The sequence below is a fragment of the Adelges cooleyi genome, unplaced genomic scaffold, assembly GCF_023614345.1.
Source record: "Adelges cooleyi isolate 19-005CV unplaced genomic scaffold, UGA_ACOO_1.1 ACOO_flye_CR_arks_rails_tigmint_CR_PRNA_41, whole genome shotgun sequence".
Taxonomy (NCBI): Eukaryota; Metazoa; Arthropoda; class Insecta; order Hemiptera; family Adelgidae; genus Adelges; species Adelges cooleyi.
The window spans coordinates 1801933-1874021 of NW_026096090.1; the positions used below are offsets into that span (position 1 = coordinate 1801933).

Below are 72089 nucleotides of genomic sequence, written 5' to 3' on the forward strand. Positions count from 1 at the left end.
AATTGAACTCTTAAAAATAATATGGAATTTCAAATAATAGGGCTTATGTTAATTTGGGTCAGACAGAACATGGTAAAATATATAAGATTGGTCGACGAAACAGACTGGGCATTAAATAGAGAAAGATGGAGAGGCTTAATAGTGGTAGCGCAGGTCTTAAATGGACCGTTAAGCTGTTGAAGAAGAAGAAGAGTTGAAGATTTGATATTGCCTTTATCATTGCTACAGCAATAAAGTTTATACTTGTGTAACATATTTTTTAAATTAAACTAAAATACGTATTATTGAAACTTGGAAGAAAGGAACGTAAGATAAAACAATTTTATTGACACTTGTTTTTATTAATATAGGCTTTTAACATTGTTAAATCGTACCTACAAATATATTAAAATGTTAGTAATCAAATTAACATTTTTTTTTTTTACCGATGTACATAATATTGTTTAATAAAATAATGTAAGATGTGGAAATAAATTGTCTAATTAAAAAACGTCTTAAAAAAATATTATACTTGCAGTCGAGTATAATACTTGACAATATGTAATATATATGTCGCTAATTGGAGCACAAAATCGGTAACGGACAGTGCGGTCAACAGCGGGAGAACAGTCATCTCCTGGTCGTATCCAGGAATCCTTACTGAGTGAGATACTGTGAGCGGGAAAGCTGCTGCACAAGACAGGCTCAGAATTGGAAAACTTAATCCCTTGGGATCCTGTGGTGTCGGCTGTAGTGGTAGGGAAATGATACAACAAACATTGAGCTGACACGACATATCAAACCAGAGAAATATCAGAGACCGGTCGACTCCGTGGTCTGAGCAAATGACGGGTATCAATCTAGAAAAAACGAATTGTAACCTATTCAATGTACGTATAATGTGTACAATCCAGAGGATGTCGAAACCAGATTTCAATAATACATCATTGAATCTCAAAGGGGGGGGGGGAGATTAGACACCCATCTTGCCTTGGAAAACTGTTATGGTAACGTTTCTAATTTGTTTTTCAGTCGACTCGAGCGCTATTTACTATTTTCTATTATGCAGTCGCAATAATAGATTATAAGCTATTAGACCCACGGATAACACCATTGTGGTATTATCAAATATTATGTTGACCCCATTCCATTGAACATGTGTAATTCTAAGGACTAATTTCATTGTATATTTTGAAAACTAGCGAATGACGATTGAAATAACAAGTAAAGCTCACAGTCTGTAATCATTTTAACCAATATAATATTGCATAATAGCCAACATTTGCAAACAGTTTTTTGTATTTACAAACCAATCTGTTCCGCCTCGGATATTACGTATAGTCCTCGTTTGACGTCATTCTATCCGAGTATAGTAGTTTGAATATTTATGATAGAAAATATTAATAAGTCATTCGGAAAAAATAAGTAACAGAACACAGTTACGTCACAGGAAAATAAAATGACCAATATTGTTAAACAACTTTGTTTTCATAAGAATGGTAAACAAGAAAACATAAAAGCTAACGTTGACATATTATGAAAGCATTGAAGACTTGACCTCAATACACGGTTAAACGAATCAAAATAATTGAATATTTTTAATTAATATGTATTTATCAAAATGCCGCACATAATTAGTGAAATGTTTAATTGCGTTCATATTTATTTAGATATAGAAAATGAATTTTTCTAATCATTAAGTTGCGTCATTGGCAAACCATTATAAAAATAATTTAGTATTAAATTATGTTACTTCGATAGCTAAAAATACAATTATTAAACACAGTTTTAATATATAGTTTTACTTAATTAGTAATACATAACATAGTTTTCTTGAACTGTTGTTGGAATTTAGAAAAAAACATTTTTACATGTGTATTATGTATACAGCAATCAAATAGTGTTTGAGGAAACTGAATTATTATTAATGAATTTTGTATAATAAAATACATAAAACGTATGAACATTTTTTTTTTTGAATCACAGGTTTTTTATACAGGTTATTTACCTACTTGGTAAATGCAAAATGTTATATTTTATCAAGAAAAAAACAAATATCGACACAATTTCAAAGGTTACAAAAGTTTAAAGGATATAAAATTATATACATACAATGTATAATATATTTATTTTTTCTTTTATGTTTTACTTGTAATTTTGAATCAAATAGAAGTCAGTAGCAAAACGTGAATACAACAATGTGTGTGTTAGATATTAAATAAAATAATAACAATTTAATACTTGTACAAACAAATATAATATTTTATTACTATCACAAAACAATAATAGAAAAATTACTGTGGAATGAATAAGTTAATTACAATGTCAATTATCAACTAATGAATGCTAGAAATATACAAATGAAATTATAACATTTATATCAGCTCGATAATTAAACCTAAAGCTAATATTATTAGGTGCCTATATTATATTTTTAACATTAAAAAATAATGATTAGTCGTTCAAAATTTATTATTTTGCTAATAAGTTTAAAATAAAATCTTTTAAAACTATGTGGAAATTAAATAAAACATATTATAGTAAATTTATTCAAGTGCAACAATCATTATTGCTTATTATTACCCTTTTTTAAAATATTTTATTCATTTTGTAATAATTTACATTTTTAAACCTCTGAAAAATATAAATTCATTATGTCCATTAATAAAATGTTTTTATTCTTTCTTATTATTTAAATATACAGAACTTTAAGCGCCGTCATCATTCAGCATTCAGAAACAATGACTCATATCATTTTGAAGCATAATAAGAATAACGATTTTGTTTTTGTCAGTGTCATTTTTGTTTCAGTAATGATCTTAGCCGGATGTATATATATTATGCGAATTACGAACTTACACATTTAATTTTGTTTTCGCTTTAACTATAAAATATGTTTGAGTAAATATATATATTGGCCTTCGGTATATTTTATATATATTTATAGTTTTATCAAGTCAAAGTACAGAAATAGAATTTACTTGAAAAACATTTTGGATTTTGTTTGTTTATTGTTGTACGTTGTGAGCTGTACTTAACTTATACGAAATTATTATGCTACAAATTCGAACAAACTAATGTTGTTTTACCAAACTAAATAATGCACTAAAGTTCACGAAAAAGAGCCGGGTTTCAAAGAAAGCGACATGGCACGGCGGTAAAAACGACGGCCTATACATGGGATGAAAACAAAAATGTGTGAGCATAACCAGAAGCCACACATTTCAATGTTTATAATACTTTACAGACACATTATGACTTCCTTTTAATGAGAAGGTCGATGAATGCGTAACACGTGTGTGTGTGAGTGTATGTATGTTTTTGTATATAATATATAAATATATAATATCGTAATATACATACGATAGTATTACATTAGCTCATAGACATAATTCGGTTAAAATGTAATTGAATATGTTTTTCAACTGTATGGCATTTGGTTCAATAATATAATGTGTTTGATAGACACTATTACTTTGTATTTATTGGTAAGAAGGTAGTTCATACTAAATACTAGTCGCGCTTTCCTTGTATAATAATAATATGACCAACCGATTGCCGCTAACCAAACGCTAGTGAGTAAATAAAAATATAAAATATTACTAAGTTTAAATATTATGATTCTTCAGGCCAAAAGCGAAAACATAAACCTTGTACAGAACGTGAAAAGTAATTAACATAATGTGTAAGGACTAAGGGCTCGCCGCTCGTACATTGAATAATTAAAGTAACATACATTTGATTAGTTGTACACCGTCGTCCTACCACGGTTGCTTTTAGATAGATTTGACATTTAGATAAATACATTTTTCCAAAATGAACTTTATATCTCTGCGTATAAACTAGTCTATCTCGAAACATTTTTACCTGTTAAATTTTTACATTAATTACATGCAAACTACTAACGGTAAATTAGAGATGAGGCGTCACAAATTAAATTTATAGTCTTTTGATTTTTTTCTTTTACTTGTGCCATTTAACATTTTTGTTAGTCGTGTGAGTTTAGGTGTTATTGTTATCTTTTGTTACTGTTGTTTTGTTAGGAATAGTAAAACAGCTTTTTACCATAAAAATATTATTATGTATTTTATTGGTAAAATATATAGTTGGTGATCTAACTTGTAAGAGTAGTACTAAAAAAAAGGGACGTGTAAATTCTTCTCGTTTCTTTTGGATACATACTCGCATTTGTCCAAAACGGTTGCTACTCCGGTAAACGGTTATAGCAACTGGAACAAAGTGTATAATACACTAAAAACGTTAAAAGTTAGAGTTGCTTTAAAGTTTTCAGTCGACAATAGAAATAAAATATACTCTTAAACGTATTAAACCCGTGCCTGTTTTGATTGAGGCTTAAACATATGGGTTTGTCATATTCGTTATAGAAAACACATTTATTGATACCAACAAATAAATAGGGACACTGTCGTCAGTTACAAAACTAAATACCAAATACTTTTTATTACAAAAATATTTTACGAGTAACAGCAGCTAAGAACTCGCATTAAATTGCACTTGAACAAAATTAAATATTTTATTGATAATGAATATATTTTTCAAGCCCGATTGTTTTTAGAGTTTTTTTTTTTAATTGTCAATTATAAAAATTCTTACATTTTAAAATAACCTCTTTGTTAAAATTAACATTTACAACGAAAGTTTTAATATAATTTGACCTAATTTACAGTTTATCCATCGTGTCAAATGAAAAAATAACTAATTTAGTTTATAATTTAATATAGTAGACACAATATGTTTAGGCTTCGATGGGAATTATTTGATAACACACAAAGTAACCATGCTGTAAAAAAAAAAATATTTAAACTGAATAAATAATTTATTATATTATATTATTTGTATTATCATAAAACAGGTTTATTAACATGTTTAATATTAGAAAACAGTGTTAAAAACTAAGAACTGTATGCTTAAAATATTTTATAATTTTGTAACAATAGTAATATTTTAAACGAAATGTTAAATTATTGTATCATAAGTCATTACTTTTTTTTTTGTTGGGGTTAGAATAAATATTCTTATTTTAGCTAGACTTAAATTTTCAAATTTTTAAGTCTTAAATTACAAACTTAAAATTTGGTTTTGCAGTTCATTGTAAACCAATATTTATCTATTATATTACCCAAAATTGGTTTTAACCTCGTGTTTTTATTTTTCTTCCAGATAATTAAAACAATTTAGTTTTTGGAACGTCGAATGGAATATTTAGAATTATAGAAAGATATATTGTCGTTATAAGTTTGACGTTAGTAATTATCGTTAGGAATATCGTCAAACATACTTATTGAATTATTTTTTTTTTTGTAATAGGTACATTTCGTTATTGATTTGCTTAACTTTTTTAAAAATATATATTATACATAGCTCATACGAAACAAAATATATTCTTTCGTTTTGGCGGCATTTTAAAGTTCTTCAAAAACCATAATACATTCGAGACGTTTTCGGTTTTAAACAAGGTACTAGTTATTTACAATACGGGCGTATGTTACTGTACAAAAGGCTATAATAATTAATTATGTTCATCTGTAGCAGTGTTAAGTAAATTTAGATTTGGGATTATTTTTAATAACTTCCACACGATGGCCGCGATGTCCCGTGAAGGTCTACACAGGATTTGTTAACGTCAAAAACTAATAAAACGTTGCTTAACCATCACGAGTGGCGACGGCGGCAAAACGTATTACAGGCGGTCGTATACATACATTCGACACTTGCCGGCCTGATATTTTTAAATACGTCTGGCATCTGCTCGGTGTACGTACGCACTGCCGTTGTTCCAGGTGCTGAGGAAGTCTTGAGAGAGTACAAATATAAAAATTTCTGTTCCCGCAAGGAAATGGGCGGGGGGGACAGCTGTTGGTGGAAATTTTCCGATCCTTTTATCGCGGTCCGATAAATAATTCACGAATTTTATTGCCCAATAAATTTCAAGGTGCATTTTTTTATTTCATTCGCACGGGTACCGCCGCCGCCGCCGGAGGAAAAAAGAAATCCCAGAAAAGACTTAGGTACCTGTGTGAATGACAGAGGATGATCTCCGATATAATGACACGTTCGAATGGAATTAAACAATGGCACTCGTAAAATTTAACGTTAAGTGATAAATATTGTGATTTTTGTAATGCCGGTGACGTTTATTAGGTCGAGTTCAGGGCCTCCAAACATGTTGCCCGTTACACGGCCACGGGGCGGGACCGGCAGACTTACACCGGGGCTTGGCACCCTTCGGTCCGGCCCGAGTTGTACCGAAGACGTTTGCCGATGGTTTATGTGACAGCCACGACTTTTATTCCGTGCAAATACAATCGGAACGGCGATAAATATTTTGGCTTTTGAACACGGCCAACGCACACATTGCGGCTAGCTGGTTCTTATGAAAATCCGACCGTACTCTCGCCATGTATAATACGTATAGGTAACACGCGGTGTGTGTACATGTAATTTAACTATTTTGATATTTTTTTACGACCTACGACAATAGTATGATGCCGAGTATCACAAAAGCCGCATTGTGTTACGAGCCGTCATCAAACGGCTGCGCGCACGACAATGCAATAATAATAGTACTATAGGTATAGGCCAGACGACCATAGTACGCAGCCTACTGACTGAACTGTACTCCATTCGAGCATATTTTACTCCATTTGCAAAACCAAGCACCGACACCACTAGTCAGACTATTCAGAGCCCGGTAGAACAGCCTCGGCTTACTCGGGAAAAACATTTTAATCATTATTTACAAAATTAAAAAAAAAAAAAGAAGCTAATTAATTACCGTAGAAAAGGTCCATCTGGCACAAATTATGTAATATTATATACCAGCCCCAAAGCCTAAAACCAAAGGAGTCCAGTAGGGCACTTGCCCATTTTCCTTCAGACCCAGCCCAGCCCCCGTGACTTTTATTTTGGTGAAATAATTTTACCATATGTGGTCATCGAATACAGTTAACAGTCTTTATAAGGGCCAACGCACACCAAAAGAGCAAACCTGTGTTGGTCATCTACAGAGTGATTCTTTTATCATGAACTACTCAATATCTCACTGGGTTTAATTATTAATTAAATTATTTTTTTTTATAGTGCGCAATTCCCCTCCCGTCCTAACTTTTAAACTCTTATAACTTTAAAAATAGTTACCGAAAACTGGTTATCGATCAGGCAAAATTTTTAGTAAAATATTCATAATTAAAAAATAAAAAATATATATACATTACCATTTAAGTTTCAAAAGTTGATATAGTAATAATTAGTTTATGGGGAGGGGGGGGGTAGGAACATAATAATTTGTGGAAAATTGTAAAAACATTACATAAAAACACTATGAAAAAAAAATTAAATTATTAATAAAACCCAGTGAGATATTGAGTGGCCCGTGATAAAAAAAATCACCTTTATAGTCATTTTTTTTTATAGTCAACTAAAGAAAAATGTCACTAACACTTCAGACATTATTAGTCATGACTGATGGTGTTCACAGCAAAACTGTTTTTGTTTGTGTCTATAAATGTGCATACACAATGTAATCTCCTGTGTTTTAATTTTAGCAAGACTGTGTTAGGCTAATTAACACAGTTTAATGCAGTTTTACTCTTTTGTTGTGTATTGGGCGTTGGCCTTAATCTGACACTGAATGAATCAACTTTTTTTGCTGTTAATGATTTTTATTTTGTTATTCCCAACTTGACTATAAAAAAAAGATAGTAACACGGGCACGCGGCGTAGAGTTGATATTCAATGAAACTTATCATATGTTGGAGTCGGTAGTTTAAAAATAATATTTTACTGTAATTGTAAATCATCGCATCGAGGCTAATGATTGTACTTCGGGTTAAAAGTGCAGGTAATAATTGTTTCGAACCTATAAAATCAATTACTCGAATTTCCTCGTAAATCACTCGTACGTTTCCGTTCGGTAAAATTACCAGCCAAACAATTCTCTTACTTGCTTCCAAAAGGGCTTCTTTCTAATTACATTATTCGGTGACTAATAAAAAACAATTTTTTTTCCTCGGCAACCGTCATTAACGAGTTCCGAACCTGAATCTCGCTAATTTGAATATAACTTTTGATTTATGTAATGCTTTTGTACGCAAAGGTTTTTATTATTAATAGTGATCAAATCAAAACCGTCGATTTGATATTTTAATTGTATAATAAATGTGTTTTAGAAAACGTTCACGGGGAAATAAAAGCTACGAATACGGAATTTTCCATATGGAAACTTATTTTAAATAATGTAGTAGAAAATAAAAATATTATCAAATGGAAATGTACTTAACGGTTTCCAGAATATGAACACCAGCCAGACCCCTCCTGTAATTTGTGTCGGGGTGCAAACCAATCTGCTTGGCGGAATTTCCCACCGCTAAATATCCAAGTTAAATTCGACGTTTGGCACTTCAGTAAACTATTACATATACTACCGCGGGCAAAGTCGGAAATGATGTCATTAAAGTTTAATCGTTTTCAATCGTTTAACAGAAATTGTAAGTAATGTAATAATCTATATGCGTCTACAAGCTTGTTGCTTGAATAATAAAAACGTATAATATGTTAATAACAATTTTAAATCAAATTAACTCAATTCACTAACGATATTATCTTTCATAAAAATAACCATTCAGTATTTTTGTTTTAAAATAAATAATCGTTTGGGTTGTAGTTGGCGGGCAAGCTCATGCAACATCATGCATAGTATGATAATATTCTCCGAAATTTGATTTTATGTTGGTTACAGTCCAACAATCTAATAATATCCGATATAGATCCATATAATATAGAGTATTTGCCTAGACTCTATAAAAAGGCTAAGAAATACAGAAAATTATAATATTCATAAACCTGATTTACTAAGATTACTGGTTACTAAAAATAAGAACTAAACCATTTTGGTTAACTTATTCGGTTCATTCTCATCGAGAAAAATTGTGTTTCTAAAGTTTACAGTATTTAATTTACTTAAGAAAATTTAACACCTACTGCAGACATGTATATCTTTTACAAGAACTTTATCGAGAAGTCTAAAATCGGAACTTATTAAAAAATTGTCCGTTAAAGAAAGTACAAGTCTATCCACGTTGTCAGCTTGTTGACGTTTCGGATCCATTGCGGCGTTCATTTTCAAAACGAAAATGACAAACTTGTAAAAAAAAGAGATAAAAAATTGTATTTTAAATTTATTTTTTTACTCAAGAATATTGCGTACAAATTGAAAATTTTCTAGGGTAATATTATACATAAATAATTATTTTATTTTTTTATGTTTTAATGTTTAGAAGTGAAATCTCCATACATTAAACTGGTTTAATAGTAAAAACGTTCACATTTTTATATTTTACAAAAATGGCCTTAACGAATTTGGTTAATACTATTTAAGCAATAACCTTCGATACATTGCGTGGTTTTTTAATGTACTATTATTTTATTTAAAAATTAATTTATTGAAATTTTATAAATTAAAAATAGTTGATAATTATTGGCAAACATCATTTTTATTGTCAGTATAATTAGTAATATATGCACATGAAGTACATAGAACGTAATTGTACTGAATTAATGAGATTATTATTATCCAAACAAAAATGTTCATCAATAAGTAACCTTCGGAAATGTCAATTACGTTTAAGACGTCTTCATTGCCATAATAATAATTACTGAAAACTCAACGAAATATTTACCACAAAGAAGACAAAAAGAAAATGAACTTAACCTAATTTTACAAGTACACGGCCATCGTTTGTGCAGACAACAGCAGAACGAGGTCTTTTAAATTTCACCAACCAGTATTCCTTTTTTTTTTATAAATACCTAGTTAATTTAAAATTAATACGAAATTATTTACAGCAACAGTTGAGGCCATCAAACGTAATGAGACGATATACTCGTACAATACAATATCACAAAGTGAATTGCAACATTTAACAAACATAGCACAAGCGCAATTATTTCAAGAATAACGTTAACAACCTCTTTGCAGGGATCCAACACGAAGTCAAAAATAAGAATCATCCTAATTCATAACTTGTTTATCCTTTTATTACAATCCTAAAGAACTTTAAGCATCTATTCTGTCATACAACGACTATATATATACCTTTTTTTTAAATGTACATAATATATATATTATGTACATTTAAAAAAAAATAAAGAAATGTATTTTTGTACAAATATATTTTATTGTCATTATAACTGTTTGTATTACCTATACATTTTTAATGGTAGTCACTTAAAAGTGGCTTGTAGATAATATCAAGTAATAACCTATTAACATTGTGAATTTAACAGTAAATAAATAAACATATTATTTTCCAAGTTAAGCGTTATATCGACACCAGACCATCGTTTTTCGTTGTATGCGACACCGACCAAGACTTGGACTTAAAATTTTCGGCACATATTTTACACACGAAAAACACACGGGAAATGAATCTAAACTGAATAACAATAAACGTGAGTTTATAAGTATTAAGTACGTCTAAATAAATGCATTATCGCAAGTCTGTGTGGCTGTGAAACCCGACCAGCCCTTCAGTGCTTCTCGAGCAGTAACAGTACTTAAATTCAAGAGAGGTGTAGTGTGATAAGATAAACATTTTCTCCTGTGCAAGAACAAACATCGAATAATGGGTACGTCTTCTGGCTTCGGATCTCGGTTACAAATAAATTAATTGAATCCATTAAACATTCCTATTGTAATATGTGTTTTTACTATATGATGATATTATTATTAATTTGTTTGTATAATTTATTAACATCTTTGCATGTGTAAGTGAAATTATTATACAGACTTTGAATTTTTAATTATTGGACTTACTTAAAATGTTTGGCGTTCCTGCGAGATGATAGCCTGAAGGTGAGGTTAAAAATAAACACGAGTAGCCTAATAGTATATTATGTATATTGTTATTTATACAATTCTCAAGGTTCAACGACAGCGTGGATTTTGATGTAAATTATCATAAGATGTTTTCGTACAGTGCGGTTTTTCGTTAGCTTTTATTTTGCAACAAATGTGCTTGGATCATTTTCGTATTAATGTAAAATCAATTACTTAAAAGTATATAGAAGAGCTTGAAAACTATCCGGGACCCCGGAAACAATAAAACGAGAATTGGAGAGCTTTTATAGTTTTATATATTCGTTTACAATTTTGTCTCTTACAATGGCCATTTACGTGATCTTATACTCGTTCACTTTTATACTTCCAGGAAATTTCGTTATAAATCAATAGTGGATAATGGATGTCACGAGTAAGGATTATTTCATTATTTTAGAGTAGACTGCTCATTATTAAAAACAATTTTTTTTTTTACTAAATTTATCCAATTTAATTATAGATATAAAAGTCAATACATTTTCTTTAAAAAATTCGGCATTTCAAATTCGCAATAATTGTACTACATTTTCATATACCTTATAACGAAAATAATTTTAGGAAATCAGTAATGTTTTTCAATGAATTTTCTTTTTAATCGTTCGTTCAAATTGGGTTGTGTCCGCGTGCTATCGCTTTTGTGCTGATAAAATATTAAAATAGAAATTGTTACTAGAGCTGTTTTATTGTGTTTTTTTTTTTTTTTTTTTAATATCTCGTGGCAAGGAAGACAGTGTGTGTTGTAAATGTTATTATGAACTCTCGCGTTGTTTTTCTTGGATGATCTACAGCGAGTAATGTGTTACGATAATATTAAGCGTTTAGAGAGAAAACAGAGCATATACGTTGCTTTTAGATTAGCCTCAAATAGATTACCTATACGCTTTTAGATTGTTTTTGGCTCTTAACTCAAAAAAAAAAAAAGCTATAAAGAAAATAAGGTTTCCGGTTGAGAGGCATCAGAGGTCATTTCGATTTTATTACTCCACTTTTATCCCAAACATAATTTGTTATCGATATAAAGTACCGACTTAAGACTTTTATTCTATGTGTCGTGTTAACCTAAAAGTACAGATGCGTATTTAAAATAAAAAAGCTAATTAAAGTATGAACCGATGAACTAATATGTTCACCAATATAATTAAATACTAATAATGTTAATATTAGAATTATGATTGAAATTTTAATAACGATTGTTTTCTCATTTTCGGTAGTGTAAAATCATTTTACATATTTTATTCGTAATCGCGTGCAGGGATGGACAAAATACAAGATAAAAAAATAGTTTGTTTAAAATACAAAGTATTTTGTTTGTTGTACTTAAAAAAAGCTACAAGAAATTTTTAAATTGTATCTTATATAGCCAAAGATACTTGCATATCTTGCATTACCATGACTGCGTGCAATTTTGAACCGCAGAGTTGGGTTGGGTCAATCAATATTGTTTATGAAATAATACAAATATACCTAATAGTCCTCGACAATGTTATGGAATGCTGAATATTTGCAAAGCTTAGAAACTAAAAAGAGTTTTGTTGTGTTTTTTTGTCGTTAAAAAAAAAAACAAATAGGTACACCAACCAAAAATCTCTGTAAAACTGATTTGTGGAATATTTTGTAGGACGTGGATAGCTTTGACGATGAAACTAGACATCTTATTTACTTGGAGTATTAGTTGATTTCTACATTCTCACACAAACAGGAAATCGTCACCTTGTAAATAATAAAACTATTTGCATATTTAATCTCAAAGCCGAATTTCGCAACAGAGTTCTACAATGCAAACAAAATAACATGCCAATAATTTACAAGTTTTTTCTATGATTATGGTTTTATAACAATCTTTACTTTGTAAAGTCCACAGAATAAATACAACTCAATTACTCGCTTTCGAGATTGAATCTAACCCGTTTCAATTCTTATGGGACACCACTCAACTGGTGCGTTACAAATTAATTGAACTAGTGAAATGGCAAATGGCAGTTGTAGGAAATTGCTTTTCGGCTAAATGTTAAAACTTAAATTAGCGCATCGAGTTTCCGTCATTACCATTTCAAACGTTAATTCTGTTAAATCATGTTGGTAATAATACAGTTTATCAAATGTACAATACAATTGTTTGGGAATAACAAAATACTACCAGCAAAGTGAGTCAAGTATTTTATAATAATCAACAATAGTAATTTACATAACTACAAAAGTTAAGTACGTTTAACGCCTATTGAGAATTATTCAAATATTCAACGTTCATTGAAGGCCCAAAATTAAAAATCCCGGAGTGTCTCAAGCTTTACGACCTATGAAACCGTTAAGATACGATTTTTCAAAAATAATTATGATTTATGTGGATCAATTTTCTAATAATTTAGTCGGCACTTTAAAACATACACAAGTGATCACTGATAAATAACAAATCACAAAGTGCTATCTATCTATCTTATGAATAATATAATTTAATTGAAAACGTATATTTTTTATACTCATAACTCACTTATCTCGGTATTCACTGGATATTAAAAATTAATAACTGATGTAATAAATGTTTACTTTAAGGGATATAAAAAAAAAAAATTACAAAAACACAAAATATAAAAAAGGGGAAAGCTGATATGTTCAATTTAAACTTTTACTCGATAAAAATTTAAGTAGTTTTTTTGTGATCAGAGTACATAAAATATATCAAATTAACCTAATAAAACATCTTAGTGCTTTTATTAAAAAATGTATATTTTCATCAAATCATTCTAGCTTTAAAAACAAAAACCCAGCTAAACCGTCAACTATAAGACCAATACAAGCGTTCCAAAATATTACACTGCGAATGATTACAAATGCTCCTTGGTATATAACAAACTATAACTTACATAAAGACCTAAAAATAGTCACTGTTAACGAACTAGCCAAAATACATTACTTTGGATTCCACGCAAAACTAAATTCAAACTCAAGCCCCCTAATAAAACGCATGCACACGGCCAATATACCTGACGACCCTCCACGCAGACTGAAACGTAACTGGAGTAGAGACTTACTAACATAAAATAAACAACTTATAACCTAACCCAACTTACTATAGAGGTGTTACCAATGGGTAGCTTCCTTTTCAAGATATACATGCCCTGTTATAATTTAGTAAAAAAAAAAAACTTATTGTACATACATATTTGTATAGATTGTTTTTGTAAAATAAAATAAAAACAAACCACCTATACATTGTACAAAAATTATAACATAATAATTGCTAATATTATTTAACGGCTACAGCATATTAAATTAAGGCATATTATATAACATAATATATTTGTATAGTATATGGCCAGTTATAAATTGTGCATTTATACTTATTGGTTATATTTCCATTTACAAGCAAGCACGTTTTATTTGCACTCACAGTGTTGGACTGGTTAAATGAGTTAGATAAATACATCTCTTAGATCAGATAAAAAAAAGTAAGTATATGATGAGATGGTGACGTTATCTTGTGTTGTGCCTAGAGCTTTACGAAGAATTTAAATTGAAACATACAATGCAATAAAAGTCACAGTCCAAAATTTAGAATTTTCAGAAAAATTATTTTTTCATTTTTAAGTTTATAAAATAATATTGCGTCAACCGAAGTTGACAACTTTTTGGTCATAAAACCAAATCCAATAAAAAATATTTCAGTTAATTTCATTGTATAATATCTTATTTTTAGTATTACATTGTATCGCTAGATTTATGTCCCTTAACAAACATTTAAAATTTTTGTTTTAGTTTTTGCCTTAAAAAATAAAAAATATATAAAATATAAATATATATATATATATATATTCTAGTAATGTAACTAAGTCATTTTAATTTGGATCATTGCGTAGAGGACCGGTTATTAAGAAGCTGCGATAATCTCAGTTCCATTCAAATGTGGACTAATAGGGACTTTTTGATTCAATAAAATTCAATAGTTTTTTTTTATATTTCAAAGGAGAAGCAATACAATTTGTATTCCTCCTTAGACTGATCGATACCCCGTCTACCTTTGTATAAAATATAAAATAAAAATATAAGTTATACTGAAGAACAATTCAGCTAGAAATCAATACATTTCCTCAGTGTTCAAGAAAAACTATCCGAGTAGAATATATGAAAGAAAGTCGTTGCTCGTGAGAACTGGCGAATTGGCATTCGATCGATTAATTTTTCAAGAGGTTATAAGCGTTGTATATTATTGTAGTTTGACGGATATTATACACACACATACATATATATATATTATATAATGTATGAGAAATCGACAGACATCCGGTCGCGATCAAACCAAACAGAAATATCCCTCGAATTTGTTTTCAAGAAAAAAAAGGGGCGTCGATAAATTCCTTTTTTTTTTTTTTTGGTACACACCTCTATTATGTACGGCTGTGTACTATTAATACAGTGTACAGTACACACTGTATACACTGTTGAGTAATGAATAGAAGTGAAAAAAAAAACGTAAATTTTCGAGCAGCTGATCCGCGCGTTGACTTAATAGTCGTACCGTCTTACACACGTACCTTTATAAGGTGAAATTTTGGTTTGTTTTCCACTTCATAAAATACTATTTTTTATGACCCTCCCGACCCTTCGGACCGTCACACCCAATTTCACCTATTTTTTACATACACATTACGCGCACCTTTATCTCTTATGCGCGTTATCGTCATCGCCGACATGCCGTTATCTCTGCATATATATATATATATATGTGTACATATTTTCATGTATTATTATAACCCTGCAAAGGTATTATACACTATGCGTGCGTGAGATGGCGATAGATTAAGCGGGTGCCACCCTTCGGGCCGGACCACCATAATATGATGAACCAGACGTGGACGGTGGACCTAAGCCGAACTCAATGTCCCGCATGCCGTTTCGGATCCGAGTATAAAGCGCTTATCTTAAGGATGCAATCTACTACTGGGGACGGAGTTTATAAAAATAAAGTACACGGTAGACCCCTTTGAAGACCCAATTTTTTTCCGATTTGAATAATATCCTCCGGTTCAGCCGTCAAAAACGAACGGCGCAAAGGCAAAGGCGAAAAAAAGGCCGGAAAAAACCGAGAACAAAAGGTACGACTGAAAGGAATGTGGGGCGAGCGAATGTATTGAGTACATTAAAAAAGAAAATCAAATGTCGGTGGTGTATAAAAAAAAATTAACAGTAATTTTTAACGTCGACGTCTAATATATTTTATAACCGTAGTTCAGTAGTTGTAATTTGTTTCATTTACCTGTTATATTTCATAATATAAAATAAGAATACTTTTTACCCTACTTGCTGGATTTGCGTGAACCTCATTCAGTGCAACAATATATTTTTGATTTTATCATACAATAAAACTGTTATTAAAATTCATGAAAATAATAACTGTTATGACCAAAAATATGTTTTTAATACTTTCTCGATATATTTGAAATATTACTATATTATTATGCTTTGCTGTCAAAGACATTAAAACCAATAGTTATGTTTGATAAAATCAAATAGTTTTATTTAATCAGCTTTTTTTTTTTGTTAAATTGTAATCTTATCAACTTACATATTACATGTTATTATCATTGTTGGAAATTGAGAGGTGAGATACCAAATAAATTAACACTTGAAATTAATATTGTTCAAAATACTTACATTTTTAGATTTTATTTTTAATTGATTCAAGTGATTTGTTGAATATGACCAATTTAACAATGCCAATTTAAACTTAAGCATTTCGATTATAACAACACCCCCTAAATATTTTCTGCTACTACATATTAATTATTATTTACCCTCGGGTAAATAACTAATTTAACGACTATACCAATATTACATTCTAAGTTACCGATGTAATGTTTAGAAGTTGCATTTGACCGTGTTTTTTGAGAGTTATGCGGTTTTCATGTTTACACAATAGCGTATTTCTTTGATTGTTTTCCAGAAACCGCCCTTCGGTCGACAGTAGCTGTTCGTTGTTAATACATTATTTAAGATTTTGTCAAGATGTCAAGCGTAGAAGCGATTTCTTCGAAATGCGTTTCTGAACAAATTTTGACGTCATATCCTTTACGGTCGTTGGGTTTTCAATTTACAGTTATTGTGGTCATTCGTTGTATTTATGCGTTGCCATTGTGTGTATTATATTGTGCTAACCAAAAAAAAAAAAATACAATATATTCGTCCCAATTTCGAGAAGAGCCGCGTTTGAAAGGGTGTCTTGATAAATTTACCCTGTGCTGCGGGCACGAGGTGCTATGTACAAATTATTGATTTACGACCAGTTTAGTTCAGACACGAGAGTCGTGCTGATTTTATGATTTTAAATTGTTTGATGTCATCTAAATACAGAATGTTGAATCTGTAAAAAGGTACCTCAGTTGGAGTTTTTTACATTCTTACCTCTGCCGTTTTATACTAATTTCACCAATGGGTTTCAAGGAAATGATTGTTTCTCCTTGTGCCGTGCACTTGACTATAACTGCCGCGACGGTCATAATTCCAAAATTAGTTTTCGACCTACTCGGACGCCGGTTTTTGATGTAATGCAATGTGGTCAGCTGGTATTGTAGCATATTTGTTTGTTCTTAAAAGGTACGTCGTGTGTTCTCGAAACGTAAAAACAAATAATAAATTTGGAATTTTTATGACTTTTTCACGTGGCAAACATATTAAAGTAGTCACGTTTCTGACGAAAAACAGCCCTCGTAGACCGATCTGAATCGTTTTATACTTACATCTGCCGTTACCGCCAACAGAGTCGAATTACAAACAACGCATACGCATAATATTGTTGTTTTGAGGAAATAAAAAAAACTCTAAAACAGTCACTTTCAAAACGACATTGTACTCTCAAGTGCCTGTACTTGTGTTTCAAGAGTGGTTGCCTTGTGAAAGAATCTGGAAGTGTTCTTTTATCGGTTACACGTATAATGTAATACTATTTAGCTGTTAAACTAATTAGCATTTATTGAAAATAACTGACTCGAAAACAGTCACTAAATAATTTGAATAGTTTATGGTATATGTTTAATTTTTTTTTCAACAATCTACTATACATTGTTTTATCAGCAATATCAGCAGATATATTTCCTATTATAGTATATGTCAGTAAGATATTTAGGTACTCCACCAATAACAATATATTAGGTATATACATAGCAGTATAGCTTCCTACAAAAATAAACGTTTCAAATATACTAGTGTTATGTGTAATATTATAATTTTAATTAGCAAATATATTTTCCTTTTTGTATTTAAAAACTATGATTACTTTAAATACTACAAAAGGGTTTTAGTTGTTCTTATTATGTTTATGCTTTATCCCATTCATATTTCAAATTCCAATAAACAAATTCAAGTACACATATTAATAGTATCTAAAGCGTTATTTTCTACGGTTGAATTATTATTATTGATCGAACTGAAGTTGTAATTGCAATGGTTTGTTCTAATCATTTCAAAACGTCACTAGAATATAATACAACAAAATTAAAAAAATAATATTTACATTTTTAAACGTTTATTGTTAATTAAAAATAAATAAATTATGAATACAGGTATACATCAGAAGCATAAGACGTCACCATCATCATTAGGTAGCTTAACAGGATTTGAAGGCTCAATGGTGGTTTCTTTCGGTACGGGTCGTCGGTCTGTCGCCGAAAAGCATAAGTATGAAAGTAATTAAAAAACGAACTAATTTAAAAAATAATTATTTACACAGGAGTTATTAAATAGATAAATTCTCTTATGAATCTATTTTGTGAATGTTTCTCTGTAACATGTAAATGCGATATGGTATTGTTTTGAACAAAAACGCGGGTACATAAATTGTTAAGAAGTCTATTCTAGTGTTTAACTCGTCGTGGTTTTACTGTAGAGTCTTTGTATTAGAACAACTTGAAAGCCTGTGGAGGTGGTGGTTTTGTTGTACGCTCAACCCTCATCGGTCATCATAACCAGCTGTACATAGTGAGGTGTACCAATATACATAAGCATGTGTTAATGTACATCCTAGAATGTCTGGTATGTGAGGTATGTATGCATATTATTCATTGGATATGTGTTCGACTGCTGTTGTCTTCGACACGAGCGTGCCTTGTAATGAGATGGTAGGCTATTTGTCTTGTGTAATGTGTATTTTAAACTTACACCGGTTAACACCGGCTATTACAACTTTGTTATAAATTAGTACATTCTCTAGCTTTTCATAAAACGTGTCAACGATTAACTATTACAATAGTTGGATTTATACTGTTGCGGTTGTTGGCTTCATCGTGATTAGTAGTTTTTTTTTTATGTGCGTCAAAGAGTGGTTTAAACAAAATTATCGTTTCTGTTTCAAATGATAATAATAATAATAATTGTTGTACGCATATTACTGAGACGAAGGATGAATTGAAAATCTTAAAAATGGTAAACGCATTTGAAGCAATCCGTTTTAAACGCAGTACAACAATGGAACGGCCAGCTATTTTATGGATCTCGTCAATACCTTTGTCGGCTTTTGGCTGTTTCGGAATGAGCGAAAGTGTTTCTCTTTTGTTCCGAATTAAGTGTAATAACAACACGGTTTAAACAATAAACCTTTTACCCGTGTAACATGAATTAAAAACCCACGTCTATGTAGGTATATTATGCATTATTATTGTAATTTCAACAATGCAGAAAAACGCTAAGTGCTCAAGCCACATTACGCGGAACCCGATTGCAATATTCTCAAGTGAAGTCTTAACGACTTTCCGTCGAAATGTCACACGGTTCGGGCCCTATACTTACAATACAATATGTACTCGGCGTAAACCAATCAATGATTTTACAGTGAAAGAGAATGTGATTGAAAAGTAAAGAAACAAACCCCGTGCGTGGAAATAATGTTTGTGTCGCTTTAATTTCAACTTACCAGTCGGATCTAAACGAATCGATCAATTAAGATTGGGGTTTCTCAACTACCCGAAAAACAATACATAGTCGGAACAACTGAAATTATGGTCGACATAGGGATACAATACATGTATAGTTTGAATAGTTAAATGTATAAATATAGTTGCTTTAACTAATCATTTTTATTCGACCGAACTGTTTATTGAGTTATTCTTACTATAAATGTATTGTGTAGACAATAACATACAATTTATATTAACCATAATTTTAGTTTATACGACTATGTATTTTTTCCCCCGTTTAATAGTGATGTCTTCGAGAAACTGCGCTGTAGGTCAACAATGATCTACTTGTGGTTGTATGCAAGTCGTATGTTATGCGGAAAATTAAAAACCATTCGGTGTTGTCGTTATAATTATTCAGAATTCGTTGTTTTGTTACGAAACCGTTTTTTTTTTCACATTGACCTTGACAACAATAAAGTACCATCTGTCGCTTCGATGTAGATTTTAACGGATTAATTGAGGTTTCGTTGGTTAAAAAAAAACCCCACGTGCGGTCATTGCGAAACGGAATATTAACCGACACGTCGAGTTAACAATAATTTGTTATTTTAATAGACACACTCGAGACGTGTTCCGAGCTTGCTTGACAGCTCTTTTTTTTTTTTTTTTTTAATACAACAATATTGTATTGTCAAGTCTTAATCTATCGCTATATTATTGGCGTTTAACGTGCACAATGGATTTATAGTAAAAGGTCAACCCGTTTCGATCCAAGCGGTTAGTTCTAAGCAAACATTTTAGTTTTGTACCGTTCTTTCGTTATCGAAAAGACACTCGAGTGTCATCGACTTATATGCGTATATCTATAATAATATATAAGTTATCAAAATGGCTGAACCTCGAGGAGAAACACAAAAAACCATCTATATGTAGGTACTAAAATGTTATACGCTCTTCGGTCAATTCTCTTCGATATTCTGTACATTATTTCCAGTAAACGACGATTGGATTAACGCGTTATGTTGTACAGTTTAAAAAAAAATATATCGGATTGATAGTTGAAATGTCACCCGCCCCCCCCCCCCTAAAGAGACGCACCCCAAAATTAAACTCCGCCGGCTATTTACCTTTTTACAAAGCTTATTTTAAATATATAAAGCTATTTTAAATGAAATTAGCAGTTGGACGTATTAGTGTTTATGGTCTGTCCTCGATGTTAACTTAAAATATAAATAGCACTACATATTTTTAATATTTTTATCTAGCATTGTCAACGACTCTTAACACGATTTAGACGGTACTGTAATCAAACCGAATGACTTTTGCCATAAAATATTATTACATGTGTGCGCTATTTCGCTGAGAGTTTTTACTGAAAACAAATGAGTGTTTCTTCCTTGCGGATGGTTTCGGTTCAAGAGGACAATGATAAAGAGAGTGATAGAGATTACGATGATAAATTGGTACATAAAGATTTGTGACGACGAGAAGAGAGTAGTTAAAGAAAGGATTACGGGACGCTTGTAAGAAAGGACTTACCCGTATAGAAAATCGGGGTAAACGTGCTGTAAGAAAAATGGCTATGAGGCGTGTGTAAACTGTAATGTATATTGTATATTATATTCTATGTTTATCATTGGACACTCAACTCACAGGTCGGTCTTCATATTTGTTCAGTTGAGTTTAAAATATATACTCCAATTTATTTTAATACTGTAAAAATATTTGAAAATTATGTTTGATAGAAAATCAAATAATTAAAACACAAATGTTTTAAAAATATTTCCTTACCGTTATAAAATAATTTAATTATATAAACACTATTATTCAAATGTTTGTGCTGTTAATATTAGATTTCCTACCGGATATTATAAAATATAGTTGTGCTGCGTGGCAGTATATTCTAAAATCAACGATTACAGTACAGGAAATGATTATTTAATAAATTTAAGATGTCTAAATAATGTTGCGTATTAGTTGTGGATTCCAAATAATAGAGTTGAAAGGAAAAACTTTTCCCTAGTTAGCGATTGAACAGACGGTAAACATTTGGTAATGACATTGTATAGAATGGTTAAGTTTAATCGTTAACCGTGTGGGCTTTTGCACGGATAACTATAGGCAATTGTTTAATCAATGGCCCAAAAGTTCAATTGTAAAATATAAATTATGTTAACGACCGGATTAATGAGTGTCGGGATCTCGATTTCGGTCGAAGTATAAGCTGCAGCCGCTTCGACCACAACTCTATTATGTCTAAACAAACATCCTCTAGTGAGCCTTTGAACTATACGGTTGTCACAATTTTCTAGATATATCACGCCATTATCATTACACAAAGAGGCCGTACGCCATACGGCACATCCGACCAACGTAAAGGCGATAAAGATCTCGCAAAATGCAAAATCAAACACATACGGATAAGGCACTCGGGGTTAAACAATTTAAACCCACCGCCGTCGCCGATCTAATGATACGGGTTACACTATTATCATTTTTTATTATTATTATTATACCTTTTATAGAGATTATTATCTCTGAACAGCAGCTGGCTTCGACAAACGTCATTATTGTGTATGGAAAACAATAGCTGTAACGGCGGCAGCGGCAGCGGCAACAGCAGTTATTATATGCCTCCCAACGCGGTTTCGGATTATTCGATAGTTGTATCTCGGCACAATGCAATTGGAATTATCATAAAAACGCGACAAGGGTGGATAATATGCAATTTTCAACCGATAATTTATAACACTAGGCACCTCGCAAAAACCTCAAACGGCGTACTTAGAATATTATAACGTATAAATAGTCAATAGATGGAAATTGAAAATATATTCTAAGAGTTTTGTTCTACGCTTCTTCAATAAACAATATCACATATTTTTTTTTAAACCTTATATCAATATTGTGACCAATTTAAAACATAAAATCCCTATTTACGGGCATATTATATTCTTGTTGGCATAATTTAGCATTACTTTTTTAAAGACGCAAAAATTGTATCGCTTGTCTGTATTCTATACTCTATGTAGTGTATTATTATACAAACTTGTACACATTACACACATTAATAATGTATAATATATTTTCATTTTTATTTTACATAAGGATACTGTGTAATATTAATACATAATACACTATTCAAATATTTTAACCTACATTGAATATTCGATAGATAATGGATAAACAAATAAATTCATATCTATATTATAATAATTTTTTTTACCACGCCACTATTACACGTCGCTACTGATAAGTATACATTTATTTGCTTTACTTTTATATACATATATAGCGCTGTATATCAGAGTTACTACGTTAAGCTACAGAAAAAACGTTCTCATACATAATGTTGAAACACAAAATATTAATGTACAAAAAAAAAGTGTATTTGTTCTATTATTTATGTATGTTATAACGGTTAAAAAAACAGAAGGCTGTACCCAACACACGATAGAGATAAAACTTTGATCGCATAAAACAAACCGAATTCACGGCACACAGACATCTAAAAACCTACAACCGAGGCAAAAAGTTTGCGGATTTATATACTTTAAGTTTTGAGTTTTGACTTATGCCATATGAAGGGGAAATGGTTTCCTCGTGCACTTCAATGCGACTTACGTAGCTGTTACACTTATGTTATAGTATGAACACAAACCATCTTATTATGATTATCATTGACTTAAAAAATAATGTATAAATAAAATTCATAGTTGAAAATGTACTTAAGGCTTGATGATTTAATAATTGCTCAACTACCTACTATAAAACAGATTGCCGGACTGTTCTGGTCTAAAATGTACTGCACAATTTGAATTATGATATAACGAGATATAACGATTATCATATATGTAGGTAAATACGCTGTTTAAAAAAAACAGTACAGTGGGGTCGGGGAATAGTAGAGACGGGGAGGTCACAGGTTTACAGGAATTTTTAAATCTGAAAGTGATAAAATCACTTTCGAAAAAACGCTTCGATGCAAATCGATAGTTAGTATTTTCAAGCCAGTACAGTCCAAACCAAGCACAGTATAAACCAGCAAAGTTAGAAAGTATTAAATTGACGTTCTGTATTTACAAATAAGCATCAAAGCGTTTATTTGAAAGTGATTTTATACAAGAGGACTAGTACAGTAGAGTATAGGTATAATGGAATCAAAGCAACGAGGGGACGGAGAGGTCACAGGTCTAGAGGAATTATTATAAAAAAAGTGATAAAATTGAATATGCTCTTTAGTCTATTTTTTTACAACACAATATTTGTAAAACTGTTTAAATATGTACACAAATTTTGTACAACAATATTATGCATTTAATTTGCAATGTACACTGTTCAGTAACGTTTCAACTTACTTGGAATTTATTATACCGTTGAGATTTACATGATCTCTTGTCGTGGTTTCCACAGCCTTCTGTGGAATATTTTGCTTAGATCTTTCAACGAATTTAAGCGCATTTCCAATCAAATTGATTTATTGTCATCAAACGATTTTTGTATAGCATCGATTTTTTTCATACGGATCTCTAAAATCTATTTGTTGCGCAAGTAATCTAAAAACAGACAATTTACTCTATAGTTATAAAAAGTACCAATTTGTGATTTTCTTTTAATGATGTTTGGTTAATGCCTAACCAGTATGCGTGGATAATTAAGCCCAAAGTTAGTTTTTGAGAGTCTTGATATGTTTTTGATAAATCTTGATACTGTTGGTAGGATTCTAGGTAATTTTCTAGTTGTAATATTGTGTCGTTGGTATTTTGTCTTTGTGAAACCAGCCTTTGAATCATAATTTTCACTTATTTTTACATCTATAGTGTTTAACCAATATTCAAGTACAGTCGTAGGTTCAGGGCCGTATTTAGGAATTTGTCACCCTGGGGCAACAAAAAAAACGCCTTATTATAATATAATACAAATTTAATGCAATATAATAAAATTTAGCCGCCCTCTAATAATCAGCGCCCGGGGCAACAGCCCCCTGTTGTCCCCTCCTAAATACGGCCCTGCGTAGCTTCGTCGTTTTCTTTCCATATGGTAAGCTATCTTGTCTGTAAGGATTTAATGTGTGCTATAAACTTTTTTCATTTTCGTATTTGGACGTACATGGGATTATATTTAATTTGAAAAACTAGTTAAATGTATACGGTTCTTTTTTAGTTTCATAAGATATCCTCTTTAATTTTTACTTCTGACTGAAAAAACTTGTATGATGTTACTGTGGCATCAAATTGTCGTTAAGGTAAATATTGATTATGTATTAATCATTTTGTGTGATTTTGATTTTTATCTAATATTTGACGTCAGTATAATTCTATAATTTTTCAGTACAATGTTAAAATATGTGAACTGGAAGATGGTGGCTGGAGGAGCGGCGGTGTTTGGAGCCGGCGCAATAGGCGGGTGGTATTACCACCGATGGTATTCGGTAAGTACAAATTAAACAGCATCTGACACCGGCTTTATACAATTTTGATCTATTAAAAATTTGTCTCTGTCTCTGAAAGTTGCGATTTTCTCAAAACGAATGCCGCTTAAAAATTCGAAATTAATGGAGGGTGGCAAATTATGCAAGCTGTCCCGACCCGGCGTTTCCCGGGTATATATGTATTAGACAAGGTCATGTATTAGACAAACAATCAGCTGTATCCCTGTGGTATGAAAAATGGCACCGTAGATAGATCTACGGTGTAATTTTTCATAACTATTGATACTATCGATAATCATATTAAATAAAAAAAAATTAGGGTGGACCACCCTTATCACTTAGGGGTATGAAAAATAGTTAACGTCCTATTGTCAGATCTACTGAATATACACACAAAAATGCATAAGAATCGGTCTAGCCGTTTCGGAGAAGTTTTGTTACAAACACTGTGACACGAGAATTTTATATATTATATAGATTGTTACTAATGACCCAAAGAATTATAAACCGATGTCATTATTATCAGTGGTATATAAATTGTTTGAAAGAGTACTGTTAACAAGAGTTCAAAACACAAACCGAAGAGAATCTACCGAAGGAACAAGCAGGCTTCAGATCAGGAAAAAGTTGTTGTGAGCAAGTTTTGTCACGCATGTAGAAAACGGATTTCAGAAGAAAATAAAATCAGAGGCGGGTTTCCTCGACCTAACGAAAACTGAACTTAGAGGCTCAGGGAGTTAATATACAATGAGAAGGCTCTCCGAAATACCTGGAATTAAAGTTAGACAGGACTTTGACCTTCAAACAACATTTAGAAGGAGTAAAAAACAAAATAAAAACAAGAAGCAATATAATCAGTAAGCTAGCCGGAACAAGCTGGTAGTGTAGGGCAAATGACTTTCGCACTATTTGGTCTATCGACAGCACAACAGATAATCCGGAGGATTTGTGGAAGAAAATTTGGAGAGACGAAAATGTGGTTAATCGTGGCCTCATCGTCAATGATCCGAATCAGAGAGGCCCAGGATTTGAACTCGTGTTGTGGACCGCTCAAAACCGGATCAGAACAGAACAGGGAAATTGTAATTTCGTTTACAATAATTCGAAAATTGTAGATACACCACTCTGCGAATGTGGACAGGTACAAAACATCAAACACGTTGCAGAGGTATGCCCCCTAACAGTGAGGCCCAAGATTGGCTAAGTAGCCTGGAAGCTCACCTTTAGAGCTAGATACGTGTGTTGCAGGCACTTTTTTCTATTTATATGTCTATTTAATAATTTATAATTTTATATATGTTAATTTCAGTTATTTATCTTTTTTATTTTTTTTTTAGCAATTAAGATTTGATTTGATTTGATGATGATTTATTTATTATTTCCAAACAGAACATACATAGTTTACAATACATGAGTAATAAAGGAAAAAGTTTGTCTCCAAAAGCCTGATGCTTGTGGAGGAGACAAGAGTTCATATCTCATGTCTTAAATTTATACATTTTTCTGTTTTCAATATTTAGATAATTTACAAATGAAAAATAACAGTATAATATACCAATATTATAAGAACAAATAAAAAACAAAAAGAAGTAGATTGTAATAGTTAGTAAGTAAGTTAGCGTGTAAGCATACATTTTCAAAATGTTGACACTCGTAATTTATAGATGACATATTTTTTATATAACTTAACCCTTCACTGCATAATTTTTTTTTTTAACCATATGCTATAAATGTACTTAATACTACTTAAGAAAATAAAAATAAATTTGTTTTGAGTTTTGGTTTCATGGAAAACACGTGTGGGAAAATTCCAGAAGTAATTGATAAGTTAAATATATGTTCCAAAGAGTTATTATGTGGTCAATAATTTGTTTTAAAATATAATTTGTTAGGCCATTATCATAAAATGAAATGCTTCCCTTACGATTCGCAGACGAATATGTTTGGTTATTAAAAATGTATCACGTGGTGTTGCGGAAAAGTACGCAAGCTGTTAACATATAATATGTAATACCTATGTGTTTTTGTGACAGTTTTTTCGATTTATTTGCCAAAGTAATATACTACCCCCACTCCCATTCCAACCCCTACCCTTAACCCCAAATCCATTCACGCCCCCACCCCTACCCCATCCCTCATCATTTATCTCTAATCTCTTATCGGTTATGTGCCAGAAATAAGACTTAAAAATGTAAGCATAATAATGTTTTTTTTTCCAAAACAGTCGGCAGTAACATCGACCTCCGCACCTGCCCCTCAACCGGCTAAGAGTACGGCCACGCATGCCGGGACTTCTCAACCGGCTAAGACTACGGCAACGGGTTCTGGTACCGCCCCTCAACCGGCCATGAGTACAGCAAAGGATTCTGGGACCGCCCCTCAACCGGCCATGAGAACGGCAATGCATTCTAGGACCGACCCTCAACCGGATAAGACTACGGCAACGGATTCTGGGACCGCCCCTCAACCGGCTATGAGTACGGCCACGTATTCCGGGACTTCTCAACCGGATAAGACTACGGCAACGGATTCTGGAACCGCCCCTCAACCGGCCGTGAGAACAGCAATGCATTCTGGACCGCCCTCAACCGGATAAGACTACGGCAACGGATTCTGGAACCGCCCCTCAACCGGCTAAGAGTACGGCCACGTATTCCGGGACTTCTCAACCGGATAAGACTACGGCAACGGGTTCTGGTACCGCCCCTCAACCGGCCATGAGAACGGCAATGCATTCTAGGACCGACCCTCAACCGGATAAGACTACGGCAACGGATTCTGGGACCGCCCCTCAACAGGATAAGACTACGGCAACGGATTCTAGGACCACCCCTCAACCGGATAAGACTACGGCCACGGATTCTGGGACCGCCCCTCAACCGGCCATGAGTACGGCAATGCATTCGTGGACCGCCCCTCAACCGGATAAGACTACGGCAACGGATTCTGGAACCGCCCCTCAACCGGCCATGAGTACGGCAATGCATTCTGGACCGCCCTCAACCGGATAAGACTACGGCAACGGATTCTGGGACCGCCCCTCAACCGGCTAAGAGTACGGCCACGTATTCCGGGACTTCTCAACCGGATAAGACTACGGCAACGGATTCTGGAACCGCCCCTCAACCGGCCATGAGTACGGCAATGCATTCTAGGACCGCCCCTCAACCGAATAAGACTACGGCAACGGATTCTGGGACCGCCCCTCAACCGGCTAAGAGTACGGCCACGTATTCCGGGACTTCTCAACCGGATAAGACTACGGCAACGGATTCTGGAACCGCCCCTCAACCGGCTAAGAGTACGGCCACGTATTCCGGGACTTCTCAACCGGATAAGACTACGGCAACGGATTCTGGGACCGCCCCTCAACCAGCCATGAGTACGGCAATGCATTCGTGGACCGCCCCTCAACCGGATAAGACTACGGCAACGGATTCTGGAACCGCCCCTCAACCAGCCATGAGTACGGCAATGCATTCGTGGACCGCCCCTCAACCGGATAAGACTACGGCAACGGATTCTGGGACCGCCCCTCAACCGGCTAAGAGTACGGCCACGTGTTCCGGGACTTCTCAACCGGATAAGACTACGGCAACGGATTCTGGGACCGCCCCTCAACCGGCTAAGAGTACGGCCACGTATTCCGGGACTTCTCAACCGGATAAGACTACGGCAACGGATTCTGGAACCGCCCCTCAACCGGCTAAGAGTACGGCCACGTATTCCGGGACTTCTCAACCGGATAAGACTACGGCAACGGATTCTGGGACCGCCCCTCAACCAGCCATGAGTACGGCAATGCATTCGTGGACCGCCCCTCAACCGGATAAGACTACGGCAACGGATTCTGGAACCGCCCCTCAACCAGCCATGAGTACGGCAATGCATTCGTGGACCGCCCCTCAACCGGATAAGACTACGGCAACGGATTCTGGGACCGCCCCTCAACCGGCTAAGAGTACGGCCACGTATTCCGGGACTTCTCAACCGGATAAGACTACGGCAACGGATTCTGGAATCGCCCCTCATCCGGCCATGAGTACGGAAATGCATTCTAGGACCGCCCCTCAACCGAATAAGACTACGGCAACGGATTCTAGGACCGCCCCTCAACCGGCTAAGAGTACGGCCACGTATTCCGGGACTTCTCAACCGGATAAGACTACGGCAACGGATTCTGGAACCGCCCCTCAACCGGCTAAGAGTACGGCCACGTATTCCGGGACTTCTCAACCGGATAAGACTATGGCAACGGATTCTGGGACCGCCCCTCAACCGGCTAAGAGTACGGCCACGTATTCCGGGACCGCCCCTCAACCAGCCATGAGTACGGCAATGCATTCGTGGACCGCCCCTCAACCGGATAAGACTACGGCAACGGATTCTGGAACCGCCCCTCAACCAGCCATGAGTACGGCAATGCATTCGTGGACCGCCCATCAACCGGATAAGACTACGGCAACGGATTCTGGGACCGCCCCTCAACCGGCTAAGAGTACGGCCACGTATTCCGGGACTTCTCAACCGGATAAGACTACGGCAACGGATTCTGGAACCGCCCCTCAACCGGCCATGAGTGCAGATTGGAATGTAATTACTGTAGAAAATGTTCACATGTTTGTCCCAAACATTTACGATCTGGGGCAAACATTGAATTTTATTGTTGAGCAAATCGAGAAATGTAATCCGGAAACCCGGCGGAACGGACGAAAATACGGACTTATTTGTGCATTGAATCGTAGAGAAATAAAGCGCCTAATACGTGCCGTGGCATACCGCCTAAAAAAAAAAAATGAAACTTCGAGAAGAGAAGGGGAGGATGAAGAATCATGATGTAAATTTAATGTCATTTATATAGAAGATATTCAAAATTTTGTGCAGCCTGACATAAATTAATAAGTAATATGCTTATATAATATTCACCTAGTGCATCAATAAAATCCTGGTGATTAACAAGAACTACTCTTCTTCGTTTATTGATCAGGTTCTGTTTTCCATTAACTCGCCATTCGACAGATAGTAAATCAGATATTTGTTGACCAAAATATGCAATTAATATGCATATAAAAAATGTATCTTAATAATGTTATTTTTATTTCGCAGTTATGTGTTTATTAAGGGTCCGAAACTCACATTTAAGAGCAACTATAGCTACTATATAATTATATAGTATTTTTAATAGTAAGGAGTTAAAAAAAAAAAAATCACAAAAGCAAAATTCATCATTATTAGCTGTGTTCTTTGTATTTATGTGGGTTGAAAACCTTTTATGGAGATTTTAAAAATTGTGTTTTTTTAATAATAGTATAGGAGCAGTATCATAAAGTAAAATGTTCACGAGATTTGATCCAGTCATAAAATAAAGAATTATCATTCATGACTTTTAATTATTATTAAAATACAGGGTGATTTTTTTATAACGAGCCACTCAATATCTCATATCTCATAGGGTTTAATAAGAAATTACAATATATTTTTTTTCATATTGTTTTTTTACAATGTGATCTCAATTTTTCACATTTTTTTTTGTTTTTACCCCTCTCCCAACTTATTTTTTTTGATAGCAACTTTTGAAACTTAAATGGTAACGTATATATTTTATTAACATATTTTATCCAAGAGGCCTAGTACAGTAGAATCTTTATTCTAATATATTTTCCATTATGCCTATGCATAATGGAATCAAAGCAACGAGGCGACGGAGTGGTCACAGGTCTACAGAAATTATTACAAATAAAAGTGATAAAATTAAATAAAATCACTTTCAAATAAACGCTTTGATGCTTCTATTTTGTAATTTTATCGGTCATTTAAAAAACGACACAAGTCACAAATTTGAAATATTACACTAGCCACAAGAAACTTCATAAATATATTTTGCAGTGATTAAAATTTCTTGTACTCAACATTTGTATTAAATATGAGTCTGACAAATTGAGTTTTCACACAGAATACGTAGCTAAGTATATAATTATTACATTTGATAAAAAGACAGTTTTGAAAAATCGGTGACCTAAGTCGTTTTTGAAATGGCCGATTCAATTTAATACTTTCTAACTTTGCTAGCTTACACTGTGCTTGGTTTAGATTGTACTGCCTTGAAAATACTAACTACCGATTTGCATCGAAGCGTTTTTTCGAAAGTGATTTTATCACTTTCAGATTTAAAAATTCCTATAAACCTGTGACCTCCCCGTCCCCACTATGCTCCGTCCCCACTATGCCCCGACCCCACTGTACTGGTTTTTTTCAACTTTCGTCTGTGAAGACTTAAACTTTTTCAACTTTTACCCCCCCAAAGTACAAACTAGACAAAATTTGTGATTTATAGAGTTGCTATTCAAAGGAATTGGTCTAGTATTAAAAAAGTTACAGTGTATACAGCGAAAAAAAAAGCCCACATCAGAGTAAAACCAATACCTTCTCGCTTTGCATCGAAGCTAAAATTCTATTTTATTATTGTCTCGTCAAAAATATGGCTATGGCCTAATATAATAAGTATAATTAAAAGGAAAAAAAAAGGTCTAAAGACCTAAAGTGTAGGTAAAAAACCCTCTGATGTAATTATTAAAATTAATTAATGTTTGGAGAAAAAATGGTTTGAACCGATATATTAGTATGGATTTAATTTTTAAAGAGAAAAGTAATCTTTCAAATTTTACTTTCGTCCACAACAAATATAGTACAGTATACGTTAAGTATTTAAATAATGTGCCTGTAACGTTAAGTACTCATTATTCCCATACAGTTGTTACTATAATAGAAACACTTGGATATCGAAATCCGTTTTTTTACCAGCGTACAAGCACATGCGGTTAAGTACAAGTACTTTCAGACGATATACCGCCTGCTCGACCGTATGACGTGAAGAACGCTCGTTTTTTTAAAATATTGTTTTATGTCTTCCAAAAACAGTTAACTCACACACACTAGATATTGAGACAGATCCCGCACACGATTTTCGATTTTAATCATATTCAATACACACGGGCTTATATAATCATATGTATATTTTATTATTAAACAATATGACACTATAATATAATACCGGGTGTCGTTCACAATATAATATTGCTGTTGACGATGGTCGGGTTACCGTTTGTTGTACGATTTTGATTTATACGCAAGTCGTTTAGGAATACTAATGTTTCACCTTTACTGGCCGGCCATACAGACCACTGGCACTCGTGTGGGTTTGTGTAGAAATTGTTGTTGTGTGATTAATTCCGTACAAATAGCGGCCGCGAGTGATGTATATGAGTGCTTGGCTAGACGGTCGACGACGGTGAGCCGCACCGTGGATGCAAATGAGACGAAAAAGGGTTGAATATTCTAATATAATATAATAATAATAATAATAACGTTAATAGGCCACCCACTAAGAGGAGAGACGGTCGTATATGTTAGTGTGCCGGAGATGCACAGTCTCGGAAAGGGAGAAATATTAGTCATCTTCTTCCGTATGTACGGTCGAAGGGTAAACACATACTCGACAACCGCCGTTCGGGGTCGTCGGGTGTGGCTATGCAGACACGGTATGCTATACATATTATGATGATTACACTGTCTGTATATGTGTATAAATATATATTACACTCATATCCGACGGAACGATCGAATACCGGAGTCAAATAACCAAACACTGTCTGCTTTGGTCGCGATAACAGCAATAATTATAAAAATATGTTTTAAATCAGCCGAGCGAGGTATTGCTGGGGTTCATTAGCAAAAAGAAACCAAAATACAAATTATACTGAGTTTGTCTTACAATCGGTGTTATCGTTTGTTTTTATCAAATAGAACAATTATTGATACAAACAGTTTTCTCGTTATCCAAATAATTTAACTGCGTTTAAAGTAGTAAAAGTTTGACACACGATTGACATAAGCACACGAATCATAATTGAAGGGGCCAGTGGATACAGGTGTTAACTAACATTTTTTTCGAAAATGCATTTTATTGCATGAAAAAGAGGATTATAGTGTTATAGTATAGTATAGAGGATCTCTAGACCGATATTTTTCCTCTTATAAGTTATTTCATCTATTGAATATAAAAAAGTTTCATAGCTTTTGTATAATATTTAGTTACAAAAGTGGCGTTCCTGAACGTTCCTGACATTTCAAAAACGTCAGTTAACACCTTTATCCACTGACCCCTTCAATTATTACTATATGATAATCTATTGACGAATTTGTTTTTTATTAAAAGATTTATATATATGTAAAAAGTATGAAATGTCAAAAATTAAAAAGTCTTCAAACACTATCTATGGAATGAAATTAAAACGTTTAATAACGATTTTATATGATACTTTCAAAGTAACATGTACAATGACAATTTCGGCTCTCGTCATTTTGGGTTCACATTTATAAGTACAGCTCAGCCTGTTGTATAATTAGTATTGTTAAACTATACTTCAGCTAAACTGGTGAGAACCGCCTCTAATTTATTTTTATTTACTTATTTATTTATTGAGTTTACGCCAAAGGCTCAAGTACAGTAATTAAATGAATTATAGTGATAAATTAAATTACAAGATAGAAAAGAGAACATACATTATTACAGCATAAAAATAAACAATCAAAATTATACTAACAAGAAAAAATTAGAATATAGAGTGTTTCATAGCAAAATTAATAATTTTCAAATAACAGTTATTATTTTAAGAAGCTTTCCAGTAACGTCGGACTATCGGGTTTAAAAACCCGTAGTAACCTTTTTATCGCCCTATTGTGGCAACTTCGTAATTAAATGACATAGTTTTTTAGTTTCTATTGTTGTAAAAGCTGACTATTTGAAGTCACGTCACTAAGTATTAGAACAAGTATATTGTATACACTTGACAGGCCAAATCTAATTTTATTGTTTAAAAAATAAAATATAAACGTAAAATGTTATATAGCTGTTATAAAATAATTGTATGTCCATTACAAAAATAGGTTTCAAGCATATTTTATGATTTTGAAATGTTTTTTTTTAAATATTTATTTCTTCACATCACACCGCGAATAAACTAGTTTACTCCTAAATAAACTATAACACGTGCATCGTGTACTATAATTAAATATTAATTCGAATGATTGTTTAGAGTGCACGGAATTAAATATTTGTATTGTTACAATAAACAATAGCAATAATCGTTAGCTTTTTAAAACTGCTTACAATGTTTATGTTAGTTCTGTACAATTAATTAATAATATTATAATTTACACCACTAAGTGCTTATAATAATAATAATTTATACGGAGCACCTAAGGTGCAAATGTATTACTTATGTTCATTATGAACCATATAGGATAACTTTGATACAACTGTCTGTCTGTGTGCATTGCACCCCATTAAAAGCAGTTTCTATTCTTGGGTTGTTTAAGCGTTTTCTGTCTTGAAAGGAAATAAAGATTGTAATCGGAGTGAACGTTTTCGCGTAAAGTACCAAACCCTAGGGTAAGTACATAATATATATTTTATAGGATACTTTCAAACTTTATCTATCGTTTTCTATTTAATGGTATATAAAACACTAAAATAGTGAAATTGCATAAAGTACATCAAAACAGAAATCTATACGAATAAACAGTTTATAATAGAGTACTTATAAGAACAGACATGAGATTCTGTTATTATTCTATGTATTTTATAAACATTTTATTTTGTAAAATAAAATTGAGAGGTCAGTAAAAGTTTTTTCTATACGTGTATAGGTTAATGTAGTAACTTCTTGGGTGTTGAACAAAAAACAACAATTGCCCTTTTGATAGTATCTATATTTAATTACAATGTTTGAATGAAATATGCGAATATTTTTTTTTATAGATATTTTAAAGTATAAAATACCTAATCTAACAGTTTTTTTTATAAATAATCAGTTTTTGCGAGCTTCTAAGTATGTGTAATGTCAATATACTAAAACGTTTAGGTGTTTAGTTATTAAAAAAAGAACATATCGTAGAGTTTTGAACAGTTTTTAGTTTAATGTGTTTTTCCTATAGTGAAATAATATAGGTTGAATAGTTTTGATATAGTCAGCTATAAAACAATACATATTGATGGGAATAATATTTGTTTTAACAATGTTAATAGCGTAACTGCTGAATTTTAACTTAGCTTATATAAAATTAAAATATTGTATACCCATAGTGAATAAACTGGAGTCATATTTCTATGGGACAAACAATCGAGAGAAATTATTAAAAAGTACCCTTTTGTACCTGTCAGTCTATTTGACCTACTTAATCTCCACAGTCGTTTTTGTTAATGAATACCGTTTAAACGTCAAACAAAATGACTAGCGAATTACCGTTTTAGATGTGATAATTAATAAAACAATAAAAACAGCCGAAGTTGGTATACCTAGGAATGCTTTATTTTTTGTATTATTATATTATTGTTTAGTATTACTGTTTTATCGAATCAACTTTGTTAGGTTACGTTAACGGTTAAATATCATTTTTTAAATGACATTAAATAATATGTAAAATGGCTTATGCCTCTTATAAGTAGGTACATACTTAAGTATACTTGTTAATAAAATGTTATTCAAGAGCTAGGCCAAGGTAAAAAAAATATTTAATAACACTTCACCGAAAAGCTAATTTAGTGCAATAATTCAACAGTTATCCAATAAATTATTCAAACAGCATCCCTTGGGAGCTTTTTTTAACGAAATTATATTATTTAGATCATGCATAATACTTAATGTTGTAAGAAAAACTTCATGTTCCGAAAGCAACAAAGGCATTCTTGTGAATACTTGGAAGAATAATAAACGAATACCGGATTTAAAAAATGTAGGGCATCTTCTGCAGGCATGCGTTTTTCAACATTTTGGGTTAAATTTAATTATTAAACTTTGAACAGCAGAACAGTGGACTTAAATGCGCTTTATCGCCCGTAAAAAAAAGTTGTAACTATAAAAAAGGACTCCCATTTTAAAGAATAATTATGCACATACAAAACTCTTGAAAATTATTTCAAATGAAAAATCGTGGTTCTTAACATTTTATTTTTAAAACAGAATAACATTTTTTATGATGAACACGAGTTTAAACAATAATATGTTTTTAACAGTATTATCATCCTACGTTATCAATTAATCCTATAACGCAACAATTCTGTAGTGTTTGCCCAGAAAGAGGTAAGCTCACTGTATTATATTTATGTTTTTGGCTAAGGTTTGGCCTAATTAAGTATTTGGTATAATTTTAGCGTTAAATCTCAACCGTTTATATTATTTATTATAAATTATTGTACAACTAATATTACTTTTTGCGATAACATATGGAATGTCTTTCTTTAAAAAAAATCTAACACTTTATCCCAAATTCGTATACTACAGTTATCTTCTACTGTCTAAAGACCACAGAAATGTTAACTTTAGAAATTCTGATTGTTCGCGGTAGACAAAATAGTTTAACGATTAATATCAAACAGATAGAGAACATATTTTAAAATTTACAATTTATATTATGTCATTCGTTTTTGTTTTCAAATAAAACATATCCTTAGACAACCCGTAACGGGCATATCGAAACATAGTTTATATTTTATCAGTTATAATATACTAATAGACATTCCTTATAGACATTCCGGTACTTCTTCTCGGCTATTTGTAATTTCAATTCAGGCGGCAACGTATTACCGGTTAAATGTGTTTTTCATTAAAAAAAAAAAAAACAACCTTTACTGCCTAACAACGGTTTTGGATAAAAACCGCATTTGGAAATAGTTCTTCAGACCCGAGGGACTCGGAAAAAAAAAATCTAATTATCGGTGTCTCTCGTGTTGTGAACGCACCTCCCCCCCCCCCCCGTCTTGGCCGACATATGGCATATACCTCGGCCGAGGGCAGTTTCGATTTCTACCGTTAATGGATTTCTCCTCTTAAGTAGTTCCCCTACCGACCGATCGATACACACACACACACCGCGCGCGCGACCGGCTAAATAGTGCTCAATATAATACATACACACAATAAGCGTCATCTAAACAAGTCTCCCTCGGATGTGATATTATCATACTTAGGTGTGTACCTCGATCTCCATTAGACCATTCCGTTTAAACGTACACGCTAATATAGTGCGCGTACCGAGGGTTTTTTAATCCGACCTTTTGTTCCACACACACACACGAGAAGAAATTACCGCGATACACCCTCTCCCATGGCGGAGTGCACGCCTCCCCCCCCCCGCGCCCCTAAGTACGACCTTCTACACCGGAACCTGGCGGCCGACAGAAAACAACGGCGGTCGTTAATACCGGAACCAGTTTTTTTATAACACATATTGTAATATATGTATATAGTCTAAAAACCTTGTGTATACATGCGCGATTTCGGGGTGTACGGGACAGCTGCAAGTAATCGGAACCCAGGCACGCGACAGCAGCTGGTTATCAGCTGTCCGTATATTACACTGTATACATATATATATATATATAATAATAATATGTGCTCGGCATCTGCTGGATAGTGTAATATAGTATTATAGTAGTCTGCTCTGGCCAATGTGTCCTCTCCGCTCCCCCCTTGGGCTGCAAGCACTGGGATCGTCTAGGGGTTATTCCGGTTTTTGCAAAGGTTTTTTTCCGGCCATAGGGTTCGTCATTGATTTTATTATCACTAAAAGCAACACCACCCTTTTGGCCTTTTTTTTTTTTTTTCCATTCATTTCGTATCTATTTTATTATTTTTTTGGACGACTTTTGTATAATACCATGTACACGATATTTTATATACTTTGTGTCGACCCTCGTGTATATAATATAAACGCTTTTTTTTTCGCCACAAAAGCGAAAACTAATTCAAATTTTCGGATAGCTGAAGATTTTTTACGCAGTACGTGGCTTCATTCACCGTCGAATATAGCAAATTAAATTATAAATACTCCAACTACTACTCTATTGTACATACACACCAATAAAATACCACGTAGGTAATGCACAATTATAAATGTAATTCAATTAGTTTATCAAACGAGTCAAATATCATAGGAAAAAAATGAGAAAAAACTAAATAATTAGTGCATGTTAATTATAATTAATTCATGATTGTAGCACTTGTATAATTTTCGTACAATCAATTTCTGACTAAAACATGATCTTTTCTATTTTGACCTAATAACTAATTAGTAATTTTTATGTAGCATTTGGAGAAAAATGTCTCTTGAACCATTTTTTTCTCATTAATTAAATAAAAATAATTATCATGCATAATAAATTATATAATCTTTACAGATATACATAAGTTGTAACGACAAAAAGCAACCTCATTATGTTAAGAATTTTAATGTCGAAGTATGAGTACATTTTTTTACAACATTAATAAAAATATTTCTAAATTCTAATTTTTATACTCGTGGTTTATATAAAATTTACTTGGCAAGTATTATTTTTTCTTAAATAAATAAATAAAAGCCTTTTAGAAACTAATTTCTAATTTCTATTAATAATAGTAAGTATTACTAGCATGTTTAATATACGGTTTATTTCATTCAAATAGGTAAGCCCATATACTACAAAGACTGTTAAGAGTTCTATTCATTTCTTCTTATCCAAACGTTTCGGTAAGCCATGTACCAAATATAAAAATAAATTACAAGTAGTTGGTCGTTGAAAAATAACAAAAACTCTAGCTGTTTCAGTTTGTTTTTTCTAACTGGTAAATAATTTAGTATTCCAGTGTCGAGGGTAAAGTTATTATGTGTGACACGATTCTGTTGTCACTTATATTATATACATAGGTTATATTAATTCACTATACGAAGATAAAGGACTTTATAATGGTCTGTGCGGAATATTTATGTGCGTACAGTGTTGATCAATTGAACAAACGTACACAAACATAAATCGCCAAAGTGAAAAGCAACAGGGGAAACAGTGGTGACCATTGAAGTGTATGCGAGTATAAGGTAAGAATTTGTTGAATGGGAAACGCACTCATGTGATGAGTCTCCCCAAATTGACCGATAAAGGAACTCAATAAGACATGTTTAAAAATATTAAATATACCTCAACAATGATACATGTATTACCATGTGTAAAACATAATATTACAGAACCGAAACGCATGGATATAATATGACATAATACGCAGATATAATTTTAGAAAATACTTAAAACCCAATAAATTATGTTTACCCTGACATCAGCTTATCCTCCATCTGTGTATACACATGGATTAATTTTATTGTTTTGTTGTTATACATAGCCCATCTGATAATAGAAAATAATATTATTAGATATTATATTTATTCGATTTTATAAAATGTATGGCACTCTTGTGTATATGTTAATATAAATGGGAATTATATTAGGTATACAGTTTTATTATGAAGAAGCATTATTGTTAAATTAAATACATTTTTAATTATAATGGATTTGAAGTTAACATACATAATTTAAAATACTAAATACATAAAACTTCATAAGCCAAATGTTGTATGATTATTATTTTGATTTATAAATCAATTAGTTTTTTCATTTATCACCTATTACATTTTTAGTAGTCCAAATAATATTAAAAGTAAAATGTTTGTTTGTAAAATTGTAATTATTAATATCGGTCATGAGTACCTACCTAATTACCAAGTTTTTAAAATTAAGATATAATATTCCAACGTTAACAATAATAATATGAGTCATGACACTTTAAAACTACCCAGACGCGTATCCTTATTTTCGAAGGATTTTCCTTTGGATTGAAAAAGTTTTATAATATTATAGTAATTTTTATTTTACAACAACTTGGCTGACATTAGACCTTGTTTGGGAACTTTTTCTTCTATGATTTATGTTAATATTATAAACAACAGGCAAAAGTTATTTTCAAAAAAAAAAAATAGTGAGTAAAATTATTTATAATATATATATATATATACAATGACACGACAACGTGAAATTTTCATGCGATTTCTGTCGACCCTAAATAAGAAAAAAAAAAAAACGCGTCAAGTCTACATTACAGCCGGGGTAACAACTTTAGGAAATCGTTTATAAACGTTAAAAACGATAAATGAAAAAAAAAATATATTTATATCTCATAAATATAATATGCCAGTAAGATATTTTTTCCCCTTCTTTTCTCTTTTAATGATCCATCGTCACCAGAGGCAGTGACGATTTCTGCTATACAAGGCGGTGGGCCTTAACAATGCACTTCGAGCCCCATCATTAGCTTGGCCGTTTCAGTGTTTACAATAACAAAACAGTAGTAGTAGTAGTAATAATAGTAATAATTGCCACAGCCTGCGCACTCGAACGCCCTGTGAGAAAATCACCGGTCGGAGAGAAAGATACGGACTTCAGACAATGATAATAATATGTAACGTATGTGTGTGTATGTATAAGCGAAACACGTATACATACACATTCAACATATATGTATAATATAGGTGTATAGATTATAGGTATTAGAAAAAAAAAAAACGGATAATAATAAAATAAAAAATACCGAGGGAGGAGACTGGCTGTTTTTTTTTTTTTTTTGCGTGTAATATCGCAAAAGGTAAAATGTTTTTATTAAGTCAAATATTGTACGAAATCCCACCGCACCGCCTTATATTATAACAGCTCCGACAACAGAGTAAAGGGGTGACACGGCGGCGGTATCATTGACATTAATGTGCGACAAGGTATATATATATATATATATAATATAACCTACCCACAATGACGCCGGGTATAGACTACTGCAGTGTAAGGGGAAAAAGCCGAGCGTTTACCAATCCGGGAGAGTCAATAACACACGAATCGAGTGAACAAACAAAATAGATTTTTACAGCTGCCGTCGTCGTCGGATAGTTTCAAGGCACCTATTATTTTACATGTACCGACGACAACGGGATTTGTGAAATCCGGCTTCACACAGCATAAAAAATACATTAATATAAATATATATATATACATATATATATATATATGGATTCATCACGCAGGAGATGGCAATCGGCTTTTCCGTCTCCGGGTAAGTCTCACCTCTTCCCATTCGCATTGTACGGCGGATAGATATTACCATTAAGTACGGATATTGGATAATGTATTCAATCATACGGCGTTATCTTTTTCGGATCGAAAATATAGGTTCCCGTTGATGTAAAACTAAAGTGTTCGACAAAAAAAGTCTAAATAAACGTGCAGACCGTTATAATATGTTTCAACGTCATTGTAAAAAAAAAAAAACGCGGGTTAGGTGAAATAAAATCGACCTTCGCCGTTATACTTTACCCCTTAATGTTAGCGTGTTGGGTTTTATTAAACCCCGCGTGAGAAGAGATTTCATATTTGCCAAAATTATTATAACTACAAATCTATTAAAAAAGTAAAAACTGCATTTCTCAGACTGCGCAGGTCTATCAAATAAGACGTGACTTGGCCGTTGGAAAAAGTATCTAGATATTAAATTATACATAAATTGTTTCGTTTTTATTTTTTCATTTTACCTCTTGACACGAGAAACCCTTAGAAAGTATTATAGATTATAATTTTTTCGTCTGCTCCTTCTGAAACATTCCTGAATTTTCTGAACCGATTTCATCGACCAACATAACAACGGGGGGTATTTATAAAGAAGAGGGTATTAAAATTACTCCAAGAATTTGACGGTGATTTTATTCATTTTATTTCTTTCACCGGACGATCTCACATAGTTGATTTATGCTGTTAGTTTTTTTTTTTTTTTTTTAAACGTCCCTTCTTACCGCGTTTCTAAGTAACACTAAATTCGTTTTGAATATAGTTGGATATTTGATACGAATTCGAAGAAATTTTCCAAATACTTAATTTTTCTGTGGATCTTTTTTTCGCAACAAAAAATTAAAAATAAGTCGAAAGTCTGCGAATTGATTTATAAACGTAGAACGCTTAGAACGAAGAACAACTTTAGCGAGCAGTAGAGTAAACGAAAATTCAATTGCAATCTGTAAGTTCTCTAATACCATTAATGTACTTGATTATATAATTTATATAACTATATAAATTATATAATTTGGATAGTAATAACTCGGTTCGATCCCGCTCTTAACGTTTACAACGCATACAATATTTTCTACGCTCTTGTTATTGCGTTATTGTGTCTCGGGGTCTAATCTGTATAAATAATACAAATAAAAACCGGATTATATTATTATACCTGCGATCATTAGGGGGGGGGGGGTGACCTCTTCTGTATAAGGGTTTGTACAAAAATCTCAAACTGTAATAAACACCGCCGTCTGGCCGCCGTCTATATACAAAAATAATAAGTGTTAAAAAAAAAAAAATAAAACATCATATCATCGTCGTCGGGTGAGGGGTTGTTATATAATAGTATATAGTACATGTAGATGCAATTGAGAAAGGGTACGATTTGTCGAGCACTTTATTGTATTACAAGGTATTCCGACGTGTTCGTGCGTTAGAGAATAGTGACTTAAGAATTTATTTCTTTGCGTTCCAAAGTTACTGTAAGAATTATTATATTAATCCTCCACACTGCGACTATGATTTTTAGTCAACACAATGTTCCCTTCAAAGAAGAACAGGAAGACCGGGGAAAAGACGGATAGACGGAATAGGGAGTGATACGAGGATAGCTGGAGTGATTGAACGAGATGAAGAAGATCAAGCTCTATGGAGGTGTAGAACTAGGGTGGCCGACCCTATGTAGTTGGAAGTGTAAAGCGAAGATAAAGAAGAAGACAATTTTCCCTTCCAAGTGCTTTACGTACCGGAATGACTATTGCGGTGTTCATGAAAAGAAAAATTTTTTTTTCGCATGTACTATAATAAATTTGTTGAAAAAATTAATTTCATTGTCCAAACACATAGTTATAAAATCAATTATCGCAATATTCAAGCCGAAACTAACAACAATAATGTTAATGGAGTACGGTCTAATCGGGTCGGCAACAGCTGTGTATAATTACAAATCTAAATGAACCGGGCCCGGACCACCTTTGCTCACGGCCGGGAAGGGTTCGATAATAAACCCGGGCCAGGTAAACCAAACAGTGACCGGTGCCGTGCAGCAGATGGGTCGCGCCTTTTAAACACATCAAATCCATACCAAACCGGTTAGATCAGTCTTTACAATGTTGTGTTACGGATTATTTTTCTTTCGCCAATTATTATTACTTACTCCAGCGTACCGCCACTAAGTCGGGCCTTTGGCATACGCTGCTGATATACATCTAATATCGATTCTCTATACTCTATGGTAATCTCCCATCTGCCACACGCGCGTCAAATCTAACAACACCGCAAGACTTCCAAAAAAAAAAAAAAAACGCTAAACACTACTAACGAGTAAACCGACCACAATGCGCATTCAAAGCCAAACCGCTATGTCTTCGGCATATTGTAAAACGTATGCACGTTACAATAATTATTCCCGAACCCTAAGCACGAGTTCATTCATTCAAACTGTTACAGGAGTGAGTCCGAAAAGTAAACGTTTTCTTCTATTCTATAAGACATCAAAAACTATTATCGCTCATGCGTGCCCAAAGTGGTCGAGGGGAGAGGCCGTATTAAAAAAAAAAAAAAAAGTAATAATAAAACGTCCGTGTTGTCGTAAACGGAACATGTCTTGTTCAACAACCACTAAACACACAATGTATATTTGACTTGTACCACACATCACAATGAGGATGAAAACCTAAGACCCCTGAAGTAAACAAATAAACGTGTATAGGTATAATATAATACATTATTCGCTTGGTTTTTTTTCGGCGTTATTATTAGGCAACAATACGAACACGGGAGGAGGACATTTATATGCAAGTCCGATTTGCATTTTTTTTATGGTCCTATATGTGCTTATTAAAAAAAAAAAATCGTTAAACACTTAGGCCGTAAAATGATCGTTAATTACATTTTTCATGACTAATAAAATAATAACCGTGTGAGTTGACGCTGTCGTGAAATATCACAATGCGCATTTATATTAACCGTACAATAAACGTACCATTATATTCACTAAGGTTAGTATATTGAACCTGGTCGAGACGCTCGAATTAAATGCTGCGTGTAGGCTGAATGGGAATCCGCATGAAACTGCAATAAGCCCGTCCAGTTAGGTTCTATGGAACCAGTGTTAACATTTTAACCGTTGACAAAAAAAGGAGTGCGAAAAATTTACTTTTGACTGTTCAGACGGCATGCAAACACTAAGGGTTAATTAAAACCAAAAAAGTAGTCAACATAACATTGTGTTGTGAGAGGGGAATGTAATCAAATAACGCAATAAGGTAAAATATGTTTACAAAAAAAAAAAAAAATGTTGTGGAGTAAAAGAAAGCAATAGAGTGTCAGACGAATATCTTTTATTATTTATTTTGTAATTCATATAACAAAACTCGCGGACTAGCAGGAATAAAACTTGCTCAGGACATTTTTTTAATTAAGTATATCGAAATTTAAACGGTAATTTTAAACTTTTTAATTAAAACACTATAAACCCGTCCGTTTTATAAGAAGGTCGCTCGATTTCCACGAGAACATCAGCTTTGTCAGTCTTGTATATATTTTCCCACTAAAACCCAATAAAAACAATTATGCATATGTTTGCGTAGTGCAATTTTAAAGGGACTACTGATTAGGACGATATTATTATGACTATACTTAATAATTTTTTTTTTTTTTTTAAAACTTCCGGTCTAACTTTAGTTTATGAATTTCTCATTTCGTGACAGCAAATACGATGGTTATAATACACTGCGGTGGTAGGTACTCGTGTAGTACGTTTACCAAAGCACAAAAGCGAGTCTGAAACGTTTTCTACTGTGTAATACGTGTACCGATTACCGATTGCGGGCGGCCATTTAATCAAATTCGAGGGTAAGTCGGACACGAGAAATGTTCACTTCGAACGTGGTTTTTTCGCCCAAAAACGAACGCCCTCCGGCCAAATCACTCGTGCGCGCACAGTCGGACACGCGTTTCTCCGTTAGGGTAGGCGAGCCGCTTAGCCGTTTGTCTAATGTTATATTATTATGTGCCGCCGCCGGGGGACCAAATTTTTAATTTCCCCGTTGGGGCGATGCGGTGCTTTGGCCGTAACTGCGCGGCAGCGGCGAGAACAAAAGTGAGGCATAACAAAAAAAAAAAAAAAATACACGGCAATACAAAAGAACACATCAGGACCATCGATCGGGATCGAGTGAGGGGAAGTATTAGATGGAAGCTGTCGGGTCGTGTGGCCGATGATTAGTCACGAGGGGGCGGCGGGAATTCTACTCAACCCTACGACCATCTATTGTAGTAGGTCCTTGTGTGCTCTATGACTCATGTTGCCGGGGTCTGACGCATCTGTCGTTCGATTCTAGCCGTACATAGTGCCTACCACCCCTCAGGCAAGGATGAACGGCGATTTCGATTAGGTACACTATATTCCAACGGTTTTGGGAACGAGGCTTTTGCTTGACTAATTTTAATAGCCGATACGAATAACTTGGGAGTGAAAAGGCAATGAGTGAGACGGGACTGTGAGATGGAAAATCGTCGGATCATAATAGACATACCTACTCGTTGTCCAATAATTCCTTCCTCCGAGAGAAAGATTGATTATTTGTTTTATACAGCGATTTACGTTTTTTGAATCTTAAAATGGTGTACAACATAAAATATTATTACTTAAAACGGGCCGTGAAAACAATGACAACTACAATCGATATTTAACTTAAAGTTGAAAACAATTAATAATAATTTTTTTTATAGCAAAAGGCACGTATTGGTGATTTTGTTTTGAGTTTAAATTTAAGAAAAACATTTTTTTATCTTGTACATTTTTTTTACAACTATTGCAACATTAGTTAATAATAATTTAAAAGCCGTGCACAAGGTGTACGACATTTAATTAAAATCGTTCCGGGTATTCGTAACGACTTGTAAATAAAGTACATTGCGTCAGTTGAAACAAAACACATCTCGGCAGAAACTTCACACGTCCGCTTTCCGAGAACTGTGTAAATAGAACTTGAGATAAATGTTTGAAAATATTATTATGTTCAACGCGCAAATCCCGGATGGAAAAAGAACTGTATTTATGATATTTAAAAAAAAGTCCGTCAGGTCGAGGAAAATCGTGCACGAGGAGGATATACATGAATGCATGAGGATGTACTCAAGCACGAGCATTGTTGTCTAGTTAGGGTAGGGAAAAAACAACAAAAAAACGGTGCAGAGTAAACATTACTCCGCACAGAAGTGCGTTGTTGAAAATAGAAAATACCCACTCAACTTCGCATCGAAGATAGAACTAATGAGAGGTGGAAAATGGGAATTCAACAATAGATTCGTTTTTGAACGGTTTCAATGTGATTCGCATCTAAAAGTGAGATAATCCTTTTTTTTTTAGAATCCCTAGATAGATTACCTACCAAAGACAAAGTGGTAACACATTCGATTGTTTTTTAGTTATAAAATAGTCTGTTTAATAAGTAAAATAAAATCGAAAATTTTATTTTAAAAACGGTACAATAATTTTCACAATAGATTTTGAGCTACGATTGCGACGACTAGAAATTACCGAATGGTTGTACTGTAATATATTTTTTGTTATAGTTTAAACTTTAAACTACATTTAATTTATAAATGAGCCCTTTTTATAAATGCAATTTTGTACGATTTTAACATTAGTGTTAGGATTATTCTAGTAGGTTTTAGCTATATATTTTCATAAAAAATAGCTTAAAACATTTTCATTAATAACACATTATACCAATTATTTCCTAAAAATTAGTGAGTATAAGTAGTTTTCTAATATAAGTCTTGGACGAGTCAAACGCTCAAAAATATTTCAAAAGATTGACCTTAACAGGTAAGAGCTGTTGTTGTTTGATACTCTGTGGTAAATAAGTTATACCTTATCTAGTTGTTTTAAAAAAAAAAACATGAGCTAAAAAAAAGGTTTTGTTATACGTATGTGTTTTTTTTATGTACATGGTAAAATAAAAAGTCAATTCATTTTAAAAGCTTTTAAGTATGCACGCAGTTAAGGTTCGTTCTCGATTATGTAACATGACTGTTTTGTGATCATGAAACATTTCGGTTTTATTACCTTGGCGTTTCAGCTACTAACCTGCGCATCGATTTTGTTCGAATACAATTATTAATTAGATAATTGTATAGTACACACTATACATAATAATTTATACTCTATCGCCGAGTAGCATAACATTTCAATAATGACCCTAATGTGGGTGGTAGACGGCAGTTAGTTGGAAAACAACAGTCATCAATAATAGAGTAAGTTTCAAGCAATAATGCATATTTGATATAAAAAAAAAAATAGCACAGTATTCGTTTTACACCATGTCAACATTTTAAATTATATACTAATTAAAAAACTGTCTCCTCCACGCGCCTTATTAATATGATAACGTACAAAAAGGTTTTTTTTGTTTCCTTCGACTGAAGTAGGCTGTATTAGTCGAACTTTTTTGAAAAAAAGATTTTAGAAATTATTTAAAAATAAATCTAGAGCCCGTAAGTTATAATAAAGGTATTAATCTATTAAAAAAAAAAAAATACCTATTTTTTTGTACAACGCGACGAATTCCATTTCAATAGGTTACCTTAATACGCTGGCATTAAATTATATCGTTTATACAATTTTTTAAATTATTATTATTCGGTCTAGGTAATCCACTTAGAATAGAACTACGCTGTATTCATTTGGTCCATTTTGGAAAACTATATGTGACTCGCTTGTACCAGCTACTCACCACCCACGGACCGTTCATATCGCGTGACAAAGATTGATGATGGTTTCATACATGATATTTAATCATACAGCAGTATCAAGAAATAATACATTTGTAAAGATCTGTTTTTGTATTTACGGTTTCTATACCTATCATATTAGTTGTGTATAAGTCAGAAATGTGTTACAGTACACTAGCATGACAAGACGTTTCTCAGATTAACACACAAACGAAAAGTTCCCTTTGTTCACTAAATTTCAAAAGCCAAATCCAGGTACACTATTATAGGTTGGAAAACAACCATTCTTGAGTTGAAATAATTTTTAAATTTAGTCAACTCATAAGCATTAGATTAGCTGTAAATGCAAAAATATAAATAACAATTTTATTAAATACAGGCTACTTTTTTTTTTAATCAAATAATAATCAAATTTGAGTGAGAAAAAATTTAACTTGAACTTCAAAATATACAATTTTTTTGTTATTACTTCATTCGCAAATAAAATAAAATACTTGTCCAGAATTGAGTTAAGGCCTGAGCAGTAGTAACCGGGTTTATTTTGTGTTACCATTAAAAAGCTATGTGTCTAGTTTAAAAACCATATTCAATCCTATAAACTTATTTGTTATACTTAAGTTAAACGTTACTATAGCTTAATGTGTATTTTACACGGACGTGGCGATAGTTACTAGGCAGTAGAATACTATTATACGAAGTGGAAATAGTTATTATTTTTTTTTTTTTAGTATAAAGCTATTATATAGTTTCTGAACCATAAATACAAACACACGTACTCTTGTACAGTAGACTATTAAGGATGTCGTATGCATGATAATACCTTAAGCCTTTAATGCCGTAGTCACCCTTTGTTTGTAACATAACTCAGAGCTAGCGAACCCATCAAGTTTGTTCAATATTTTTTTTTTAAAGACAACAATTTGTGCATGTTTTACACGTATAGATCGAAATTCTTTCTTCCTCCTCCACGTTTTGTTATCAAAATAAAAATATGTCCTAAATACAAAAAAGTGTACCTAATGCAACAGGTTAGTGTGTAACTTTCATAAATACTGTACAGATATTTCACAGATTTTCAAAACAATTTTGGTTGCTCTTGAATAGTGTTAATGTATACAATGCTATGTATCAGTTAGCCGAAGTAGATACGTCATATTTATGTTTTCCAATAATGTCCATCAATCTTCGTTTATTAAAATATCAATAAAGTCGGGAAAGCCGGATGTCGTTTTGGTATGTGATAATTATTCTAAGCAGATCAAAACCCGTGGTACGTTTTAATATACACTCACACACGTTATGTATTTGTATTTTTTTTTTAATAAATAACCGCTGTCTCGTGCGTGTGCCATTTATCAAATAGAAAATTAATCGTATACTGGGAAATACAAATCCGAATGGAAACCGCGCCGAACGAATTGGCTGACAAACTATTTACAAACGATAATTGCTCGATCGTTTCTTCCCTTCGGCGGGGGTTAAAAAAAAAAAGAACAACATAAATCATAAGACTTGACGGTTACTTACGAATTTTTGGATCTGTCAAAAACGCACACACGTACAAAATATATAATATGTATATGTATATGACAATAATGTTAACAATCGGCAAAATGTAATTCGTCACGATCAGCGAAATCCTCGTGAGACTACATCCGCGTCTTTTGACTAAACGGTCGGCGACTGCAGTGAGAGTATACAAATGTGCAAAAAAAAAATGAAAAAAATGAAAGAAAGCGAAGAATTGTTGCTTATTGCGTGCATGTATTATTTGCACGTTGTATTATTACCCTGCAATTAGCTATCGATTCATATATATATATATATATATATTGACAACCCCCTTTGCCGCATAACCTCTGCCCAATGCCGAGTCATCGCCCTGCCTATAGCAGTATTATGATCGATGATCGATGATGGTCCGTTTTTGTGAACACTTTTGAGACAATATTATATCATTGTCGACGTTATCGATTGCAGGCCACAAAGTCGTCTCGGCCGTTGTGTATCTAAGCCCAAGGGGCGATTCTACACTCAGTCGGCCGGTTCGCGACTTTGTGTGTTTTGACAATATCTATAGTGTTGGCTGTATGCACACATTTTCTCTGACAATCCGGGCAGAAGAAAATCGACCGTCAGTGAGTTTGATTTCGAAAAACGTGTGCAATGTGTGTGCGACGTTTTGTATAGGGGAAAAAGTGGCAATCTTAATGAGGCAATACAACAGACCCGGCAAGTCGAGAAATGAAAATTGGCATACTGTCATAAAGATTCGGCGCTGATACTTACATTTGACAGCCCGAATTCCCATACCGACGGTGAAATAAAGTATGCCCCGTGTAAGTAGTATTCTGTTATCAGACTGAAAATAAACTGTTAACACTATGTATTGTACAAATTTTGAGAAAACTATGAAAATTTTTATGCCAAAAAAACTCGTCCTACGTAATAGGTAATATATATATATTTTTTTTTTTTGAGCACAATTAAACTTTTTTAAAAAAAACCTTCGTCGTCATAAAATAAAAAATATTTTTTTTCTTTGTTTAAAACTTCATTTATTTCTTTTTCGTAGATAATGAAATGTTCAAAAATCTAATTTTTTTTTTTTTTTAATGCTGTTCCGTTGTTGTAAGCAATTCAACACAAGCGGATCCCACGCACTTTTTGCAAACGTCTTTTATTTCTGCATAATCTGTCGATCCTTTAGGTTTAGCAAACACCTTTACAACAACGTCACTGTCCCCGGCACGCGTATCGTCGGCTGTTGGCAAGTTGTCCAAAGCATTAGAAGATCTGCTGGCCGACGCTACCGCCTCCTTTACGGATGTTGACATTTTGTCCAGGTCTTCGATTATTTCACCAACCATTGAACGCACTCGATCGGCTGACATCAAATTGTGATCGACTGGATTTTTGGTCTCCGTCTTAGTCCTTAAGTACAACATACTTTCCCGTTCGTCCAGCAAACGATTTAGTCGAGCCATTTTCTCGGGAACATTCACCATCGTGTTGTTGTCAACTATGATTTTGATTATCTGTACAGTACAGTACAGTATCAGTACAGTCTCTCTCAGTACAGTATTACGGTTACGTTGTTTTCAATTACATTTCAATCATTTTTGTTATTAAACATTGATGGGAAAATATTAAATTTTTTGTGTCCTAAATGGCTAATAATTGTGTATATTGTAATCCACTAAATATTTCTTAAGCCATACCGCGTATCTATATTATAATAATAAGTACACCATTCTATGCCCCTGTAGAGTATTATACTACATCAAGATGCATTATGATTATGCCGACAATAAGAGGAAAAATATTTAAAATGGTATTTATTTCATGCAATAAATACGTATAATTTGTAAACATGAGAGATAAAATATCAGTCCTTAATCATGGAATAAATATGAATCTTGCGGTTCTGTGTTCGATTTAAAAGTCATAAGTCATAATAATTTTAAATTTTATTTTATCAATCGCCTATTACCTAATCGCTTATTAACCTTGAGAATGTGTTTTTCAAACATAAAAAAATAACTATATATATAAGCATATATACAATCTAATGTTGAAACTTTTTTTAAAAGTTTATTTCATATTGTATAGCACAAATTCAATACAATATACCGCCTTGAACTTTAAATCCCGACAGTAATTTATCAAACACGAGATGGAAAAACAAACAAATATTTTTCAATGTTTATTGATTGGCAAAAAAAAATACAATAAATTGGTATTCAGAGAGCAGTCATTTGTCAAAGAGTAAATTGTTTAAAAATTGCTCGTTTTTTACTTTTGAATCAAAAAGTATTCCAACACATTTTTTGTAACGACGAAAAAATAAACAGTATTAAACTACTTCGTCAAAATTGATTTTTCTTGTTTAATGTCATTCGAATTTTATACAATAAAATTACTTAGTCAGTTATCATGTTATTTTAAAACATTATAATTAATACAAATTTTATGCTAAATTATATGTGTGATTCGCATAAATTATAATATTACAAGTATCGACAATTTTTTTTTTATACAAAACTGCATTCTAATGAAATATGAATATACGTTTTAGCATGAAATACATCTTGTCTCATCTTGCCTCTTTACCAAACAAGTAGTATTCATTATACCATAATAACGGCCACTTACCACGTTACTCTATTCGTCACCACCCCTATTCCAAAACCTACCTCCATTTATAATTATCTTCTGTCATAACTCGTGTTGGTTCCTCATTAAGCTACCTTTCTCGATTACTTCATTTATTCTACATTTTTCGTTTTATAATTACTCCGTTATAATTAATCTCAATTTTTCATTTGACCAACTTCCTAAACCAGATTTACATATTCGCTCATTTTTTGTCCTATTAGCCCACTATAACTAGCAGCTTGTCACAATATTAAATAGGCTAATAAATCTTATAATTGGTTAGTCCCATACTATTATTTCTTACTTGTTCTTACTTTTAGTGCGTCCCGAATTGTGAAACTTTTATTTGTTAATAATGACCGTAATATAATCTATTTTTACAAACAAAATATATATCATAGTATAAGATTTTAAAAAAATATGTATATATTATGTTAATAAATAAATACTATCGTATCCTATGGCAACTGAAATAGAACACAAAAAAAATTAGGTACACTATATTATTAATTATTTTCAGCTGTATATGATACATTACACTGGTCAACAAAATAACGTATTTGACATTGCATTGGAAATGATCAAAAACAAATTATTTTTATATTAAATTAAAATATATACCAGTTTATATTGAATAATCTACCTATTGATTTTAATTGTTATTTGCAATAATATGTTTACTTTGTTACTTTGTGAACTTTTGGTTTTCAATGCAGGATTTATAACTTGCTCATCAAAGTTTTCATTAACTAATCTGCGTATCGTGAAACTTATGCGTGCTTCATTACTACTCATTGACTTGATTAGATTACCAGTTGTATTCCAATGAACAAACTTGAACTATGGGCACTTCAAAAGAGGATTTCAAGAGAGCGTGACCATTTATCTGCGCATTAAACGTCCAGCGAAACGTCACTAAAACGTCCTTTATAATCTAACAGACAACAACGGCAGCTGTTTGAGTGTGTTGAGTGTGTTCAGTGTTTGATGCAAATGAAAATCACACCGGATTACGCTTACGTTAGTACCACGACTTTCGACTGTGAAATCAGTTGTACACTTGTGTGCTTAATTTGAACGAAGTAATTAAGTTCTGAACACCATTTGAATACCAAATCGGATCAAATCGAAAGTTCAAAAAGCGCACTACCATTTCGACGCCCCTCGCATGTTGCATAATTATATGATACCTATATTGTTTATTTTTTTAATTCTAGCTTCGACACGGGGCTGCGAAAACCACACCGCAAAACCACTATCTATTGTTCTACTGCGTACCGAAGCTGAAAATAAAAACACTTGTAGCTGGCGTAACAGTAAAATCAAATGACTAGTATTTGATTTAGTTAAACGTTAAAACTTTTAGTGTGTTTTATCCGAATCTATTCATCACTGAAAAACATACACAACGTAGTTTTCGTACTTTAACGTTGCTCGTTTAAAAAAAATTAAATATATTGTATACGAGACAATTTGTTGGCTCATATAATATTGGAAAACAACATTACGAAAAATGATTTGCACAAATTATTTTCGCCAATTAAAGTCTCTAATGAGTGAAGAACATAAAGCTGGACGAACATGCAAAACGTCATTTAATACTGGGTATCAGACGCTGAACGGTGAGTTGGCAACTGATTTCTCTAGTTTACCCAACGGACACTAGTAAGGCAAGCGATAATTCCTAAATATTATATAATATTATATTTACTGGCAAACCGTTTGATTTTATTCTCGGAAGAATCCGTGTCGTAAAAATTACCGAAATATGGTAAGTCTACAATCACGCATTTATCATGAATAACTTCTTCCGTATACAGTCGTGTGTTTTTGTAATGACGGATATTACGAAGCAGAGTTTTATCAACACAAAGGTCAATAAAAATTGATTTAAAAGACGCAATCGACGAAAAATATATCAAGTTTCGAAACAATTTCAGAACATGTTCTCTTAGGTTTTTGGATTTAAAGACATTAGGGTTGTATTGAATCATGCAATGAAGCCTTATTTAGAGTTTCTTAAAGATCTTCGATTAATTAATTATAAAACCTTTAAATTGGTATTTCTAAAAGACATAAGAAGCTGTTTTGACAAACGTATCAATTACATTAGCGGAGGTTATTAATTTTTTTTTATTTATGAATTTTATTATCCTTAAAAATGTCCATATGAACTGTTTAAATTCTATAATTAAAAAACAGACTAAAAACATGACTGTCTTTAGTTTTAGAATTCTAAAACATTCAAATACGACCGTTATAATCACATAGAAAGTTCAAGTTTTTAATGAACTTTTGAGATTAATAAAGTCTGAAGGTTCGTCGGAATTTAAATGACTTCAATCGTACTTTAACTTTATACGTGATTATAACAGTCGTATTTTGATGTTTTTGCATTCTAAATCTGCAGAAAGCTATGCTTTAAATTTGTTTTTTTAATTATATAGTTTAAACATATCTATATCTAATTGTTTAGTACCTATACTAGTCAAATAAATGAATAGTGCTATTTGAAAAGTTTTCATTTATTTAATAATATTCAACATTTCAAACCTTATAAAATAACATTTGTTCTCTGTTCGCTCAATTTTTCAGTTTATAAAAACTATATTAATTTTTTTCGTTAAAAATATATGTTTAGTATTTTTGTTAGGTAAGGTTAGATTGTTAAAAATAGCTATTAGCCTTTATTATTTGTATTGGCTAAAAGTAATTGTGATAATAGCAATACTTAGTTACCATACACGACTAATAATGTGCTTAGCAATGGATAAAATCAAAAAAAGTATTAAAGTGACGTCCGGTGTCCATAGATTTGCATCCAAGCATATTTATTTGAAAGTGACTTTATCACTTTTAGTTATAATAATTCCTGTTGACCTATGACCCTGTCGACCCCACCGTACTGTATTTTTTAAGCACCAACTGTATGGATTTCATAGGGCGTGTGTAGTTCGTCAACGTGTAAAAAACCGTTGCATAATTTGTACAAAAGATTTTGACCATATGCGTTCAGGTATTTTGTGAAGCGGCTTAAAGCGTTAGAGCTGACCATGTAGGCGATAATTCCGATCTGTTGCTCTTACCGGACGGTAACCGACTTTTTTGTAACCCAAAACCGCCAGGTGTGTCGATAAAGAAATACAATTTTTTTATTTTTATTTGTTATGGTCATTCACCCAAAAAATCCTTGCCGGGCCACCGTTATTTAACTTAATTGCGTGTGCATGCAATTGGCTGCACACCAAAACATGGTTCTAGGTACAATAATGGTTTGTTGGGGTACAGAATATTTTATGAACTACCAGACAGCCAGGATTTATTACCTTATACTTCCTACTACAATACTCATAGTCACATTCATTGTTAACAAAACAGTTGTAAGTTGTTGCCAAAGTATTAGTGAAAAGACACATACTATATCGTGTATTTCATACAACAACTCCCAAGTTAGCGAAAAAAATGTTGGCTGAGAAAATTGTGGAGTATTTAAAATTGTCATTAGTCATATTTACTAGTTGGTCTTACACGTACAAATTAGTAAGGCGGTGTTTATATTTAAATTGTAACATTTTATACAACCGACAAACTCAACCTGTACACTGTATTTACACTTATAGCAAACCAAATAAAACTATCAGTATATTATCGGGTTGCTTGTGAAAAATAAAAAAAACATTCTCGCCTCCATATCGTCGGTACTTATTACTTATGTATAATAAGTTACCTGTACAATATAATAATAAGTTTTCGTTGCTAACGACTTTATAACAACATAACCGGTAACCCACGCTCTGGGTAAACTTATATTATATACAATCAAATTATGTATACATACGTCAAATCGCATAATATACTACAATGTACACGTGCAAACTCGACAGTTTATATAATAATAATATATATATATATATGTATATATCGCAGTCTGTAGAAAAGGGACAATTGCTTTTAGTTACACCGGCGATGCTGCGTGTACCAGACTTTAATTTATATACCAGAATTTCGTCTTGGCCGTCCTATTTCGCGGATTTAGAAACTTTGACCGTCCGCACGCTTTTCCCTCGCCCTCTTTCTGCTTCCCAACTGTATAACTACACTGTCCCTTGTCCGTTTTCACGACAAAGACGTCCCGTCGCCCTTTACACACAATAACGTCGCCGTTCTCTTCGAAATTCGACATAAGTAATGCGGTTTTACCCTTGTCTCACCCCCCCCCCTCCCCCCCACTACCGACAAAACGACCCAAGAGGAAATTCTAGCGGTTGAACCTTTCACATTATGCGTATATAACAGTGGTATTAAGCCCAATAGATGCTTTTGATTATCTGTCATAATTCTTTAAAACGTTACAATATACGGTACAATGCTTTGCAAGCCTCTCGGTTGTGCGATTTAGGTTACTAAATCGAATAAAAAACAAAATTAATTTACTTAATTTTTTTTCTTTTTTTGAAATTGTAACATAGTTGTGATTTAAGTGAGCCTCGATGATTTCCGTAGAATTTGAACGCCGCAAAATTCACACAATGCATAAATTAAATATGCATATAAACGTTTTTGATTTATTAAAGATTCTGTAATACAAAAATGTGAGTAGATGTAGTTGTTTTTTGTTTTGTATCACGTCCAAACCTAAGGTCATTTTTCATAGAAAATAAAATAAATTCTATTCAAACGGCATAAATAAGACGAATTTATAATATGCTATTCATTAAAAAAATATTAGGTGTTTTTGTTCAAACGGTTCAAACAGTCCAAGGACGAATAAAATATTATTATAACACAAAATATGTCTCGTACATTAGTGTTCATTAGAATATGAGCCGTAAGTATGTACACACCAGTGACCACGGAGTGGTCAAAATGACGATAAAAAAATGATAATATTATTACATATTGAGAGTATTATCACATATTATCACATTTAAAGTTCAGGAATAATACAGTACACGCTTTTAGCTTGAACATAACAAATATTTACAATGTAAATTATCTAAAATCAAAGGCCTCAGTCATGGCTGTTTGTTAAAAAAACAAAATACAAAACAACTCTACCGTAAGGCGTGTTTTAAGCAAGAAATCGGACCGGTAAAAAATTGTTTTTATTGATTATTTTTACAAGAGATGAAGCGGGTTTATTGCATTTAAATTTGTTTGGAACATAACACATGCGCATTTCTAAGTACAGCGTATGCGATTACTTCATCAAATGCATTTTTTTATTATTATTCCTGATGCCGTAGTTACTGTCGCTGGAATTCCGCCCAATGTTTTATTATTATATTTGAGGTATAACTTGTTCGGTACACGTAATCGGCGAAAAACCGGTAGCAACAATACCGAGCCTACAGGAAACCAGTCACAGTTTCACTTTCGTTTCAATTTGATTGTAGCAATATTGAATTCGCCAAAAACGGCCATCGTTTAATAGTTAAAAAAAAAAAACAATTAAACTTCAACGGTTTACAGTTTAAAATTATATTTAAAATTTTTTTAAAAACTGTTTGTAAAGTGTATTGTCCTAAGTTTTGTCACTAAAATAAAATCTAACCTAACCAATACATTTCAAAAGTACTATGAAACCACCGAACTCTAGTCCGAAATAATTTTATTTTTATTTATCTATTGATACGTGGTTTTTGAAAATCCATTTTCTCCATTAGTATATTTTAAAGCGTATTTTTTTATAATATTATCATATTAATTCGAGTGCTTAATAGTGCTCTCGCGAAAGTGCTGTTCGTTTAAAAGTGTGCACTTTTAAATAAACTAATTTTGTAATAATCAAGACATATAAAAATGTTATAAGGACACTAGAACAACACTTGCAAACACTTTTTAAGGATACTCAAAAGAAAATACAATTAATAAAACAACAATTTAACAATAAAAGTTGAGGATTTAAAAATATATCCATCTAGTCATCAACTTACACAGTTTTGTTCGTGTAATGGAAAAAGTTGGGAATTGCTATATAAATAAAAATATGATATTGTAACTAGACAACAACTAGCAATCGACATGTAGTATTCAAATTTGTCTTTTTTGTTAAACAATATACGTGCGCCGCTGTACGATGCGATTGTAATTTCATTGCCTACTTCGGGCTCCTTATTACTACACCGAAAACCTGTGTAAAATAATAATATTTTAACAACCCGACATGTATTCGACACCGCCATTATCTATTAATATTAATTATATTGGGTATGAACGAGTAAGAGATGTTCGTATTGTTATGATTTGATTTTTCCTTAAACCTGGTCCAAAACACTTTAGCGCTGTGCTGAAGGTTACCGGAATCCTTTGTCGAGCATTAGCACGGGCTGCCCATACAATAAATACAGCTTTTCCCCTCTGTCGACATTGTCGTTTGACAGTCCCACGGGCGGCACACGGTCAGATGGTAGGTGATATACCCAATAATGTATACAAGTGTTGGACGGTATCGCGTTGGCATTAAACAAATATATGACAATAATAATTTACGCCGTACACGCGGTGTGCAATGCGCATACGTGACCGGAGATCCAACAGAGATATGGGTCCAGAGTCGTGAAACTGCCAAGTCTTGAAGGAGTTCATTTACTCTGTGGTTCAACATCCTGCGTCTTAACGTCGTCACCACCGCATGTTTATAAACAATGGACAAAACGCTACTCGCTGTTTTTTTTTTTTTTTTTTCATCTTCTCAGGTTATAAATTTGTCCGTCAATTTGTATGTACACTACGCCATTACCGCGAGAGTGGTTCAAAACGAAATTTAATTTTTTTAACATATACTAGAAACTAGAATGTCGAACCGAATCCACGTGGTCTTCGGTACAGGCGAATGGTGGCTCGTAAAACCATCGCAAGCATAATAATAACTATTACTCACCGACCGGTTTAACTCACTGGCGTGCGCGCCACAAGACATTTTTTAATACACATGTAAATAATATGTATGTAATAGAATTGCTGTTTGCGAATAACGTACACGTGGTATCAACACACTTTGGGGGGAACCTATCTGGTGTAAGAGCTCTTCTCGCTATGATAAGACAATAATTACAATATACCTTTGCACACATACATGTTGTAAAACCGTGGAATTCCGAAATAAGACGGGAAAATCATTTGAAGGCCACAGGGGAAGAAGGGTAGTAGTCCAATCATGAACATTTTTCAGGAGAGCAAAAACAAAGTCAGTTTGCAGGTACAAATCTGTATGTCCCCTCTATAACCTCTCTTTCACCAAAATGGTTATCGACACTTAATAGTAGCCCCATTGTACCATTGATTGGTGCCATTATCTAGAAATTGAAAAAAATTGACTAATACCCTTCTTCCTCTGTGCCCTTCATTTGCTGTCACTTATAATCGACGCATTAAAACTTAACGTATTAAAATATGATACGTTATTATTATATAACACTTTAAACGTGTTTTTTTTTAATAAAAATAAAAACAAAAAATGTATATTGCGTACATAATATGTAAAAAAATGTTCACTTCATATTTCTTTATCAGAACTATGGTCACAGCAGTTTTATAAATGGTCACGATCCAGATGGACATTATTGCGTTTTAAGCAAAATGTAAATCGCACAGCCATAATAAACGGGGTTGTTCCAAATGGTTTAACCGAATTTATAGGATCATCCTTTGAAAACAATTTAAGATACCAATGGTATAATTTCGCATACCTCGGGTAATAAAAAGACCAATAAAGGTTTCCTTCGTGCATTTTCAATATCTCATTGTTGATTCTTCTTTTAAACGTTCTCGACTTTCATTACTTTAATTAATACATACAAATCTCGTTGAAAGAAAAATCTCATGCCACTTTGTTACATTTTATTGTTTTCTATCATTGTCCTATTTAATTGAATAATATAATTTCATGCGATAATAATAATTATCAATACACTTTGGTACAGTCCAGCTTGGAAGAGCCTCTAATAAGTAATATTGTTTGTAAAACAAAACTTCGCCCCTTTAATTAATATATTTTTCAATGTTATTTGAAGTGTTTACAACGTTATAATGTTACAAATTACAATTTATGTTTACAACGTTATTTCAATGTTATTACATAGAAATTCTGACAAAGTGTACATTATAATAATAAAATCAAAACAACTCGCTGACGGAAAATAATATAATATAATTTTAATTTTTAATAGGGCTTTTATTACATATTGGCGAATTTTTGAGTTTTATTTTATTTCATTATTAAATAATTTAATTTTTAATAGTATTTCTTCAATGAAGATAAATTGAATTATTATTTAAATTTCAGTTTTCAACAAAATACCAATATCGCCGTTTCCTGTATGAAATATTGATGCATAGTTCTAAGCACTAATACGAATTTTTCTAGACTATAAAGTATACAAATCTCAACTAAACGCAATTACAAAGTTAGAAGACAAAAGAAACAGTATTTTTTGAGTTTGTTGCATGTAATAATTAATATGTATGTGTACTCTATACGTCAATAAAAAAAAAACAGTGAAGGTCAAACAATAATATTAAAATTCAAATGATCAGCGACTCGTCTTGTGCGTATCTATAAATTAAGTGATGAATATTGCTTTACAGTGTTACCATGAATCTATGATAATATAAATCCATCTTCAACCAATAACCAAGTGTTTATCACAGATAGTATGCTATTTTACTCCCAAAATTGAAATTAAATATATTATATTCTTACAGTATTACCTAGAAATACAATATCACATAAACTTAAATCTCCGTATCGCTTTTAACCATTGACAATACCAGATAAACATTACATCAAGTTCAACTAAACGCACCTATTAATTAATTTTTTGTTAATTTTTTCGGATTTATTAAAATATAATTATAAAACAAAAGCTGACAGTCGCCAATAAGTGTAAACCAGAACATACTTAATAATATTATTTACACTACATTTGACCAATATTGGCACGCTTCGTATTGTGTAAATTATACTTCCTAATTATGTTTCCTCTAAACTTGTTTAACGTCAAAAATAATTAAATTCCGGTTAAGTCGCATGCAAATCAAATGTTTGTGAGAAGGTACTTGGAAAATATATGTATGATTATTATTATGTAACAGTGTAAAATAGCGTTACACCGAAACGATATTTGAACCACGAGTGTGTTATAGCGCATAAATCATAATATATGTATAACATAGTTAATTTATTCTTTATGTAATTGCAATTAAACTTGGTTACAACGAACGTCCATTACCCGTCTTTGGCACAAACCTAATTTTTGCTCGTTTGCAATAAATTATAGGATCGTACATCCTGTACATTTCGTTAAGTTTGAGTATTATTTTAGTAATGACATAATAAACTTTCTGTAAACTCTGTGTCAATTTTCGGCAGTGAGAATAATTCTGCAAACACACATGTTCTTGTTTTCTACCTCTTTTTTGTTTTCACTTTGACCTAATCTATGTTAAATGTATACCTATAGCTCTTCTCGAACGATTCGGCCAATAATAATTGACATTTCTATAAATGACAAATCGTTTGCGTCATCCGTTTTAGAATAAATTTCTCACCGACGTTGAAACTAGTATTACGTTTCAGCTGGAGAAAAAGAGATTTACTGTACCTATAATGATGTAGTAGCCACCACTGGAGGATTTTTTTTTTCTTCTAAATGGTCAAGTAAATATTATTATTATTGTTTACACCGAAATGATATGGGTGTATTAATTTTGGGCGACGCGACAGTTGTTGCATAACGCAGGAGAGTTACATAAAACTGACCGTATGCACGTTATAATTACATATAGGGAATTCGTACAACAAACGAGGAGGAATGGAGGGAAACCGGGTAACATGAAAGCCCAACCGGACTGGAGCAGTAACGTAGGTGGGTATGCCAAATGAACGATCCGAGCATTACACCGCAGTAATTTATGTATATTGTTTAACTATAAAATAATATTATGAGTTGAAAATTCCAACGAGAACACGTTATGAATGTTTTTCGTTTAGAAAATTAGATACTATATACATTTTTTCTATCAAACATTAGTGGTTTAGCGTCCTTCACCACGGTTATGCACGTTTCCGGGTTACAAATAAAGTCACACGGTTGTCCAAAATAATATTGTCCTGTGTAATTTCTTATAAGCCTCGTAATAAGCACTGTGCAAAGTAAGTAATCAACGAACACGTGGTTAGAAAATGTACAGGTGGTTTTTACTATCTATTATTAAGTCGGATTGGTTCGCGTACGTTTGTGGTTTGAATAATGGACGTTATAATTTACAGCTATCATCCTTGGTCGAATACGAAACCGCTTGAACGAGTTACAAAAATAAAAATAAAAACCTACAAATAATTTAACCGTTGGTTAATGAACGTATAATCCATACTTGACGTTGCACTATATCATTGCGCGAACGGTCGAATAACTTCATAATTAAATTGCTTGAAATTTCAATTAACTACTCGAATATTCAAAATATTTTCCATCATCACAATCTACTTACTTAGAAATTATTCTACCTCGCCTGTGTACTTTTTTAATAATTTTCTAGTTGGGTAGAATCAACGTTAAGTTGGTTTTTGTAGTTTGATACTATTCATAAACTATTATTTATTATCAATACTATTATTGTCACAAACATGTAAAAGGATTTTTTTTCGGTGAGCCTTTACACGAGTAATTAATATTCAAAACCACAAAAAGGACAAGCCGAATATTCGTGGGCGGTTGTTTTTGCAAACGGATCTATGCGACCGTACTCAGCTGTGTCGGGCACGTTTTTGCGGAAACCACACAAGCTAAGTAAGAGGTATATATATATGTATGTGTTTTCAAAAACGACTCTGTGCACGTGTACCGATCAAAAGCGAGATCCGAATATGCATCAAGTCTGCGTTCAGACCGGATGCATAATCGTATGTGTGTGTGTGTGTGTGTTTTTTTTTTATCGCTAAAACTTATTTAATGTCGTGAAACGAGGTCGCCGCCGTCGTAACAAGCGCCACACAACTCCTTTTCACCACGCAAGGTTAATGGGCTATACGGGCGGCAATGGTGTTTTGCGTTTATGTAATCCAAGCTAGGAATAATATTATATTATATTTTATTCTACTCGAGACATCACGCGGCAGACGTGGCACAACAATGGAGGAGGCCCGGTCGATTATTATTTAACAATCCGATGTGACGCGATTGCCCACAGAGGCGCAGACGATTTCCGTTTCTACCGGTTTCCATAAGACATATCGCGTTGTCATAGTCCGGCCAGCCGCCGCTGTAGTCAGGGCGAGCACCTCGTGTAGTCTATGCATAATATTATACCGTCGGCCTGTGGAAGGTTGTATAGGTTTCGTCCATAATCGACGTCGTAACATAATACACATACAAATGAATAATACACACGGGTCGGGTAAAATTAGGACACACCGGACGGAATACTAGTTTATTTTATTATCATTATTTATTATCCATAGGACAGTGTTTGTATTGACACTACTGTCGGACCATAATACGCAGAGACGGGCTGGCTAACTAGGGTAGTTTTGACTCGTTTTTCGTACACAATTCCCTCTTGCTTTCTTCGGCTTCAAATGCCATTTGGAGTCCATTGCTGCATTACACAGTATTATTTCTTCTGTCTAACCGACGCTACCTCCCTGTTTATAATTATCCACTCCTAGTATCCTTTAAGGACTTTATCGTTTCGATTAGATCTTCTCGATTTTCCGAATAAATCCGATCGATTAACAATTACTTACAATTAGATATCATCCCGTGACAAGTGCAAAAAGTTACTTGACACGGGCGCAAGTTGATGGGAGCTCGGGTGTGCTTACCGGTATTAGTTTTGAGATCAGCCGGGGTGGTTTAGTTTGCGTTTGTTATGTAAGTAGACTGGCTTATAAGGGGGGGGGGCGTAGGCATTATAATATTGTCAACACCTCCAATTTTTTTTTTCAGTGAAACTGGCTTTACTTGACTTAACCAGTTTATATACTAGGTAGGTAACCGTCAGCCAATGTCAAAGGGTTTGACGGTTTAGTTGGTCGTATTTAGTTATGGCGATGGATAATTGCAACGGAATTTATTAATTTCGGAAATGGAATTCGCGGAACGACAAGAACAGCTGAAAAACGTATTTGAGTTATGGTGAAACATAATAATAATATACCTAATATGTCTGCAGAATATAAATGGAAAAGTCATGAGCTATTTTGCTCGAAGGGCTCCGGCATAGGGTTTTGGCCGATCCATCTTTTTACAAAACATAATATCATACAAAAGATATTTTGATTATTTTTTTTTCCATACGCCGTTTTTAGACACCACGACAGAATTTTGATGTGAAAATGTGGTTAAACATGAACAAGTGTGTACGTTATAATATTATTAAATACTGGTCGCGTCGGCCTGGTGGTGCGTTTTTAGGTTCGAATGACAGTACTTGGCGCAATAAAATGTGTTAACGTCGCAGAATACGTACTAAAATGTATATTATATTGTATAATGCACATTATCAGACAACGACGTTTTTTATTATTATTGAACCCACCTAACCTAACCCGATACACTAAGTGTATAATATTCGACCAAAAGACCGGCGGACGAGCCGTATATACAGTAAATTGGAGATACGCCCACCGCGCGCACCTTGTCCAAGGCCGAAGAAACCGACCACCGCAACCTGGGAACAAAGGTTCCAAGCAAACGGTTGTCGTAGGTAACGGTATACAATACATGCACTGGCGCAGGGAGAGAACAACATCGTCTTGGCCTCTTGGCGAGATGTGTTCTTCTCGTTTGTGACCCGCTTTCTAGACAGTGCCGGTGTCTTAAAGACGGCTGTATAATAAAATATCAGCTGTACAACGACGGGACTATAGGCTGTGTACAGTGTTAGTCGAACCGCCATACCGTTTCGACTTCAAATGTATCCTGCTATATTTTAATGGCGCAGACATGAGCCATTACATGGAAATGAGCAAACGTGAATGGCCGACACTGGAAGTTGTGTTGATACCATAAGGCGATTCGATTAGAAGTGTAGAAAAAATATAACCTCCTCGCTAATAGTAAAATAATATCGTCTTCTAAATCGAACGTGGGTAAGGATGTAAATAATACAGGAAGAATATTTGTCAAGAGTTATTTCACGGGTGACTTTCAGTTTAGACCAATCCCGTCTACTGCTGTGATACGCAGCAAAAATAAGGTTTTTCTTTTTGGAGTTACAGAAATAAAACCATTTTTTAAAAAACGAATTAACAAAAAAAAAACAACAACAAGAAACTTTAGTTCTTAAAAGGCGGTGCGGGTAAAAATGCAGTGTAATGGAATATTGTACGCAACAGACCTCGGGGACTCTTGTTCAAGTCAAACGGCGACGCGCACTGAATAATATCTTTGTTCTCTGTCTCCGTGAGCAATGAAACCGGCTATAAAACAATTTGGATTTTTTTCATATTTTATTCTTTCCAACTGTCCCGACACCGTTCCTTAACGTGGTAATGCGGTAAATTACATTGGAAATGTAATATGTCCTTTGCCTGTCAGGGTTTAGTATCGTGTGCACTGCGTTTATATTATTTACAAACAATTATCTACTTAAACAGCCCCATTATATGAATTATTCTGGTCTCGATTACTGACAGAATTATTGATCAACTGAAACTAACACCAAAATCATTACTCGAAAAAAGATAGCAACTGAAATAGAGGCACCCGGGAAAGCTGAACCCTTCAATAATTGTTTTCAACCCCAAATCGAGTTTTAGATTAGAAGGGGGGGGCTGTTACTCAATATAGTTAAATGAACATTTTAATTTGATTTTCTATAAATTAAAAAAAAAAAACAAATTACTATTTTATTAAAAAATCTGATGCTTTTTGCTGCTCCCTCTAGAAGACCAAGCGGCTAGCTACGCCTATATGTGTGTGAATAGATATTGTACTGGAGATTCGATGGATTTATATTTTGTAATGGTGTCTTTGTTAATTACTTAACGCGATTATGAACATATTTACTAAATAGTGGACGTCCTCGCCTTACGTGGTGTCATAATACTAAAAAATAAAAAAAAGATGTCGATATTATCCAACTTTCAATAACAGAAAACTAATTCTCTCCAACGCGTGACTGGTTTTTTTTCAACTGTGGAACTTAGTCCGGAATCACTCCTACCAACAAAATGGTCAAAACACTCTGTCTTCTTCCCACTTTTATTTTGCTCGTGTGACAAGACACGATTTGGCCGGACTTCAAAACTAACGTTTAAACTAAGTGGTTTAAACGTCGGGAAGTCCATAAATTCTAATAATTTCAATTAATTTAAATCTATTTAAAGAATATTTTATTATATTACTTTTAAATCAAATTTATAGTTTCTCAAGTGTTGCTTAAAGACCTCAATTGTTGTTTTTTTCGGTCGGCTAACCGTCTGCCTGCACATGCGTGAAATTTAAATAAAAAATTACAAACTTAACAAGCAATGAAACTCCTTTGAGCGGTTGAACAAAATCGAAATCGTATTCGGTTTAAGTACGAGTACATCGTCTGAAGTAAATTTTCCAACTAACAAGAAACGTATAACGATAAAAGATAAACCTGTCTACCGTTAGCGGCAAAGACGTGCTTTTTGAATCTAACTGATTTCCTGAACTTTACAAAACTTTGTCTCATCAAGAGGATTTTCAAAGAAAATCATCAAATCGAAATTCACTGTTAGCGACTTACATAATGTTATAAATCCGTTTATATTAAATAAAAAGCAATTTAAGTTCAAAACTCTATTGAAGTAATTATTTTATATACGCTATGACTATTAATCAGTATTGCATTAAAACATAATGTGTATTACTAATATTATGTTAGCTTAAAAATGAGCAATATACAGTTTTATATGTTCAATCAGACTTAGGCAAGTGTTCGTTCCGAATAGTAAAAGTTTAGGCGATTTTTTTGTCTTTGGTACTAGAAACAGTAGGCTAGTAAAATATTATACTGTACATCAAGACTTTAAAAAAGTTCATCAAACAATCACACGCTTCCTCACTTCAACCGCTCACCTCGGAGTAAACCTGTTTTGGTATATTAAAGTGCCATTGCACTCTACGGTCATAAAGTCAATGCTATTTGCATTAATTTAAATTAATCTAAGTTCAGGTTGTTAACTATTCATACTTCGACTAAATATAATTATGAATTATATGAATACTTATTTTGCATTTTTTACAATAAAAATTAAATGTAGGTATACAAATTATGTTCTTTTTTCAATTACATAATAGCTAGTTTTGATTTTAGGCTGTTTCTTACAAGTTTTCAATAATATTTTTTGTTTGCATACTTTATAGTAGTTTATAATGATTTTCTGAAATTAGGGGCACGCGATGCTTAAGTGTCTGGCAACCAGTGTTGTCCTTTTCGGAAATATGTTTTTATTTGATCAAACGGAATGTCACTCGATTTTTGTATTCTTCGGTTCACCGTGTGCCCCATCGGATATCATAAAATTATTATTTTTCTCACAAATCAGAAACGAACGACGAGCCAAGTCAGATAATATAACAAAAAAAAAAAGCGGTGGGCGCGAGTATACTAACCAAGTCATTAAACCTAGATCCGTCTCGTAGTTCACCTTGAGTAATTTGTGGACGAATGATTTTATTTTGTTGAGAGTCCTCGCACGTATTCAAAACATTTTCGATGATGTTTATCTGTGACGGGTTTGGGATCGTAAATAAACGTAGGTAACAACTTTTTTTTTTTTGGACGATAATCATCGCTACATATAAAAACGTCCTCTGAGATTAGCCGCATTTCGAGATGTAGTCTTACTGCGCGGTGGTTTATTATTATTATTTCGGGTTAAGTTAAACAAAATTCCCACGTTTCGCTCAATTTGGGGCGTGAACGCGATATGATTTCATTGGAAACTGGTATCTTGAAAGGTTAACTCAAAATTGGAATGATGTGTTATAATGACACGACCAACGGGCTCGGGAGCCAAAGAAAATAGTTTTGATTTTGTTGCAATGGCCCTCAAACTAAGAGTATAGATCAAGTTGTTCACAGAATGTCAACTATCCAAGTACACGTTCCTTAGATCATACGATACTTGCGATGATAGCCAATCTAGTAACTATTTCAATGATCCATTCAAGTCTTCAACGTATGAGACGTGTTTTTATAGTGAATGGCCAAAATACTTTAATTATTGTTAAGCGGGAATTGGCAAATGATGTGACAAATGTTTATTATTAAAACTCGAATGGGGTATTATATTTACACTATTTACACGCCTTGAGGTTACTCCCATTAAAATATCTTGGCTGGTTGAAGATGGAACATTCAAGTGTTTGGAAACGTTGGCGAACCAGTCAAGATATTCCAAATGGGAGTAACCGCAAGGCGTGTAAATAGTGTAAATGTTTATTAGTTTATCGTTTGCTTTTAATAAAACGTTTTAGTTTTAGATGGACAAGTAACACTTAGACTGCCTGTTTTTTTAATTTTAAATAGAATTACAAGAAATATTACCCCAGTTAATTGAAAATACATACAAAAACAAATGTATTAAAATTAAAATAATGATCGACAAATACATAAGCGATAACTGATTTGTTGTTGTGACTTTATCATAACGGTCATTGATTTTGAAAATGAGGTCGGTAAATTTGTCAGGACCGTTAAACTTAATTAATTAAGGGTTTTCATTCTTCGACCGTCCGCTGTTACATAGAAAGCTCTTATTTGTTTATGCTACCTACGAACACGTGTATTATTGCCCCGTAATTCTCTGTAGCTTAATCTGCGAAAATAATTTAATTATTATATTAATTGCGTGTTAAGTAAGTAAGATATTGCATAATGAATGTACACCGACGGTGGGTTCGTTGAAACACTCATTAATGAGTTATTTCATGTATTATTAATTATTATAATACAAAAGGACCACACTAATTTAGTCTACGCGTACAAAGGAAATTAAACACAAGAGACCTTTTATGTGCATGCGAGACATATTTTGGCGGTTATATAGGTTTTTCTTTTTCGTCCCAAGAGGCGGTTTGTTCAAACAAGTACACAAAACTACAACAACGAACGCTTGATGATTGTATGAAAAAATTAATGTTTAATCGCGGCGCCGACAAGTTTACACGTTTAACATCGTTATTAAAAAGACATAATAGTATTTACGAAACGACTGCCGTTATGTAATAAGTTGGCTTGTAAAATATAATTATACCATAATCAACTGCTGTTTAGTGCATGCACGCGGTTTGACTTGAAACCAATCTCGGATATTGTCAAGTACTCTGTGGATTCGGATATCGTACAGAGAACTTAGCTGAAGTACCGTGTCGATGGGTTTTAAGACCCGAAACGTTTGAACAGCTTAATACTACGTCAAAATGTAGTGATCACATGTAATGATCGCATCAGCTGAAATATCCAACAATAAATACGGTATTACGACGGCGATAAAAGTGACGTCTTTCAAAATAAAATCGCCAAATTTTACAGGCGATTCGGGTCCGATGAATACGTTCTATTAGCAGGGTACATTAAAAAAAAAAAGAAAGGCCGGTGGAAACAAAAATAAGCGGGTTGTCGCTTGGCTCGGCGACCAGGGCACACAATGAACGAGGACCGGCTGCGCTCGTTAAAAGTGCGATTTCGGAATGAGCAACGCAAAATAATAACGAAAAATCCTATTGGAAACATTTTTCAACGAGCGTTTTTATTGTTATTATATTATTATTATTATTATTGCTACAACAACGCGGCGTTTCTCGAGTGCTCGGTTTTGATTTGGAGGGTGAGATGATGTCGCGAGGCGCAGACAAATATTATACTTGGATCGTAAAATTCCAAGCCAGGTCCACGGACGAATTGTATGTATATATATATATATATTATGCCTAATATATGTAATAATACAGTTGGTGTTGGTTTTGAGTCGTAAAACGTACAGGGTACTCTGGTGCCAGTGTGTGTTACCTATCCGACGGTAAATGAATAATATCGAAAGTAAAAATTCCGCCATTTCCGCCGTTAATTACCGTTTTTGCGAATTCCCACGGTTTTGGGTCGTCTACCCCGGGTCGGTGGTCGGTCCGAAAACGTTTTGAAATTCGCTGTTTAAACTGTACAGAAGCTGTACGGCTTTTTTTTTTTAGTCGCAGAATTTCAGTTGGGCAAACATAATGATGATAACTCAACGTTCCTGTGGGTCGTCTCATCGAACAATGTTATTGCACAAGGGATCGGAGGAATGTATCCACCGTGTTATGTTAGTGTTAATCGACCGTGTTATGTAAGTCAGCTAAGACAACCAAAAAAAAAAAACAAACCAATAGACCCGAATATAATAAATCAGTGGCGCAACTATTCGAAGATGTCTTTTTTTTTTCTCTGCAGTGGGTTGTAACTCGTTTTATGTATTTATATACATAGTGGTCGACGGCGCGTGTGCCAGATTTCGCCCTCGCGTGTGTAAAGAAATTTTATAAAAAAAAACACACTTACCTAACCTAACCTACTAAACGAATGCAATACATATTATGGGAGTAAATGCGGTCCCGTCTACCGTTCGATTCTAAACCTTACGATTAAGAAAAATACACACCCAAGGTAAAGCTAATAGGCGCTAACAAGGTTAATTAAATTGCATCCATAACGGACAATGGTGAAGGTCAATAATTGCCCGCTGTTGAGAGGCACCCAACCAATATTAAAATGTTGCTTTAGTTTTAACCGGGGCATGCCTATTGTCAGCTGGAAGCTTGATAAGATTTTTTAGAAAAGAGTCCCTAAACATAATTGTATATTTAATATAAATGTTTGAACATTTTGCGTTCAATAATCCAACATCAAAATTCAACAACGCGAATATTGACCACGAATTTGATAGAAACGTTAGTTGTAATATTTTGTTTTGTAATTATCATATTTTGTAATTCATATTTTCGATACTTCCGGTTGGTATTTTTTACTAACTACCCAACTATTAACAATGTTTAAAAAAAAAAACGCAGAGTATTTTTTTTTTTTTTACCTTATTAACATTTTTTAACGATCACTGATCAGTATACACGTGCGAGTGAATGCATTTTTTTTAATTTTAAAATACCGTTGAAGATGCGATCTGCGAGAAATCGTGAGGCACGATTGCTCGTGGAGTTTAACGGCCGACGACGTATACCTACCTACGCTTTTGTTATTGTATTGTTGTTGTTGTTGTTCTATGACTACAAGCACACATGCCGTAATGCAAACCTATAACGGGTTTTGGCGCACAGAGAGCGCTGCGCAATGTGCCAGCAAACACTTAACAGTCATTGACATTCAAAGTATAAGTGGACAAATTATTATAACTTGTATACTACAATGTCGTCTGATTTCACTCGACCAGTTTTAATATTTTTTATTAGTGTACAATTTGAAACGTGTAAACTCATTTATTAAATTATCGAATGTATTAAATTTTTATGGATCTTTATCTTTTAATTGGTTTCTCACATTTTTTTTTTTACAATTTATCCGCCTAATTAAATTATTTCTACTCTATTACACTGCTTCGAATGACGTAAAATCAATAAAAAAAAAATATATATATATATGAACTAATTTTCTAGTCACTACGCTTCAAGTTCAAAATTTGCAAATTTATAATGTTTTAATCTAGAAGAAGCCTGAGCAGCACTCGTGGTTATAATATAAAGTTAAGTAATAAATAATAAAATAATTTTTAAAAAACCTTTGCCACAAAAAAATAATACACAACAGACTATAGACAATGTTTAAAGTAAATCAATAACATATGTTATACCTTCTGTATATAAGTACTATGACATATTTTACTGTTTAAAAGGTATGTACTATTGTGTTGTAATAAAAGAAAAGCCGTTTGAATATTTGTCCATTTTCGATCGAATTATTATGCTATTTGTATTAGTTATAAAAAATAACAATAAAGTGATTGAAAACAATCTTGTTTTTTGACGTTTAAGACCAAAAAGCCTGACAAAATGTCGACTACTT

At 33.1% G+C, this 72089-nt stretch overlaps 1 protein-coding gene across 1 annotated transcript; it reads left to right on the forward strand.

Annotated features, from left to right (window-relative positions):
- The first annotated feature begins 28324 nt into the window (after window positions 1-28324).
- On the forward strand, window positions 28325-30028 carry LOC126841984 (uncharacterized). The gene has a single exon (XM_050578820.1). It carries the CDS (start codon window positions 28325-28327, stop codon window positions 30026-30028), a length of 1704 nt encoding a protein of 567 aa, XP_050434777.1.
- The last annotated feature ends 42061 nt before the right edge of the window (window positions 30029-72089 follow it).

Excerpts from the sequence above, each read along its gene's own strand:
- LOC126841984 (XM_050578820.1), top strand. The coding sequence starts at position 28,325 with ATGAGTACGGCAATGCATTCTAGGACCGCCCCTCAACCGAATAAGACT.